Below are 72,089 nucleotides of genomic sequence, written 5' to 3'. Positions count from 1 at the left end.
GAACCAGACAGGCTCTCAGTGGGACCAGTTTTCAGCAGCTCAGTCTTTTCAATGTGGACCAACCAGAAGAAATGAAGCAACACTTCAGATGTTCCTGTCTTCTAGTTTGATTCCTGACATGTTGGAGGAAGAAGATCCAGTTGAAATGAGGCTTGTTAGTTCACTGCAGTGGAAACAGGGTTCTGGTTCTGTCTCAGTGTCAGAAGACATGAGGACGTCCAAATGAACATGAAGCTCTCTGAGTTCTCCTGAGTCCACCAGCTTCTTCCTGGTCCTCACAACCTTCAGTGAAGAGAAGGTTCTCTCTGACAACCTGACCGGGTTCTGGAAGTGTTGATGAAACTACTTTATGGTGATGGTTCTGAAGCTGTGCAGAGATCCAGAACCTCCCAGCACACCTGACAGGAAAACTGGCTGAAAGGTGAGAGGAGCTGAAGCTTCTGGACCTCTGAGGCCTGGTTCTGCTGGATTCTTGAGGGAACCATGTTTCTGATGGTGGTCAGGGAGAAATGTTTCTAAAACAGAATCAGAACCACCTCTCTGTTGGAGCTCCAACTAGTTAATTAGAGCCAGACAGAAATGTTCCTGTGCTGATCCAAACGGTTCCCTTGGAAGAACCTATCAGAACCTGGGCCTCAGTTCTTTCTCTAGTTCTTTCCTCTAGTTCTCAGCAAGTCTTCATTCATCTTGGTTCTGGTTCTGTAGAACTGGTGCTGTTCTTCAGGCTGATCAGAACCATTCTCATTAACATGGACCTTATATCCACCACTATTCCTCCACACCACTCTAGCATCTTTAGGCAGGTGAACTATGGTTCTGCAGGGCAGCAGGACAGACTCCACCCATGAATCCACCTCCACCTTGTAATCTGAGAGGACAACAAAGGACAAGATGAGTTGGACAGACAGCAGCAGGAGGTCTGATGGTCACATGACTGTCTCCTCCTTGTCTCTGAGTCTCATGTTGGTGGAGGACTCTCAGGATGAAGAAGTTCCAGCAGGTTGTTTGAGGACGTGGACCAACCAGGTGACCTGAGCTCACCTGACGTCGGTCTCCTGTCCGACAGAAACTAGTTTAAACCAGTTTCTGATGAAGACGTGTTTCTTCTTCAGGACATTTAGAGGAGCTACTAAAGAAGGAGTCAGAAACTACTGAGGAACCAATCAAGCAGTGGAAGCCATGGCGGACCATAGCAGCAAAAGCTGTGAGTAAATTGTGGAAAATTACACTTTCTGTGACACAAATTAACTTTTACAATGTTTTTAGTGCAGGAATATAACTATGTAGACGTGAAATATCTGCTTGATTTATCTAGACATCGCTTAATTTCAAACGTGCTCCGACGTGTTCGGAGTTTTCCGCTCCCAGCGTAATAACTGGTTTGCTTCGCCAGCCCTACCGGCGGTGAGGTGAGCTAGCCCGATAGAGATCTGACCGGACTATCGGCACTAAGCTCCCGCTGGCAGTCATCACAGTGAACGTTTAACACAAGTGATTTCTAACAGTTTATGTTGTTATTTTAATTGTTACTGAAAATCGATTTAACATTTCAGGTGATATTAAGGTTGACCAGAATAAATGGACAGTTTTATGTAATCCAACTGTATCGCTGGAGAGTGTGATTGAGAATAAATAAGCTTTTCAATATGAATTTTTTATGAAGAAATGTGCTATATGTTTTAAAAGTTTATTTATAATTCAGTTAGCATTATAATTTCTGATTCCAGGTACAATCCAGAGACAATCATGTTCAGGTAAAAAAGATGTTTGATTTAACTAGCCAATAAACAAAGAGATAGCAACTTTATGGCTAATATATGTCGACATATTTTATATATATATATATATATATATAAAACAACTTTAAATTTTAAGATAGATGGAAATTATAAAGTATTTGATCCCCTCTGGCTGTTCTTAGATAATTATATAATAAGGCAGTCTTTTTGGTGTATTAGTATCTACTTTCTTTGATCACTTAAAATATCCAGAAGCATGCCTTAAAAATAATGTGTTTTTCCATCTCCATTCTTCCCTTTTCTTGACCAGACCCCTTTACTGCAGGATCAAACTGAGTGTCCCAGTCCTGAAACGTATCTTCAACCAGGAGGACACCAGGCCTGATTTTCAGCTGAGCAGGGAGTCTCTGGCAGTGCTACTTAATCTTTTGCACCAGGATAGGCAACATGGATGGGGTGCTACTATTGAGACCTTGGTTTTTCTTTTCTGGCTGGCAAGTGGCACATCCTACAGAGTGGTCTGCAGAGTGTTTGGGATGCCTCGCTCTACTGTCCATTGCATCGTCCACAGAGTTACAGAGGAGATCATGGCTATTCGTCACCAGGTCATCTACCTTCTAAAGACCCCTGAGGACTTAAGGCAGTGTCCCGTGAGTTTGCAGGGCTGGACGCCACAGAGCTTTTCTTAAAGCTGTGGGTGCAATTGACGGCTGCCATATCCGCTTCAGGTGTCCAAGCAGCCCTGATGGTCAGTGCTACAGGAACAGGAAACTCTTCCCTTCCATAATCCTGCTGGCAGTTTCTGAGAGCCATTTTATTGACATGTATGTGGGCTGGCCTGGGTCAGTGCATGACTCTAGGGTGCTCCACCACAGCCCACTGTACAGTTTATCCTCCTCCAGGGCATTTTATCCTTGCTGATGGAGGGTACCCATGCCTCCAATATCCACTCCCCCTCATCACTCCCTACAAGAGGACAAGACAAGGTGTGAGAGCCCAGTGCTTTAACAGCCATCATTCCAAAAACACGCTCTATTATAGAGCACCAGAACATGACTACTGTGTGCAGCCAAGTATAATATTAAAGATGTGATTAATTTTTGAGGGGTATAACTAATTGTAATATTTTGTGAACACCATCTTCTAATTCTGCATTTTTCCGATTACCTCTTAGTGATGTGGCAGCCGTCAATTCAGCCAGCCCTTTAAACCCACTTGATGGACGATACCGTGGACAGCGGAGAGAGGCATCACAAACATCTGCAGACCACCTGTGTGATGCTTCGCTCACCATCCAGAAAGACTAACCACAGGTCTCAGTTGCAGCATCCCATCCAAGTCTCTGACCTTGTGAAAGATTTAGCCACACCGCCAGAGACTTGCTGTTCAGAAAGACATCTGCCTCTTTGTTCTGTTGAAGAGGTTTTTCCAGGAACCGGTCACTCAGGTTGATCCTGCTGTCGCCATTGTAAATATTTGTACATAGTTTTATTTTATGCCTTTTGTCTTGTAATCTTGATCTGTTTGAATGTTTTCTTCCCCCATTCTGTTTAAAATGCTGTTTGTATTTTTCATAATAAATTCTGTTTATAACTTTAAATGAAGTTGATGTATTGTTAGATCAAATGGAAATAACATAGTGACAAAAACAATTTTGAAATTTATTAGAACACCTTAAAACTTTAAGAAACAATCTGAACAAAACTTAATATTTCTTATGTAGCATCTTATTTTGGTGCCATTCTTTGGAAAACAGTCTGTCCATTCTCTGTGCCCTCTTCTCCTCTGCTTCTCTCTGTGCCCTCATATCCTCCCTGATCAACTCCATCATCTCTGTCCCTCTTTCTTTTCTGACCCCTTCCTGCTGGCTCACTGTCTTCCTTCTCCATCTGGTTGTCCACCGCTCCGCTTGGCCCTGGAGTATCCTCAGGGATGGAGGCAATTAGGACAGGTGGTGTTGTGGAAGGTCTCTGTCCCAACACCTCATCCATAAAGACAAACCAGGGCCAATAGCAGCAGTGGGCTTTTCACTGACTCCCTCTCCTGACCCTGGATACTTACAATCCTAAAGTTAGATGGAATAAAAAAAAAAATTTGACTAAACAGAGAAACCAACAAGACTTTTAGAAATATTTTTTATTTGTGTGTGACATGAGAACTTCTGAACATAATCTAAATTCTTTTTTTTTTTTTTTCAAATTGTCCCACATTGCGTTGGCCTGCAAAGGGGGTGACCTTCCCCTGTTGGCCCATCTTCTCCAGAATTGTCCTAAACCAAAAGAAGTATGTTAATCACTGGATGGATATTTATAAAAGTTAGAAAGATAGGAGTTACTGAAACTGGACAGAAACTGACTGCAAAGAATGTTGTTATTGTACCTCCAAGCCACGGTGGCTGAGTTTTTAGCTCCAGTAAAAAAGTGGTGGTTCTCACCCCTGAGCTTAATAAACTGGCCCATGTAGAATATAAACTATCTATGTGTGTAATATAAACCATATATGTGTGTAACTGGAATGTGTGGAAATAGGGGGGTTATGCTTAGGGAGTGAAGCATAGAAGGGGCCTAGGTGAGTGAAAACATGAGGAGTAAGAAGCATAGACAGTGCAAGGTCATAAATTAGAAGAGGACAGGGAAGGCCAGAGACAGGGGAGGATGAGTTGCATGTTACAATCAGAAGTATTCCTTATTTGGACTGTTATGTTATGTTATACATGTGGGACATGATATATGTATATGTTGAGCACATCCTTGAAACTGAATAAAACGAGCTGGAAGCAAGAGTTGATCAGAGATGGGTTTGCAGCTGCTTGGCACTCCATCTCTCCCTCTGCAGAGGCGAACATAAGTAGATTGTACTTGTGTTTATTTCACTCTTTGAAACCTGTACCCAAATCAACGGACCCGGGGAAGCAGAGATGGCTTCAACAATTGGGGGCTCGTCCGGGATTTGGAACAACAGGCGAAAGAAATTCGGACCACTGACGAGGACCAACAAGACATCAGACACGGGCTAGCCCAAACTACAAGAAAGGTGTGCAGAGATGGCTTCAACACCCGTCTGCTCCTTTGTCCCTAAAAAAAATATGAAAATACCACAAAAGAAAACATCTTGCTTAATATCAGAGCAAAAATAAAGCCTTTTTGAATTTTACATTTGTCTTAATTTGAAGAAAATATTAAAATATTTCTATGCAAATGTCTAAAACAAGCTCTTTCAAACTTTTTACTTCTTTACTGAGATTCACTTACATTTGGAGGTGTATTCCTCGTCGGGTTTACCTGGAATCAGAAATTATAATGCTAACTGAATTATAAATAAACTTTTAAAACATATAGCACATTTCTTCATTAAAAATTAATATTGAAAAGCTTATTTATTCTCAATCACACTCTCCAGCGATACAGTTGGATTACATAAAACTGTCCATTTATTCTGGTTAACCTTAATATCACCTGAAATGTTAAATCGATTTTCAGTAACAATTAAAATAATAACATAAACTGTTAGAAATCACTTGTGTTAAACGTTCACTGTGATGACTGCCAGCGGGAGCTTAGTGCCGATAGTCCGGTCAGATCTCTACCGGGCTAGCTCACCTCACCGCCGGTAGGGCTGGCGAGGCGAGCCAGTTACTACGCCGGGAACGGAAAACTCCGAACACATGAAATTAAGCGATGTCTAGATAAATCAAGTGGATATTTCACGTCTACATAGTTATATTCCCGCACTAAAAACATTGTAGAAGTTAATTTGTGTCACAGAAAGTGTAATTTTCCACAATTTACTCTTTTGCTTTTGCTGCTATGGTCCGCCATGGCTTCCCCTGCTTGACCAATCCGCTTCGACCCGCAATGAATGATGGGAAATGATGGGCTGCGAAGGATACTCACGACCCATCCTTCAAATCGGGCAAAATAAGGACACATTTGTCGGCCGCATTTGAGGGTGTCTCGGAATGATTCATGAATTAGGACAGCCTTCGTCGCCGCGCTGTAACGTAATTGGCCAACGAATACGGCCTTCGAAGGATGCAGCCCTGAGGCTGACTTCCGGGTCAGCCTTGGCGTTGGTACATTCCCTTTCCGGTTGATTTTCTGAAATGTAAATTTCTTTTTTGAAATGTAAAAGTGTTTTCTGAAATGTAAATTTCTTTTCTGAAATGTAAAAGTGTTTTCTGAAATGTAAATTTGTTTTCTGAAATGTAAATTTGTTTTCTGAAATGTAAATTTGTTTCGGTACTTGTAAAAGTGTTTTGCACCCCTCGGCCACCGTATTCAAGGACCCGGATGTGTGACACAAAAAAACTGAATTTTGGAACTGAAATTTAATTTCAGACGTGAAAGTGAAAGTAATCAAACTGAATTTTTAATACAAAGCAAAGCAATTTTCAAAGCAAATACATTCAGTTTTAAACTATTATATTCAGTTTCAGTTTAGTGAAATTCATTTTCAAACCAATGCATTTAATTTCAAATTAAAATCAGGGTTGTAGTTTAACACTCCTCTCTGCAGCTTCTGTACTGCTACCCACCCATTACCCTATTAAGACAGTGTCTCGCCCACGGCCAAAATTGAATAGCTTAAAAAATAATTTTTTCAATTCAATTCAGTTTTATTTATATAGCGCCAATTCACAACACATGTCGTTTCAAGGCACTTCACAACAGTCAGGTTCATACATTCCAATTAATCCTAATCATTGAACAGTTCAGTCAGATTCAGTTATTTATTCAAATTGGATAAAAAGCTTTTCTATTTAAGGAAACCCAGCAGATTGCATCCAGTCAGTGACTTGCAGCATTCCCTCCTCCTGGATGAGCATGTAGAGACAGTGGACAGTCACTGGTGTTGACTTTGCAGCAATCCCTCATACTGAGCATGCATGTAGCGACAGTGGAGAGGAAAAACTCCCTTTTAACAGGAAGAAACCTCCAGCAGAACCAGAACCAGGCTCAGTGTGAGCGGCCATCTGCGACTGGGGGTTAGAGAGAACAGAGCAGAGACACAAAAAGAACAAAGAAGCACTGATCCAGGAGTACTTTCTATGGGAAGGAAAAGTAAATGTTAATGGATGTAGCTCCTTTAGTCGTTTCACTTAGAAAGAAAGAACAGATCAACTCTGAGCCAGTTTTCAAGGTTAGATTCTGAAAGAGAGCACATAGAGTTAGTCACAGTAGAAGCTAAGTCAGTAGCCATGTCTAGGAGAGAGAAAGGGTTAAACACTAATCTAAAAAATAATCTAAAAGGAGGAAATCAGGAAAATCTCATAAAAATAAACAACTCAGACTAAAAAGAAAAATTAAACAATTAAATGTGGTTTACTGAACATAAGATCTCTCTCTTCAAAGACTTTGCTAGTTAGTGACCTGATTTGTGACAATCAGATTGATTTATTTTGCGTCACAGAAACCTGGCTGCATTTACTATAAATGAGTCAACTCCTACTAATTATTTAAATTTTCACATTCCTCGAATTACTGGGCGAGGAGGATGAGTAGCAACCATCTTTCAGTCCGATTTATTGATTAGTCCCAGACCAATCAATAGCTACAACTCTTTTGAATATTTAATCCTTAGTTTTCCTCATCCAAATTGCAAAGCACTAAAACCTCTTCTGTTTGTTGTTTTGTACCGTCCACCAGGCCCTTACTCTCAATTTTTAGATCAGTTTTCAGACCTTTTATCTGATTTAGTGTTAAATACAGATAAAGTTATTATAGTGGGCAATTTTAACATTCATGTAGACGCTGAAAGCGATAGCCTAAATATAGCGTTTAATGCTATATTAGACTCAATTGGTTTTGCTCAAAACATTAACAAACCTACCCACCTTTGTCTACATTCTCTGGACCTTGTGCTGACATATGGCATTGAGTGTAAAGACATAAGAATATTCTCTCATAACCCTGTCCTGTCTGACCATTTCTTGATAACCTTTGAGTTTAATTTAACCGAGTACTCCACACCTGAAAGAAAATTTCATTATAGTAGATCATTATCAGACGATGCTGTAACAACCTTTAAAGAATCTGGTCCACTTTTCATTTCCTCATTATCACTGAAAACCACAGTGGAGGACAATAATTCTGTTTCTGCCCCTTCACAAATTGATTCATTTGTTCATAGTGTTTCTTCATCATTGCGTGATGCATTAGAAAATGCAGCCCCCTTGAAAAAGAAGGTAATTATTCATAGGAGTTGTGGAGATATATTATGTGTGTGCATTAATTATTATTATGTTCATAACCAGTGTGGGAAATAAAATGTATAACCTGTGTTAGTATAAGACATTGTGGCCTGCAGAAGTGTTGTTGCACAAACTTGGCCTTGAGTGTGGTGAAACAGAAAAATAATGAAGAACTGTAGAGGTAGGAAAGGATGTGAGAAAAATTAACTGGCCAAGCACTCCCTTCTCATATCAGCAGAAAAGCAGAGTGCAGGTGCTGGGAGACAGGAACATGTCCTAATATGGTATGCAGGAAAATGTGTGTATGTAACTATATGTGTGAAAAAACAGGGACGCTGCCCATTTTCATGTGTTTTAATAAAAGCATGTGCCCAGTGAGAAGCTCCGAAGTCGTCTCGGTGTGTGTTCTGATCACATGAGAGAGCTTCCCCTGGTCCAGGTACTTGAATAACATACAGCTCTCTCCGTGTGATTTATTCTAATGTCTTGTGAATTCTTTCAGCTTACGGTGAATAAACGAACACGCAGAACATCCCTTGGGGGGGTGCTTCAACAATTGGTGATCCTCCGACGTGATTCACGGCTGAATCAGGGAATTTGGACAAAGAGAGAGTGTGACAGACGGAAACCTCTGAGACCAGGGCACCCATAATTAATCATCAAAGGTGAGGCAGAGCCTATTTCATTAAACTCTCCGATTGAATTTATGTATAGGCCAAATTAAACCAGGTCTCAGTTGATTCTGAATGATATTACTCTGCAAAACTGTAAAAGAGTGTGCATTAAGTGAACATGTTAAAATGGAGTCAGATGAGATTTGCTGAAACGGTCTGCAAAATAAGCCAGCTTTAAAGTTTATCTAAAGCTGATAAAAGGTTAAAGGCCTTCAAGGTTTAAGTCCTTATTTGCTGAGAGAGGCGTCTCCACTTATTAATTGACGGATTAATAAGAAAAAGCCAGGTTCAAGTCCTATAGTTCGGCAAGCTATAAAGTTTATAAAAAAACTGAGAGGTTAAACGTCCTCACAGAAAAGAGTTAGAGGCTCTTCTATAGGGTTAGGCTAGTGGCCACACGGAAGATTTACACAACTGGCTGGGAGTGCAGTCAGTGTTAAGCTTTGAACACACATTCTGACTTAAAAATGCGGTTGTATTTTTAATTATTTGAGCGAAAATGAAATGCATTTATTGAATATAGGGTGAAGTGGCTTGTAGTGGATTGTTTTTGCATATATGTGCATATTTCCTATGTGCGAGTGTCTGTCACAGACTGTTGTGTTGAATTGAGGAAATACGAACTGAAATGTGTGTGTCCACTGAGCGAGAGGATCATTTGGGTTAAAATAACTGTCGTGTCCTAGGGATAAGTGTCTGTGTGGCAGATTATAGAAGAAATGTGAATGTTAAGTGTTTTTGCTGATATTAAACGAGACTGACTGTGACAAGCGCTGACTGACTGATTGTATGTGTGTGTATGTGTGTGTGGGTACAGCCAGCGGTGAGCAGCTTTACCATTGCGGATGAATAAATGCACTGTGTTGTTGACAAAGACAATACAGTGATAAGCGGATTTTGTGCGCATATTGTGAAGAGGTCATTGAACATTTATGGAAAATTATGTGAAGGGGGCCGAAGAAATATGTAAACGATGGAAAAATAAAATAAAATACGGATTTGAAAAACTTTTAAAACTTTTGAGAGTAATTGGTTTTGTTAAACACATTTACCTTGGCAAAACAAACCTTTACTGGACATATTGGGTTATTTTTGAAGGTAAGAAAGATTCTGATTGGACAGTGGTACCACACAAAAATTAAACTAATCTCATGTTTCCTAAAAGACTCTGCATAGAAAAGGCCTTCAGAACCGTGGAGTTATTTTCCACTACAGTAACAGGTTTTTAAAGCATGCTTTTTCTTTATTTTAAAACAGATCTGTATTTTTGTTCTTGGTTTTTTAGCATAATGTTTGTCTGAAGCTTCTTATGAACTGGGTTAGAAGCAAATATGATCTGAGGTAAATTAGGAGCTGTGAACTAATAATTTTAAATCTGATTATGGTCCAAGCAGAAATAATACACTAACAGGTCTGGGAATATTAGCCAATCCTCTCTTCAATCTGCAGAAAGTTAACAACATTGTTCATTTTAGGAAAAGAAAAACAAATAAAGGCTCTCTCAACAATAAAGAGGATGGTCGGCTCAAACTCCAGTCTCCTTGTTTGATTTCTTAAGGTTTAAAAGTTAAAGCAATACATAGGAGTAGAAAGGTACACAAAGTAAATTCAGATTACTAAATCATAAAATATTGGAACATTTATCAGCATTTGGATTATTAAAGAGGGGTTCTAGTAATAATTTTCTCCCCAACTCTCAAAATTCAAATAGCCAAAATTAAGGAAAATTATGTGTCTTCCTTTTAAAACATTATGTGGAAAAAAGTCCAGTTTGGAGTCAAGCTTATTATTTTAATTTCTGATTAAGTCAAACATTGCAGTTTTTGTTTTGTTTGGGTATACCATAAAAATGTCAACGCCGACTTAAAATACTTCTTTACATTTAATCTGAGCAGAGAAATTCTTGAATGCAGCTGCGATTAAAATTGAGAAACAAAAAGAGAATTATAACAATAACTCTCAGGATTGTAGTTATTATTACAGAGTTACAGTACAAAGAATTAGCAAAAGGTTTCAGCATCAGTAAATTTGGATTCATTTAAGAGAAAACTGTTGCTGTGCTTCTAAATAGTTTGAGATATCTTTGGACTATGTGCACTCATCTTAAAAAGGATCCTGAAGATTGTCATAACAAAATTGATCAATTATAGCATTAAAAGATATGGCTGAGAAAACATATTCTGAAAAGAGATTATTAAAAATTTATTTGAATTCTTGAAGCTTCAAATTTGGTCATTTGTTTGTCTTTGATGTTTTGTCTTTGTTTTGTTGGAATGAATGTTTGTTTATATGTTGCATGAAACAATAATCCATGTTTAGAATAATGTTTCTAAATCTCAAATTGATTAAAACTTTGAGTTTTCAGGAGAGTGAAGAAGCAGCTTGTTTCTGAGGTAGGTGCATGTTAACAGTTTTGTAGTTTAAGGTTCACTAATGTGGGATGGGATGAAGAAACTGTGGTCCCGCCCATAGGCTGTCAATCAGAGGTTAGTTCTGCCTGACTCCGCCCACCTACCAGGTTGGTTTACACCTTTGTTGTCATGGTAACGCTCAGTACCTCCCTTCCTGAGTTTTAACATTGTTTACAAGACAATAGAATCAAAATGCTTGTAGTGATTGTTGCCTTAATAACATGTTTTTTTATATAATGATTAAGGATGTAGGATGACTTTTAGATTTATGTGTTTTACTATTAAAAGGTTAATGAAATAGTTTAAACTAAGAAGAATTAGTTTTGCATGCACTGGGAACAGGTCCGACTTAGTGCCGGCAATGCGGACCAAACTCCTGCTCCGCTCGTACAGGGACCGGATGGCCCCTAGTAAAGGGCCCCCGATTCCATACTCCTGGAGCACCCCCCACAGGGCATCACGAGGGACACAGTCGAATGCCTTCTCCAGGTCCACAAAACACTTGTGAACCGGTTGGGCAAACTCCCATGAACCCTCGAGCACCCTGTAGAGGGTATAGAGCTGGTCCAGTGTTCCCACGGCCGGGACAAAAACCACACTGCTCCTCCTGAAGCCGAGGTTCGACTATCGGTCGGACTCTCCTCTCCAATACCCTGGCGTAGGCCTTACCAGGGAGGCTGAGGAGTGTGATCCCCCTGTAGTTGGAACACATCCTCCGGTCTTATGAAGGGGGACCACCAACCCAGTCTGCCAGTCCAGAGGCACTGTCCCCGACCGCCACGCAATGTTGAAGAGACTTGTCAACCATGACAGCCCTACAACATCCAGAGACTTGAGGTACTCAGGGCGGATCTCATCCACCCCCGAAGCCTTGCCACCGCGGAGCTTTTTAACCACCTCGGTGACTTCAGCCTGGGTGATGAAAGAGTCCGACCCTGAGTCCCCAGCCTCTGTTTCCACCACGGAATGCGTGATGGCAGGATTGAGGAGATCCTCGAAGTACTCCTTCCACCGCCCGATAATGTCCTCAGTCGAGGTCAGCAGTCTCCCGCCCCCACTATAAACAGTGTTGGCGAAGCACTGCTTTCCCCTCCTGAGGCGACGGACGGTTTGCCAGAATCGCTTCGAGGCCAACCGGTAGTCCTTCTCCATGGCCTCACCGAACTCCTCCCAGGCCCGTGTTTTTGCCTCTGCCACAGCCCGGGCTGCAGCACGCTTGGCCTCACGGTACCCGTCAGACGCCTCAGGAGTCCCACAAGCCAACCAGAGCCGATAGGACTCCTTCTTCAGCTTAACAGCATCCCTTACTGCCGGTGTCCACCACCGGGTTCTGGGATTGCCGCCGCGACAGGCACCGCAGACCTTACGGCCACAGCTACGGGCAGCAGCATCGACAATAGATGCAGAGAACATGGTCCACTCGGACTCTATGTCTCCAACATCCCCCGGGATCTGGTCGAAGCTCTCCCGGAGGTGGGAGTTAAATACTTCCCTGGCCGAGGGCTCCGCCAGACGTTCCAAGCAGACCCTCACTATGCGCTTGGGCCTGCCAAGTCTGACTGGCTTTCTCCTCCTCCAGCGGATCCAACTCACCACCAGGTGATGATCAGTGGACAGCTCAGCCCCTCTCTTCACCCGAGTGTCCAAAACATGCGGCCGAAGATCTGATGATACGACAACAAAGTCGATCATCGACCTCCTGCCTAGGGTGTCCTGGTGCCAAGTCCACTGATGGACACCCTTATGTTTGAACATGGTGTTCGTTATGGACAATCCGTGACTAGCACAGAAGTCCAATAACAAAACACCACTCGGATTGATGGACAGGATTTCTAGACGCAGCCAAGGGCCGGAGGGGGTCGGGTTTGGGGACCAGTGGATTTCGTCTCTTCTTTTTGCAGATGACGTGGTCCTGCTGGCCCCCTCTAGCCAAGACCTACAGCATGCGCTGTGGCGGTTCGCAGCCGAGTGTGAAGCGGCTGGGATGAGGATCAGCTCCTCCAAGTCCGAGGCCATGGTACTCGACCGGAAAAGGGTGGCTTGTCCTCTTCAGGTTGGAGGGGAGTTCCTGCCTCAAGTGGAGGAGTTTAAGTATCTCGGCGTCTTGTTCACGAGTGAGGGAAGAATGGAGCGGGAGATCGACAGACGGATCGGTGCGGCTGCCACAGTAATGGGGGCGCTGTGCCGGTCCGTTGTGGTGAAGAGAGAGCTGAGCCGAAAAGCAAAGCTCTCAATTTACTGGTCGGTGTACGTTCCTACCCTCACCTATGGCCATGAACTTTGGGTCATGACCGAAAGAACGAGATCCCGGATACAAGCGGCTGAAATGAGCTTCCTCCGTAGGGTGGCCGGGCACTCCCTTAGAGATAGGGTGAGGAGCTCGGCCATCCGGGAGGGGCTCGGAGTAGAGCCGCTGCTCCTCCACATCGAGAGGAGCCAGTTGAGGTGGCTCGGGCATCTATACCGGATGCCTCCTGGACGCCTTCTTTGGGAGGTGTTCCAGGCACGTCCCACCGGGAGGAGGCCCAGGGGACGGCCCAGGACACGCTGGAGGGACTATGTCTCTCGGCTGGCCTGGGAACGCCTTGGGCCTTCCCCCTGGAGGCACTGGAGGAGGTGTCTGGAGAGAGGGACGTCTGGGCGTCTCTGTTGAGTCTGCTGCCCCCGCGACCCGGTCCCGGATAAAGCGGAAGACGACGAGTACGAGTACGAGTACGAGTTTTGCATGCAGACTCATTGGTGATTTATTAGATTGAAAGTTTCCCTGGTACCATTAACTTAGCTGACCGTTCAAGATATGCAAACGTAAGGAATATATTTTTGATAAAGAATCTGAGTCATGACTTTATACGTGGTGGGAATTATTTATTAGATTCAAATTTGTAAGGTTTAAGCATCTGAATTACATTAGATGTCCATGAATCTAATACTCATCTTTATACAAGACAAATCAGGATGATATGTGACTAATTTCTAAGTGAGACATTGATGTACTGAATAATTAAAGTTTGTGTTTTGTTGTTAATGGAACTGAATTGCAGTTAAAAACATCTGGATTTTCTTTATGTTGCTTTCATTAAATTCATATAGACATATAGGTTCTAGGTTATGTGATCTTGGTTGCTAGAACATTTTTGTTCAAACTTTTGCTGGATTGTCGCATGGGTTGGACCCTGCGCCAGAAGAGGGGAATGTCAGAATAAAGCAACATGGGGTTCCAAAAGTTTTAGCACTCATGGGAAAAAGGGTAGCTCAGACCTCCAGTGAGGACTTAGTGACAATGCAAGAGAGACGTTGTACTTTGTTTTTATAAATGGTGCATAGCTCCCTAAGACCACATTCTGAAAACCTCTCTGAAATTATGGTGTTGATTCTTTTGTGAAATTTTACATCTCCACAGATTACACCATTTTTGAAATTCTTTTTGGGTATTCTGAAACTATGAAATATTGACCTGTAATTAGACCTTCCTCAAACATCATGTCATATTTTTGATATTCAGAATATTTAGCTGATGGTCACTGCTAGTATATCAGGTGAAGTCAGAACATTAATTCTCTTTGGTTTTGTTAGATGTTTTGATGAAGTTCATGTAGTTAAGCACTTAGGTTTGAGAATGGGACTTTGAATTGAAAATTAGCCAAGCGTTGTGAAGGCCCTGTTCTCACTTATATGAGATTGAGACAAAGGACACGGGCAAATCTCAGTCCTTCTGAAGTGCTGTGTGGCAAGTCTCCTAATTTGGACATGGGGATATTGCCAAGATCTTTTTCTTCCACATCTTTGTGTGAAAGTAGGATGTTGTTTTACTGTCAAAACCTGTCCACTGTGTTTTCTCAAGTTTCACAGACGGTGAAGGCTGCGTCACCAGAAACAGACACTTCCACCCTCCAGTCCTTTATTCCTGGCGACTGGATTCTGCTCAGAGAATCTAGGAGAAAACACTGGAAGTCCAGGCGCTGGAATGGCCCATATCAGATCCTACTAGACACCCAGGAAAGCTGCAGGAAAGCTCCAGCTCCTCCAGCTTCATCTGGCTTCCAGGACACAAGTCATCTTCCAACTGGATCATCCACGGCCTGAAAGGTGTGAGGACAGCGGACCACCACAAGACAAAGAACTGTAAGCTGATCACTGGCGAGTGATTGAAGAGGTGGTTGAAGAACACTGTTCTTACAAGGGCACAATAATCCCTTGGGCAGTGCAACGTTATTTCAGAATCTACTTAAGGCCTCGCATTGCCTGAAAGTTAGAAATCATAAGGTCATTTGCCTCACTGCACACACACCACAGTGAGAGACACATAGAAAACATACAGGGAAGACCTCTACACATTTGCACATAACCTTTCTCTGGATGATGGACTGGTGACGTCTGCAACAGAGAGACAGTCAAACATGCGCCATGATGCTTATTCTCCTTAATTTCTTAACATTTGGTGACTACTAGGCTCCTTTGCCTGGACAGCAAGGGTCAGCCAAATTCTTTCTACCACTTTGACAGCGAGACTGACTCTGAGGAGGAAATCTCGGATGCTTTTATCTAACTTTCATGTTTATTGCTTGATATCTATCAATACGTTATTATTACAAATTTGAATGTGTTCATTTCCACCGTTGTTTAGTTGGACTATGGAATCCTAACTTCCAGCAGTTCCTGTTTCTAAACATATTTCTAGAAGAGCTTCCTACGACCGCCCACCTGTACCAGACTGGTAACAGGGCAGCTTGAAGCCACTCAGGAGAGGCAGCAGGATTTTTGAGTTTTGTTTATAATATGTTTTCTTTGAGAAGAAAAAACTGTTTGCTTTCAGTACCCGAAGAAAGGACATTCCACTTCAAGGTCACGATGCAGCTATATGGAAGATGGTCTGTTTTGATGCTAATGATTGGTATTGCAAGTCTTTTTATAACTCTTGTGTTCTTTTGGGAAAAGGTGCAGCAAAGACAATGTATGGCTAATCTGAGTAATTACACCAATAATACTCATCAGCGGATTCGACGAGAAATTCATCACTTTCCTGACTACTATGATCATATTGATAATGTCTGGTGGCAACTGATGCATCAAACTGTGAGGACGATAAGAAATGACAGTTGCTATGTTTGTTGTTTGATTTCACGTGCTATTAATGATCAACCATTTTTAGTACCTGTTCCTATTGATACTACTTTCTTTCCAGATAGGCAACATAACCAGCTGGTGGAGGTTGTTTTTCCTTGGGTGAGGAATTATATTGTAAGGCAAAGCAGAAATGTTAGTAGATTTTCTAATGAGACTAATTTAACATGTGCATCTACGGGAACTTTTTATAGAATTTGGGGTAATAGAAATCCGATTAAAGATCCAGATATTTGTATTGCTCAGGAGGAAAGCACACCTTATTTCCTTGGAAAGGGATTTTGGGTACAATTATTCCTAGTTATGGTGCTGCTAATGCCGCCCATAGGATTAATGAGTTGTCAGTTAGAAAATCTTACTGCGTTATCTGAGGAAGGTTTCACTGTTCTTAGAACGATGAGTTTGCAAACTAGAATGGCTTTGGATTATCTGTTAGCTGTGAAGGGTGATGGTTTTGAAGAATTTTCCTTTAGTTGTGATTATCTTGTAATCAGAAGAACGGAGTTGTGATGGAAATTCTTTTATTAAGTGTCCCAAAGTGTATGACCTTTAGGTTACCTCACTCCTCAGAACATCTGTGTTAGAGGAGGAAGCTGTAAAGCCATTATCAGAAGTTTAATGGTTAAAACTCATGCTTTAGGGGGATGTCTCAGGAAGGGGAGATGGGTTTGTTCCTAGATAACTTTGTCACCTCTGAACCCGAGAAGGGTCTAGGGTCATAAAACACAGACTCTTTGAAGTTGAGATAACACTGTCATGTTTGGTATAAATACTGTGTGTAAATGTTGATCGGGGCTCTGCTTCACTGACTTGCTCGGTGACAGAGTCATTCAAACACTTAATGCCTTTGAATAAAACTTATAAAGACAAAGTCCAGATTTTCTCTTGTTGTGAACTAACTTCTATCCACTTTGATAAGAAAATTCCACAACTTGCTCATGAGTAAAAGTCTTATTTCTTTATAAAAGAACATATTCTGATTCCAGATCAGTTCTTCTCCACTCTGCATCTACAACAGTTTTGTTCTGATCTGCTCTACATGTCAGAATGAAGTCTTCTCCAGGTTTAACTGTGATGATTCTCTGATCTGCAGGAGAGGAAACATCACAGAGCAGAGATGTTAAAGCTGCACATTCAGAATAAGAAGACTAATAATTTACTGTCTAATGCTGCTTTACAAACAGACACTAGTTGATGAAAAACATTATAATTATTGTCTATTTATAGCTGGAATCAGGTCTTAACCTTTTATGGCCCCCAGGCCACACCTGACCTTTGACCTCTCCCAGACCAGAGGAGAGTAAAACCTCTCAGCTCCATCTTTGGCTGATTGATTGATTGGTGCTTCTCTGATATAGGGTGTATTCACACTAGGAGAGTCCTTTGGTCCGCTTGTTTGTTCCAGACCACAAGAGGACCTTATTTTTTAGATTGGTGCGGTTCGCTTCACATTGTTCTTTTTGCAAGTGATCAATTACTTCTAAACAAAGCCATGTGGGTGACGATCATTGCTCCCATTGGACAGAAAGGATGGGGGCGGGACAGAACACAGACCCAGAAATTGAGGAGAACAACTGCTGGTGTGCAGAACCTCTGTTCTGCTACTGGTGACGCTGTTACAGCTGCAGTATCACTGATGGTCAAAAGCAGCTCATTCAACACAGATTTTGGGACGTTCTATTTATAATTTTGCAGCGGCGTCGGGAGAATGCATCCTTCCAGCCAAAGGAGACGATGTGCTCTGCGGGCCCTATCTTTCAGCATGCTGGTAGCAGCGTTGCTTAGCAACATACAGCTGATCACGTATGATTTAAGTAGAACGTACAACTTTGCTACCGGTTACGGTTGTCGGAGTTTTTTGTTGTCTGTTGTTTTTTGCCTGCTGCTTACAGTTACTCACCACTAGATGCCGCCAGGATTCCCTGGTGTGGAGGGTAGCAAGTGTTCCTCATCAGCATTCATCTGGAGGAGTATAAGAAGGTGGAGCTGTCAGCACTCCAGTGCCTGAGTGTTTGCCTTTGTGGTAACTTAATCTGGCCAAGCCTCAATGTTTGTATTCTTGCTGAAGCTCGCAGTAATGTACCTTTTGTGTTGTAATGGAAATTCTTGCAGTAAGCATTCCAAAGTGTATGACCTTTGGGTTACCTCACTCCTCGGAGCATCTGTGTTAGGGGAGGAAGCTGTAAAAGCCATTATCAGAAGTTTAATGGTTCAAACCCACAGGTAGGGAATGTGTTGGGAAGGACAGATGGGTTCCTAGATAACTTTGTCACCTCTGAACCCGAGAAGGGTCTGGGGTCATAAAACACAGACTCTTTGAAGTTGAGATAACACTGTCATGTTATGGTATAAATACTGTGTGTAAATGTTGATCGGGGCTCTGCTTCACTGACTAACCTCAGTGTCAGGGTCTTCAAACGCTGAATGCCTTTGAATAAAACTTATAAAGACAAAGTCTGGATTTTCTCTTGTTATGAGTCAACTTCTACCCACTTTGATAAGAAAATTCCACAACAATTTTGGCGTCACGAACAGGATCGAACGTGCCAGAGGACACCGCAGGAGGGGGACACGGACGCCTGGCCAGCCTGAGAGTTGTTCTCAGTCCACTTCTATATTACGGAGGGGAGTCCGGGTGCCCGCCTGCGGCTTCTGGCCGATTGGATCCGAACTATTTGTCTTCAAATATATCTGGGTGAGAAGTTGCTCTGTATGATATAATGTATGTTATTATTTTTATTACACATTAACCATCATCTCCTAAATAATTAATTAGGTTCCAGAGTTGCGAGAGGGAGGACATCAGCTGAGGGCCCGGTCACCCTGTAAAGGAATTGCAGGGAGGTTCTCATTGGTAACAATGGGATAAAGCAGAACACAGGGTTTTGCGGGTGGTTTTTAGCAGTTTTCTACACCTCTTAAAGGAGAAAAGCCAGACGGCAGACGTGCCGCTGAACGGGTAAAAAGGAAAAAAAATGGTTCCGGAACCTTGAGGCATCAGGGGTGTCTCCTTCTTAAGACTCTGATGTATAAAATAATGAAAGGAAAAAGTGGGGACGATTGTGTTAAATGTGCTTTAATTTGGAAGATAACATTGGTTTTTCACAGCGTGGAAGTTTAAGTGTAAATAAGTAAAAAAAAAAAAAGAAAAAAGTTAAAACTTTCCTGAAGGAAGTTTTGTTTGTCTTAGATATTGCGATCAGTCGGAAAAGAAGGTAAAAGTGAAAAGGGACATTAGAGAGTCGAAAAGAAAGTTGTTTTAGAAAGGAGTATAGTTCATGTTGTGGAAGGAAGTGACAGGCAGGTGGACAACTGACTGACTGATAATATTTCTTTGTGCAAAGTCTGAACCTATACTAAACTTTTTCTTCTGCCTCTCTCACACACATATACACACATATATGGGATTTGAGTTCAACATCTGTGTTTTTGAGTCTGGATTTTAGAAACCTGCCCTTCTCCATGGCTACTACACCAGAGACGCTTCTTCAGCACGGCCTGAAAGAGAGAGATCTGCCTTCCTGTCTGCGTGCTTGTTGCAAATCACAGTGTGAGTTTTCCACCAAAACGAAACTCAGAAGAAGTCTGGCCCCAAACCCACTGAGATGGAAAACAATCCATGCTGTTTGCAAGAGCCAGAAGAGTGAATGCACTTTATTTATATTGAAAGAATCTTATGCAGAAGAGAAACAGGCCGGAGCAAAGTTTCTTCTTTATCCCTCTGGAGAAGTTAAAGTGGACAAAGAATGATTGAATGTCTCACCAACAGACTTGGGAAGGGCTGGGTTGTTTTTTTTTTGGACTGATAGAGGACTGTGTGCCATTACAGTCTGACTCTGGAGCGATTTAGAAACTGATGGGGGTAACATACAAACACACACACATTTGCATAAATCTTTTCCTATTTTCTGCAACGAAGAACGCTTATTAACCGCTGCTCATGTGCAGATATAGCGGGTTAAAATATTATTTTAGGGTTAGAGAAGTATCTTTAAAAGGGTGATAACTTAGCTCATTTGATACTTTTCGGTTAATTCTTTTAGAGAAACAAGTTCTCTTTTGTCGTGGAATATTCAGGGTCAATTATTCTAGTTATTAAAAGTTATTAAAAGCTGAGGAAGTTACAACATCTTCAAAACTCAGCAGTAACCAAGTGTTTCTATGTTATTCTTAGGACAGATCTCATGAAGGAGCATTTTTAAAACCCAGCGCATGCGTAAAACCTAATGGGGTCTCTTTCAGGTATTATTTTCTGTTGTCAGAGTTTGTATTCCATAAATCTAATGGGTAGAGACCTCATTAAAACAGGCTTAGTTCTACTGCAGATGGTCTTCATACAGTTTCTGACACAGTACTTACAGTTTGGTGCAGTTTTTGTCAGCAAGTGCTAACTGACGCTTATGGAAGGTGCAAATTCATTGTTTTTCACAGCAGCTGCTGGGATGAGGTTATATCAGGTTTTTTTTCCCTCTTCTGATTCATGCAGCGTGTTGATTTACACTGTACCTTATATCAGGTCCTGACAAAAACTATGAAAGGCTTGGTTCTGCAGGTTCTTTTTTCTCCCTTTGGAGAAGGAAAGGAAACCTAATCAGTTCTGTGTTGCATAGGAGTCTTAAAACACTTGTTGTTTTCTGAGATATCACCAGCTAAAACTTTTAAAACTTTGAGAGTAATTGGTTTTGTTAAACATATTTCCTTGGTAAAACAAACCTTTAAAATGAGAATGAAAAATTGGGTTATTTAGAAAGAATCTGATTGGACAGTGGTACCACACAAAAATTAAACTAATCTCATGTTCCCTAAAAGACTCTGCATAGAAAAGGCCTTCAGAACTGTGGAGTTATTTTCCACCACAGTACCAAATTATTTTAAGCATGCTTTTTCTTTTTAAAACAGATCTGTGTTTTTGTTTTGTTTTTGGCTTTTTAGCATAAGGTTTGTCTGAAGCTTCTTATGATCTGAGGTAAATTAGGAGCTGTGAACTAATAATTTTAAATCTGATTATTGTCCAAGCAGAAATAATATATTTAGCCAATCCTTCAATCTCTGCAGAAAGTTAACACCATTGTTCAATGCAGTAGTACTCAACTTGTGGTTCCTGGACTCCTGAAGCCCGTGAGCGATAGATTTTGGGTCCATAAAATTATAACATTTAATTAAAGGTAAACCGATTACCTATTAAAACAGATCTAAGCCAATGATGAGTTCCAGTCATTTGGTGGCTTTGAAATGCAATAATACTCAAAATTTCTACTCTGGGGAACACAGATTGGGGTTGAAGAGTTTTGTTTTGGAACCAAGGTTAGGATTTTTATAACGGAATCAAGACAAGTAAAATCCTTCATTTTAGGAATAGAAAAGAAATAAAGGCTCTCTTAACAGTAAGAGGATGGTCGGCTCAAACTCAAGTCTCCTTGTTTGATTTCTTAGGGTTTAAAGATTAAAGGAATACATATGAGTACAAAGGTACACAGGGTGATTTTAGATTACTAAAAGATAAAATATTGGAACATTTATCAGCATTTGGGTTATTAAAGAGGGGTTCTAGTAATTTTTCTAATGTTTCTCCCCAACTCTCAAAATTTAAATAGGCCAAATTAAAGAAAATTATGTTTGTTCTTTTTGAAACACTATGTGGGAAAAATCCAGTTTGGAGTCAAGCTTCTTATCTTAATTTCTGATTAAGTCAAACACTGCAGTTTTGTTTAGTTTGGGTATCCCATAAAAATGTCAACGCCGACTTTTCTAATTTCCCCTCGGGGATCAATAAAGTATCTTTGAATTTGAATTGAATTGAATTAAAATACTTCTTTGTATTTAACCTGAGCAGAGAAATTCTTGAATGCAGCTGCGATCAAATTGAGCCAAACAAAAAGAGAATTATAACAATAACTCTCAGGATTGTAGTTATTATTATTACAGAGTTACAGTACAAAGAATTAGCAAAATGTTTCAGCATCAGTAAACTTGGGTTCATTTAAGAGGAAACTGTTGCTGTGCTTCTATATACTTTGAGATCTCTTTGGACTATGTGCAATCATTTTTAAAAAAGGATCCTGAAGATTGTCATAACAAGATTGATCAATTACAGCATTAAAAGATATGGCTGAGAAAACATATTCTGAAAAGAGATTATTAAAAATTCCTTTGAATTCTTGAAGCTTCAAATTTGGTCACTTGTCTGTCTTTGATGTTTTGTCTTTGTTTGTTGGAATGAATGTTTGTTTATATGTTGCATGAAACAATAATCCATGTTTAGAATAATGTTTCTAAATCCCAGATTGATTAAACTTTGAGTTTTCAGGAGAGTTAAGAAGCAGCTTGTTTCTGAGGTAGGTGCATGTTAACAGTTTTGTAGTTTAAGGTTCACTAAAATGGGTTGGAATAAAGAAACTATGGGTTCCGCCCATAGGCTGCCAATCAGAGGTTAGTTCTGCCTGACTCCGCCCACCTACCAGGTTGGTTCACGCCTTTGCTTCCATGGTAATGCTCAGCACCTCCCTTCTTGAGTTTTAACATTGTTTAAAAGACAATAGAATCAAAATGCTTGTAGTGATTGTTGCCTTAATAACATGTTTTTTTAATAATGATTAAGGATGTAGCATGACTTTTAGATTTATGTGTTTTACTATTAAAAGGTTAATGAAATAGTTTAAACTAGTTTGAAGAATTAGTTTTGCATACAGAATCATTGGTAATTTATTAGATTGCAAGTTTCCCTGGTACCATTAAGCTAACTGACAGTTCAAGATATGCAAAAGTAAGGAATATATTTTTGATAAAGAATCTGAGTCATAACTTCATACTTGGTGGGAATTATTTATTAGATTCAAATTTGTAGGGTTTAAGCATCTGAATTACATTAGATGTCCATTAATCTAATACTCATCTTCATACAAGACAAATCAGGATAATATGTGACAAATTTCTAAGTGGGACAAGCTAATGTGCAGGTGGCACAGCGCATGCTCGCCGACCAGATACTGAGTGTGGAGCGGGCCAACCCGGACTCCTTAGTAATCGTCGTTGGCGACTTTAACAAAGGTAATCTCACCCACGAACTCCCCAAATATAGACAGTTTATTAAATGTCCGACCAGAGAGGACAACATTCTGGATCACCGTTACACCACCATCAGAGACGCTTATCACGCCGTCCCACGTGCTGCACTGGGCCAATCCGACCACATCATGGTCCACCTGATTCCTGCATACAGGCAGAAACTAAAGCTCTGCAAACCTGTTGTGAGGACGACAAGGAAGTGGAGCAGTGAGGCTGTGGAGAATCTCCAGGCGTGTTTAGGCTGTACAGACTGGGATGTGTTCAGGACTACTACCAACAGTCTGGACGAGTACACAGAGGCTGTGACTTCCTACATCAGCTTCTGCGAGGACAGCTGTGTACCATCATGCACCAGAGTGAGTTACAACAACGACAAACCCTGGTTCACAGCTAAACTCATAAGGTTAAGACTGGATAAGGAAGAGGCCTTCAGGAGTGGGGACAAAGACATTTACAGAGAGGCAAAGTACAAGTTTGGCAAGGCAGTGAAAGAGGCCAAACGACTGTACTCTGAGAAGCTCCAAAACCAGTTCTCAGCCAACGACTCTGCGTCTGTCTGGAAATGGCTCAAGCAAATCACCAACTACAAGCCGAAAGCCCCCCACTCCATCAACGACTGACGCCTCACCAACGACCTGAACGAGTTCTACTGCCGCTTCGAAAGACAAAGGGACAGTCCTGCAACCATCCCCCACGACGCCCCCAACCGCTGCAGCCACAATCCACCACCCCCACCTCCCCAACCTCAAGAGGGGCCTTGGCACCTCCAACCCCCACCCTGAAGTTCCCCCCCACCAGCCCCCTACCCACGCCGAGGTCGGCTCTTTCCATCCAGGAGAGGGACGTCAACAAACTCTTCAGGAGACAGAACCCCCGGAAAGCTGCTGGTCCGGATTCTGTCTCACCAGCCAGCCTGAAGCACTGCGCTGATCAGCTGTCTCCAGTCTTCACAGACATTTTTAACACCTCACTGGAGACATGTCGTGTGCCAGCCTGCTTCAAGTCCTCCACCATCGTCCCTGTTCCCAAGAAGCCAAGGACCACAGGGCTTAATGACTTCAGACCCGTCGCCCCGACCTCTGTGGTGATGAAGTCCTTTGAGCGCCTTGTGCTCTCACACCTAAAAGACATCACCGACCCCCTCCTGGACCCCCTGCAGTTTGCCTACAGAGCCAACAGGTCTGTAGATGATGCAGTCAACCTAGCCCTTCACTTCATCCTCCGGCACCTGGACTCCACAGGAACCTATGCCAGGATCCTGTTTGTGGATTTCAGCTCTGCCTTCAACACCATCGTCCCAGTTCTGCTACAGGAGAAGCTCTCCCAGCTGAGTGTGCCCGACTCCACCTGCAGGTGGATCACTGACTTCCTGTCTGACAGGAAGCAGCGCGTGAGGCTGGGGAAGCACGTCTCTGACTCCCTGACCATCAGCACCGGTTCCCCCCAAGGCTGTGTTCTCTCTCCTCTGCTCTTCTCCCTGTACACCAACAGCTGCACCTCCAGTCACCAGTCTGTCAAGCTTCTGAAGTTTGCGGACGACACCACCCTGATCGGACTCATCTCTGATGGTGACGAGTCCGCGTACAGATGGGAGGTGGACCATCTGTTGGACTGGTGCAGCCAGAACAACCTTGAGCTCAACGCTCTAAAGACAGTGGAGATGGTTGTGGACTTCAGGCAGAACCCAGCCCCACCTGCCCCCATCACCCTCTGTGACTCCACAATTGACACTGTGGAATCTTTCCGCTTCCTGGGAACCATCATCTCCCAGGATCTCAAGTGAGAGCCAAACATCAGCTCCCTCATCAAGAAAGCCCAGCAGAGGATGTTATTCCTGCGGCAGCTGAAGAAATTCAACCTGCCAAAGACTATGATGGTGCACTTCTACACAGCCATCATTGAGTCCATCCTCACCTCCTCCATCACCATCTGGTACGCCGCTGCTACAGCCAAGGATAAGGGCGGGCTGCAGCGTGTCATTCGGTCTGCTGAGAAGGTGATTGGCTGCAGTCTACTGTCGCTCCAGGAACTGTACACCTCCATGGATTCTACCAGAAGCAACAGTAGATATGTCAATAATGGAAAAGAAGCAAGATAAATCTTCCATAGTAGATAGTTATTCAGTACAGGTACATTTAAATAATTATTATAGATATATTCAAATATATACAGATGCATCAAAAATAAATGGAAAAGTAGGAATAGCTTTTGTAGTACCAGAATTCAATCTAAAAATAGGAAAACGAATTACAGACGGCTTATCAGTAAACACAGGAGAAATATTGGCTATATTATTAGCTTTACAATGGTAGAAGACATAAAACCATTAAAAACAGTCATTTGCTCAGATTCAAGCTCTGCATTATTAAGTTTAAAATATAATCAATCAGATAGTAGGATGGACATTTTATTAGAAATATTTCATACGTTATACAGAATACAAAAAATGGGCTTGATAGTTATATTTGTGTGGGTTCCAGCACATATTGGAGTAGAAGGGAACGAGAGGGCAGATAAAATAGCAAAGAGGGTAATTCAAAATCCTATTAGTTTTATAGTTAAAACAAGTAAATCTGAGGGAAAGAGTATTGTTAAAGGAAAGCTGATGGAAAAATGGCAAAAAAGGTGGGATGAAGGAAAAACAGGAAGATGGTTTTATAAAATTCAGAAGATAGTAGGAGAAAGAAGAAATGGAAGACGAAATAGAAAGGAGGAAAGAGTGATAACAAGGTTGAGATTTGGGCATACAGGACTTAATTATACACTTTTTAAAATTCAAAAGCATGATACTGGTAAATGTGATTACTGTGGAAAATATGAAACAATAGAACATGTTATATTAGAATGTCATAAATATGAAAGAGAAAGAAGATATATGAGAAGAGAGGTTGAAGGTATTAAGGAAAAGGTTAATTTATTAGATATTTTGAGGAAGAATTTAGGGAGTAAACATGTACAAACAGTGATTCGTTTTTTAAAGAAAACTAAATTATTTCATAGAATTTGATTATAGTAGATAAAATTGTGAAAGTATGGAGGATATAGATGGGTAGAATACAATGTAATGTGTAAGTATGTCTATTTGTATATATACATATAGGTAAGATATATTTATTTATTTAATATGTAGAATTAAATATATATATATAAATAGATAGACCGACACGAACCACACTCCATACCAGTTGGTGGCGATAATGCTACTAAAAGTTTGTTGCCAACCGCCAATAAAACCAACAAGAAGAAGAGGCATCGTTTGTCATCGGTCACGTGGTTTACCGCATTTACAAGCATTGAACCTTTTTACTCTGTAAACTCCTCGAAGCTTTGCTTCAAATGTTCCATCTCTAGAGTTTGGATCGAAGCCGAGTTATAACTACTCAGTAACTGTTAAAGGATCTTTTGAAGAGAAGCTAACAACAAAGATGTGGAGACAGCAGCTCAAACGGTGGCAGAGTGCAGCAGTGGGAGAGATTTCCCAAACAGCTAAAGAGGACAAAGAAGATCAGCAGCGTCTCAACATCCTGGAGGCTGATTTCAACCCTAAAGTTCTGCTGCACAGATTAGGTTTGTATGTTTTCATGTCAGTTACAGTTTAGGAACATTTTAGGTGACTAATGGATTAGCTTCTTAAAGACCAAATGTTCACCATAGACTTAAAACGGTAAACGCTTCGTCACTCGGTGGGAACGACCCACGTCCGCCATTTTGAGTGGTTTGTTGTCCTTCGACACCGATACAAGTTTGTTTAGAAACTAATTAATAGGGCTGCATGATATACCGCGGTGAAGTTAGTTTAAAGTTGGACATTGGATATTCAAGCTCCGCGGAGTTAGCGGCATCTAGCTGACGGTTGATCCGATTCAGGCACTCAGATTTCGGCTAGCTGCTCTCTGTTGCTCCCTCTTCTGACCCGCGGTGGTTCACTTAGGGACCGTAAATAAGTTTCCGAACCAAACAATCGTGGAAAATAAAAATAAATAAATTCCTTGTCTTGGGACCAATTGAAACAAAAACAATAGTAAATCATGCTACTAGATTAGATCAATGAGTCACACTTATTTTTATTCCATTTTAAGCATTTTTATATTTTTTAGGATTATTTTTAGTTCAAAATTAGCATTTTTCTTCAATGGTTTCCAGGTCATGTGACCCACTGACACAAAATCTGTCTGAAATTGTTCTACTAGTCTGGATAGATGAGGCACACCCTTTTTTATTCAATTTTAAGCATTTTTATAATTTATTAGGAATTTTTTGTATCAAAAATGAGCATTTGTCTTCAATAGCTTCCAGGTCATGTGACCCACTGACACAAAACCTGTCTGAAATTGTTCTACTAGTCTGGATAAATGAGACACACCTGTTTTTATTCCATTTCAAGCATTTTTATAATTTTTTGGATTATTTGTTGTTCAGAATTAGCATTTTTCTTCAATAGTTTCCAGGTCATGTGACCCACTGACAAAAAAATGTCTGAAATTGTTCTATTAGTCTGGATAGATGAGACACACCTGTTTTTATTCAATTTCAAGCATTTTTATAATTTTTTGGATTATTTGTAGTTCAAAATTAGAATGTTTCTTCAATAGCTTCCAGGTCATGTGACCTACTGACACAAAACCTGTCTGAAATTGTTCTACTAGTCTGGATAGATGAGACACACCCTTTTTTTATTCAATTTTAAGCATTTTTACATTTTTTGGGTTTATTTTTAGTTCAAAATTAGCATTTTTCTTCAATAGCTTCCAGGTCATGTGACCCACTGACATAAAACCTGTCTGAAATTGTTCTACTAGTCTGGATAGATGAGACACACCCTTTTTTTATTCAATTTTAAGCATTTTTACATTTTTTGGGTTTATTTTTAGTTCAAAATTAGCATTTTTCTTCAATAGCTTCCAGGTCATGTGACCCACTGACACAAAACCTGTCTGAAATTGTTCTACTAGTCTGGATAGATGAGACACACCCTTTTTTTATTCAATTTTAAGCATTTTTACATTTTTTGGGTTTATTTTTAGTTCAAAATTAGCATTTTTCTTCAATAGCTTCCAGGTCATGTGACCCACTGACACAAAACCTGTCTGAAATTGTTCTACTAGTCTGGATAGATGAGACACACCCTTTTTTATTCCATTTCAAGGATTTTTATAATTTATTAGGAATTTTTTGTATCAAAAATTAGCATTTTTCTTCAATAGCTTCCAGGTCATGTGACCTACTGACACAAAATCTGTCTGAAATTGTTCTACTAGTCTGGATAGATGAGACACACCCTTTTTTATTCCATTTCAAGGATTTTTATAATTTATTAGGAATTTTTTGTATCACAAATTAGCATTTTTCTTCAATGGTTTCCAGGTCATGTGACCCACTGACACACAATCTGTCTGAAATTGTTTTACTAGTCTGGATAAATGAGACACACCTGTTTTTATTCCATTTCAAGCATTTTTATAATTTTTTGGATTATTTGTTGTTCAAAATTAGCATTTTTCTTCAATAGTTTCCAGGTCATGTGACCCACTGACAAAAAATGTCTGAAATTGTTCTACTAGACTGGATAGATGAGACACATCCTTTTTTATTCCATTTCAAGCATTTTTATAATTTTTTGGATTATTTATTGTTCGAAATTAGCATTTTTCTTCAATAGTTTCCAGGTCATGTGACCCACTGACAAAAAAATGTCTGAAATTGTTCTACTAGTCTGGATAGATGAGACACATCCTTTTTTATTCCATTTCAAGGATTTTTATAATTTTGTAGGAATTTTCTGTATCAAAAATAAGCATTTTTTTTCAATGGCTTCCAGGTCATGTGACCCACTGACACAAAATCTGTCTGAAATTGTTCTACTAGGCTGGATAGATGAGTCACACCCTTTTTTATTCCATTTCAAGGATTTTTATAATTGTTTAGGAATTTGTTGGGTCAAAAATTAGCATTTTTCTTCAATAGCTTCCAGGTCATGTGACCCACTGACACAAAATCCATCTGAAATTGTTCTACTAGTCTGGATAGATGAGGTACACCCTTTTTAATTCAATTTCAAGCATTTTTATAATTTGTTGGATTATTTTTAGTTCAAAATTAGCATTTTTATTCAATAGCTTCCAGGTCATGTGACCCACTGACACACAATCTGTCTGAAATTGTTTTACTAGTCTGGATAGATGAGGTACACCCTTTTTAATTCAATTTCAAGCATTTTTATAATTTGTTGGATTATTTTTAGTTCAAAATTAGCATTTTTCTTCAATGGTTTCGAGGTCATGTGACCCACTGACACAAAATCTTTCTGAAATTGTTCTACTAGTCTGGATAGATGAGACACACCCTTTTTTATTCCATTTCGAGGATTTTATAATTTTTTTGAAATTTTTTGTGTCACAAATTAGCATTTTTCTTGTATAGTTTCCAGGTCATGTGACCCACTGACACAAAATCTGTCTGAAATTGTTCTACTAGTCTGGATAGATGAGACACACCCTTTTTTATTCCATTTCAAGTATTTTTATAATTGTTTAGGAATTGTTTGTATCAAAAATTTGCATTTTTCTTCAATGGCTTCCAGGTCATGTGACCCACTGACACAAAATCTTTCTGAAATTGTTCTACTAGTCTGGATAGATGAGACACACCCTTTTTTATTCCATTTCGAGAATTTTATAATTTTTTTGAAATGTTTTGTGTCACAAATTAGCATTTTTCTTCAATGGTTTCCAGGTCATGTGACCCACTGACAGAAAATCTTTCTGAAATTGTTCTACTAGTCTCAATAGATGAGACACACCCTTTTTTATTCCATTTCGAGGATTTTGTAATTTTTTTGAAATTTTTTGTGTCACAAATTAGCATTTTTCTTGTATAGTTTCCAGGTCATGTGACCCACTGACACAAAATCTGTCTGAAATTTTTCTACTAGTCTGGATAGATGAGACACACCATTTTTTATTCCATTTCAATCGTTTTTATAATTTGTTTGAAATTTTTTGTCACAAATTAGCATTTTTCTTGTATAGTTTCCAGGTCATGTGACCCACTGACACAAAATCTGTCTGAAATTGTTCTACTAGTCTGGATAGATGAGACACACCCTTTTTTATTCCATTTCGAGGATTTTGTAATTTTTTTGAAATTTTTTGTGTCACAAATTAGCATTTTTCTTGTATAGTTTCCAGGTCATGTGACCCACTGACATAAAACCTGTCTGAAATTGTTCTACTAGTCTGGATAGATGAGACACACCCTTTTTTTATTCAATTTTAAGCATTTTTACATTTTTTGGGTTTATTTTTAGTTCAAAATTAGCATTTTTCTTCAATAGCTTCCAGGTCATGTGACCCACTGACACAAAACCTGTCTGAAATTGTTCTACTAGTCTGGATAGATGAGACACACCCTTTTTTTATTCAATTTTAAGCATTTTTACATTTTGTGGGTTTATTTTTAGTTCAAAATTAGCATTTTTCTTCAATAGCTTCCAGGTCATGTGACCCACTGACACAAAACCTGTCTGAAATTGTTCTACTAGTCTGGATAGATGAGACACACCCTTTTTTATTCCATTTCAAGGATTTTTATAATTTATTAGGAATTTTTTGTATCAAAAATTAGCATTTTTCTTCAATAGCTTCCAGGTCATGTGACCTACTGACACAAAATCTGTCTGAAATTGTTCTACTAGTCTGGATAGATGAGACACACCCTTTTTTATTCCATTTCAAGGATTTTTATAATTTATTAGGAATTTTTTGTATCACAAATTAGCATTTTTCTTCAATGGTTTCCAGGTCATGTGACCCACTGACACACAATCTGTCTGAAATTGTTTTACTAGTCTGGATAAATGAGACACACCTGTTTTTATTCCATTTCAAGCATTTTTATAATTTTTTGGATTATTTGTTGTTCAAAATTAGCATTTTTCTTCAATAGTTTCCAGGTCATGTGACCCACTGACAAAAAATGTCTGAAATTGTTCTACTAGACTGGATAGATGAGACACATCCTTTTTTATTCCATTTCAAGCATTTTTATAATTTTTTGGATTATTTATTGTTCGAAATTAGCATTTTTCTTCAATAGTTTCCAGGTCATGTGACCCACTGACACAAAATCTGTCTGAAATTGTTCTACTAGTCTGGATAGATGAGACACACAATTTTCTATTCCATTTCAATCGTTTTTATAATTTTTTTGAAATTTTTTGTGTCACAAATTAGCATTTTTCTTGTATAGTTTCCAGGTCATGTGACCCACTGACACAAAATCTGTCTGAAATTGTTCTACTAGTCTGGATAGATGAGACACACCCTTTTTTATTCCATTTCGAGGATTTTGTAATTTTTTTGAAATTTTTTGTGTCACAAATTAGCATTTTTCTTGTATAGTTTCCAGGTCATGTGACCCACTGACACAAAATCTGTCTGAAATTGTTCTACTAGTCTGGATAGATGAGACACACCCTTTTTTATTCCATTTCAAGTATTTTTATAATTGTTTAGGAATTGTTTGTATCAAAAATTTGCATTTTTCTTCAATGGCTTCCAGGTCATGTGACCCACTGACACAAAATCTTTCTGAAATTGTTCTACTAGTCTCAATAGATGAGACACACCCTTTTTTATTCCATTTCGAGAATTTTATAATTTTTTTGAAATGTTTTGTGTCACAAATTAGCATTTTTCTTCAATGGTTTCCAGGTCATGTGACCCACTGACAGAAAATCTTTCTGAAATTGTTCTACTAGTCTCAATAGATGAGACACACCTTTTTTATTCCATTTCGAGGATTTTGTAATTTTTTTGAAATTTTTTGTGTCACAAATTAGCATTTTTCTTGTATAGTTTCCAGGTCATGTGACCCACTGACACAAAATCTGTCTGAAATTTTTCTACTAGTCTGGATAGATGAGACACACCATTTTTTATTCCATTTCAATCGTTTTTATAATTTTTTAGGAATTTTTTGTTTCAAAAATTAGCATTTTTCTTAAATAGTTTCCAGGTCATGTGACCCACTGACACAAAATCTGTCTGAAATTGTTCTACTAGACTGGATAGATGAGACACACCATTTTTTATTCCATTTTAAGTATTTTAAAAATTTTTGGGATTTTCTTTAGTTAAAAATTAGCGTTTTTCTTCAATAGCTTCCAGGTCATGTGAGCCACTGACACAAAATCTGTCTGAAATTGTTCCACTAGTCTGGATAGATGAGACACACAATTTTCTATTCCATTTCAATCGTTTTTATAATTTTTTTGAAATTTTTTGTGTCACAAATTAGCATTTTTCTTGTATAGTTTCCAGGTCATGTGACCCACTGACACAAAATCTGTCTGAAATTGTTCTACTAGTCTGGATAGATGAGACACACCCTTTTTTATTCCATTTCGAGGATTTTGTAATTTTTTTGAAATTTTTTGTGTCACAAATTAGCATTTTTCTTGTATAGTTTCCAGGTCATGTGACCCACTGACACAAAATCTGTCTGAAATTGTTCTACTAGTCTGGATAGATGAGACACACCCTTTTTTATTCCATTTCAAGTATTTTTATAATTGTTTAGGAATTGTTTGTATCAAAAATTTGCATTTTTCTTCAATGGCTTCCAGGTCATGTGACCCACTGACACAAAATCTTTCTGAAATTGTTCTACTAGTCTCAATAGATGAGACACACCCTTTTTTATTCCATTTCGAGAATTTTATAATTTTTTTGAAATGTTTTGTGTCACAAATTAGCATTTTTCTTCAATGGTTTCCAGGTCATGTGACCCACTGACAGAAAATCTTTCTGAAATTGTTCTACTAGTCTCAATAGATGAGACACACCCTTTTTTATTCCATTTCGAGGATTTTGTAATTTTTTTGAAATTTTTTGTGTCACAAATTAGCATTTTTCTTGTATAGTTTCCAGGTCATGTGACCCACTGACACAAAATCTGTCTGAAATTTTTCTACTAGTCTGGATAGATGAGACACACCATTTTTTATTCCATTTCAATCGTTTTTATAATTTTTTAGGAATTTTTTGTTTCAAAAATTAGCATTTTTCTTAAATAGTTTCCAGGTCATGTGACCCACTGACACAAAATCTGTCTGAAATTGTTCTACTAGACTGGATAGATGAGACACACCATTTTTTATTCCATTTTAAGTATTTTAAAAATTTTTGGGATTTTCTTTAGTTAAAAATTAGCGTTTTTCTTCAATAGCTTCCAGGTCATGTGAGCCACTGACACAAAATCTGTCTGAAATTGTTCCACTAGTCTGGATAGATGAGACACACAATTTTCTATTCCATTTCAATCGTTTTTATAATTTTTTTGAAATTTTTTGTGTCACAAATTAGCATTTTTCTTGTATAGTTTCCAGGTCATGTGACCCACTGACACAAAATCTGTCTGAAATTGTTCTACTAGTCTGGATAGATGAGACACACCCTTTTTTATTCCATTTCGAGAATTTTATAATTTTTTTGAAATGTTTTGTTTCATAAATTAGCATTTTTCTTCAATGGTTTCCAGGTCCTGTGACCCACTGACACAAAATCTTTCTGAAATTGTTCTACTAGTCTGGATAGATGAAACACACCCTTTTTTATTCCATTTCGAGGATTTTATAATTTTTTTGAAATTTTTTGTGTCACAAATTAGCATTTTTCTTCAATGGCTTCCAGGTCATGTGACCCACTGACACAAAATCTTTCTGAAATTGTTCTACTACTCTGGATAGATGAGACACACCCTTTTTTATTCCATTTCGAGAATTTTATAATTTTTTTGAAATGTTTTGTTTCATAAATTAGCATTTTTCTTCAATGGTTTCCAGGTCCTGTGACCCACTGACACAAAATCTTTCTGAAATTGTTCTACTAGTCTGGATAGATGAAACACACCCTTTTTCATTCAATTTCAAGGATTTTTATAATTTTTTTGAAATTTTTTGTGTCACAAATTAGCATTTTTCTTGTATAGTTTCCAGGTCATGTGACCCACTGACACAAAATCTGTCTGAAATTGTTCTACTAGTCTGGATAGATGAGACACACAATTTTCTATTCCATTTCAATCGTTTGTATAATTTCTTAGGAATTTTTTGTTTCAAAAATTAGCATTTTTCTTCAATTGTTTCCAGGTCATGTGACCCACTGACACAAAATCTTTCTGAAATTGTTCTACTAGACTGGATAGATGAGACACACCCTTTTTTATTCCATTTCAAGTATTTTTATAATTGTTTAGGAATTGTTTGTATCAAAAACTTGCATTTTTCTTCAATGGCTTCCAGGTCATGTGACCCACTGACACAAAATCTTTCTGAAATTGTTCTACTAGTCTGGATAGATGAGACACACCTTTTTTATTCCATTTCGAGGATTTTATAATTTTTTTGAAATGTTTTGTGTCACAAATTAGCATTTTTCTTCAATGGCTTCCGGGTCATGTGACCCACTGACACAAAATTTGTCTGAAATTGTTTTACTAATCTGGATGGATGAGGCATGTCATGATGAAAATTTAACATTGATATATTTTAGATTCATTGCACACTAACTGAAATATTTCAGGTCTTTTATTGTCTTAATACAGATGATTTTGGCATACAGCTCATGAAAACCCAAAATTCCTATCTCACAAAATTAGCATATCATTAAAAGGGTCTCTAAACGAGCTATGAACCTAATCTTCTGAATCAACGAGTTAACTCTAAACACCTGTAAAAGATTCCTGAGGTCTTTAAAACTCCCAGCCTGGTTCATCACTCAAAACCCCAATCATGGGTAAGACTGCCGACCTGACTGCTGTCCAGAAGGCCACTATTGACACCCTCAAGCAAGAAGGTAAGACACAGAAAGAAATTTCTGAACGAATAGGCTGTTCCCAGAGTGCTGTATCAAGGCACCTCAGTGGGAAGTCTGTGGGAAGGAAAAAGTGTGGCAGAAAACGCTGCACAACGAGAAGAGGTGACCGGACCCTGAGGAAGATTGTGGAGAAGGGCCGATTCCAGACCTTGGGGGACCTGCGGAAGCAGTGGACTGAGTCTGGAGTAGAAACATCCAGAGCCACCGTGCACAGGCGTGTGCAGGAAATGGGCTACAGGTGCCGCATTTCCCAGGTCAAGCCACTTTTGAACCAGAAACAGCGGCAGAAGCGCCTGACCTGGGCTACAGAGAAGCAGCACTGGACTGTTGCTCAGTGGTCCGAAGTACTTTTTTCGGATGAAAGCAAATTCTGCATGTCATTCGGAAATCAAGGTGCCAGAGTCTGGAGGAAGACTGGGGAGAAGGAAATGCCAAAATGCCAGAAGTCCAGTGTCAAGTACCCACAGTCAGTGATGGTCTGGGGTGCCGTGTCAGCTGCTGGTGTTGGTCCACTGTGTTTTATCAAGGGCAGGGTCAATGCAGCTAGCTATCAGGAGATTTTGAAGCACTTCATGCTTCCATCTGCTGAAAAGCTTTATGGAGATGAAGATTTCATTTTTCAGCACGACCTGGCACCTGCTCACAGTGCCAAAACCACTGGTAAATGGTTTACTGACCATGGTATCACTGTGCTCAATTGGCCCGCCAACTCTCCTGACTTGAACCCCATAGAGAATCTGTGGGATATTGTGAAGAGAACATTGAGAGACTCAAGACCCAACACTCTGGATGAGCTAAAGGCCGCTATCGAAGCATCCTGGGCCTCCATAAGACCTCAGCAGTGCCACAGGCTGATTGCCTCCATGCCACGCCGCATTGAAGCAGTCATTTCTGCAAAAGGATTCCCGACCAAGTATTGAGTGCATAACTGTACATGATTATTTGAAGGTTGACGTTTTTTGTATTAAAAACACTTTTCTTTTATTGGTCGGATGAAATATGCTAATTTTGTGAGATAGGAATTTTGGGTTTTCATGAGCTGTATGCCAAAATCATCCGTATTAAGACAATAAAAGTCCTGAAATATTTCAGTTAGTGCGCAATGAATCTAAAATATATTAATGTTAAATTTTCATCATGACATTATGGAAAATAATTAACTTTATCACAATATGCTAATATTTTGAGAAGGACCTGTATTTGTGTCAAAAATTTGCATTTTTCTTCAATAGCTTCCAGTGCCTTGTTGCTGAAAAGTCAAAAGTAAAAACTTGACTATTTGTGGTAGGCAGGTTACTCCTGGAAAGGTTCCCTGTTGTTCCACATTGTCTTTTTATGGAGGATGGCTCTCACGGTGGTTATCTGGATTCCCAAACCTTTTGAAACGTCTGTAACCCTTTCCAGACGCATAGATTTCAATGACTTTGTTATGAACCAGGATCAACGTGTTATTCATATTCTAGGAGTATGCTCTTTTCACAGCGTTCCATTGGAAACAGGTTTTTCTACCAGCATTATGAAGCAGTGAGTAACATTCAAGGGAAGGAACAGCAAGGCTGGGAGACAGGAACATAGCACAGATTTCTGCCATGGCAACCACGGGAGCCAGCAGCCAGACCATAAAGGCAATATTGGCTTTTATTTTTTTCCTAAACATAACGTTTCTCAGGTAATGAAGTGCATCGTTTCACAGAGGTTGTTGCTATTTATGTTTGGTTAAAATCAAACATCTGATATCCAAAGGTTTCATTATCAAATTAAAACAATCAACGATATGTTTTCAGAAAACCGTAGAATCAGAATCAGAAAAGCTTTATTGCCAAGTACGTTTTTGGACATACAAGGAATTTTTTTTGGCGTAGTCGGTGCAATACAATACAAATTAAACAGTATAAACATATCTACAATATAATATAAATATATGTGCACAGTTTTAAGTGAGTGAGAGTAAATATAGAGCAGTATAAGATGCAAGAGCAATACAACAGTGCAGATGATCATTGTGCAAGTAAAGCAGGAGTCCAAGCTGAGCGTTAATGTAACGCATAGAGTTGCGGGTTACAGGTGTCCTTTCAGCAAAAAAGGGGGGGTATGGGGGAAAGGGAGAGTGTCAAGGTGGTTTCCGGGCTTTGTTAACCAGGCTGGTGGCAGATGGGAAAAAACTGTTCTTGTGGCGTGAGGTTTTGGTCCGGATGGACCGCAGCCTCCTGCCAGAGGAGAGAGTTTCAAAGAGTCTGTGACCGGGGTGGGAGGGATCAGCCAGAATCTTCCCTGCCCGCTTCAGGGTCCTGGTGGTGTACAGTTCCTGGAGCGACAGTAGACTGCAGCCAATCACCTTCTCAGCAGACCGAATGACACGCTGCAGCCTGCCCTTATCCTTGGCTGTAGCAGCGGCGTACCAGATGGTGATGGAGGAGGTGAGGATGGACTCAATGATGGCTGTGTAGAAGTGCACCATCATAGTCTTTGGCAGGTTGAATTTCTTTAGCTGCTGCAGGAAGAACATCCTCTGCTGGACTTTCTTGATGAGGGAGCTGATGTTTGGCTCCCACTTGAGATCCTGGGAGATGATGGTTCCCAGGAAGCGGGAAGATTCCACAGTGTCAATTGTGGAGTCACAGAGGGTGATGGGGGCAGGTGGGGCTGGGTTCTGCCTGAAGTCCACAACCATCTCCACTGTCTTTAGAGCGTTGAGCTCAAGGTTGTTCTGGCTGCACCAGTCCAACAGATGGTCCACCTCCCATCTGTACGCGGACTCGTCACCATCAGAGATGAGTCCGATCAGGGTGGTGTCGTCCGCAAACTTCAGAAGCTTGACAGACTGGTGACTGGAGGTGCAGCTGTTGGTGTACAGGGAGAAGAGCAGAGGAGAGAGAACATAGCCTTGGGGGGAACCGGTGCTGATGGTCAGGGAGTCAGAGACGTGCTTCCCCAGCCTCACGCGCTGCTTCCTGTCAGACAGGAAGTCAGTTATCCACCTACAGGTGGAGTCGGGCACACTCAGCTGGGAGAGTTTCTCCTGTAGCAGAACTGGGACGATGGTGTTGAAGGCAGAGCTGAAATCCACAAACAGGATCCTGGCATAGGTTCCTGTGGAGTCCAGGTGCCGGAGGATGAAGTGAAGGGCTAGGTTGACTGCATCATCTACAGACCTGTTGGCTCTGTAGGCAAACTGCAGGGGGTCCAGGAGGGGGTCGGTGATGTCTTTTAGGTGTGAGAGCACAAGGCGCTCAAAGGACTTCATCACCACAGAGGTCAGGGCGACGGGTCTGAAGTCATTAAGCCCTGTGGTCCTTGGCTTCTTGGGAACAGGGACGATGGTGGAGGACTTGAAGCAGGCTGGCACATGACATGTCTCCAGTGAGGTGTTAAAAATGTCTGTGAAGACTGGAGACAGCTGATCAGCGCAGTGCTTCAGGCTGGCTGGTGAGACAGAATCCGGACCAGCAGCTTTCCGGGGGTTCTGTCTCCTGAAGAGTTTGTTTACGTCCCTCTCCTGGATGGAAAGAGCCGTCCTCGGCGTGGGTAGGGGGCTGGTGGAGGGGAACTTCAGGGTGGGGGTTGGAGGTGCCAAGGCCCCTCTTGAGGTTGGAGAGATGGGGGTGCTGGATTGTAGCTGCAGCTGTTGGGGGTGTCGTGGGGGATGGTTGCAGGACTGTCCCTTTGTCTTTCAAAGCGGCAGTAGAACTCGTTCAGGTTGTTGGCGAGGCGTCGGTCGTTGATGAAGTGGGGGGCTTTCGGCTTGTAGTTGGTGATTTGCTTGAGCCCTTTCCAGACAGACGCAGAGTCGTTGGCTGAGAACTGGTTTTGGAGCTTCTCAGAGTACAGTCGTTTGGCCTCTTTCACTGCCTTGCCAAACTTGTACTTAGCCTCTCTGTATATGTCTTTGTCCCCACTCCTGAAGGCCTCTTCCTTATCCAGTCTTAACCTTCTGAGTTTAGCTGTGAACCAGGGTTTGTCGTTGTTGTAACTCACCCTGGTGTATGATGGTACACAGCTGTCCTCACAGAAGCTGATGTAGGAAGTCACAGCCTCTGTGTACTCATCCAGACTGTTGGTAGTAGTCCTGAACACATCCTAGTCTGTACAGCCTAAACACGCCTGGAGATTCTCCACAGCCTCACTGCTCCACTTCCTTGTCGTCCTCACAACTGGTTTGCAGAGCTTTAGTTTCTGCCTGTATGCAGGAATCAGGTGGACCATGATGTGGTCGGATTGGCCCAGTGCAGCACGTGGGATGGCGTGATAAGCGTCTCTGATGGTGGTGTAACAGTGATCCAGAATGTTGTCCTCTCTGGTCGGACATTTTATAAACTGTCTATATTTGGGGAGTTCGTGGGTGAGATTACTTTTGTTAAAGTCGCCAACGACGATAACTAAGGAGTCCGGGTTGGTCCGCTCCACACTCAGTATCTGGTCGGCGAGCATGCGCTGTGCGACCTGCACGTTAGCTTGCGGCGGGATGTAAACACCGACCAGGATGAACGAAGCAAACTCACGGGGGGAATAGAAAGGCTTACAGTTTATGATGAAGGCTTCCAGGTCTGGAGAACAGTGCTGCTGAATCACTGTCACGTCGTTGCACCAACCACTGTTGAGGTAAAAACAGATTCCTCCACCTTTCGCTTTGCCGGAGAGTTCCGTGTCTCTGTCCGCTCTGTAGAGCTGGAATCCTGCCAGCTGCAGCGCAGAGTCCGGTATTAATCCACACAGCCACGTCTCCGTGAAGCACAAAACTGCCGATGAATAAAAGTCCCTGTTTTTCCCCAACAGCAGTTGTAGTTCCTCAATTTTGTTGGGAAGTGAGCGCACGTTAGAGAGAAATATTCCAGGTAACGGTGTTCGTAGTCCACGTTGGCGAAGTCGTACCAGCACCCCAGCCCGTTTTCCTCTCTTCCGGCGTTTACCGCGTGAACAAAGGTGAGCGCACCTTTGACCAGAATGTCCAACAATTCCAGAGCAGTAGGCAGAAAAGTTGGAAATAACTCCTCTGGTGTAGTAGCCCTGATGTTCATGAGTTCTTCTCTGGTGAGAGAGCTCTGGGTACCATCACAGAAGACCGTTTTAAAGCAAAAAACAAAACAAAACAATGCGCACCAACATGCCGAGGCGATCATCTGCGGCGCCATCTTGGATTTGTCCAAGATGGCTAAGTAGGACTTAGTGTCATGATTTGTGATCGGCCATGTTGCTCAGCTCAGCACAACTGTCTGATCATTTCACTCACCTGTTTCGCCAGTATTTCTACCCGTTTCTCCTCTGATGCCAGAACATTTCTTTGCCTTGCCGCAGTGTTCATGATCAACTTATTGTGTATGACCCGGTTTCCGATGCTACGTCTATGATTCTTGCTAAACACTTGTTGGACCAAGCCTTCCATGTATGCTCTTTTGCCTGCCTGTTCGTACCTCTTCGTCTTGCCTCATGTCTTCTAAGTAGACTTATTCTCTGCCTCCTCTGTTTATGAACTTATTCTGAAGACCATTGCAGTTGAAAACATTACAAATTGGGGAAAAACTGTACCTACTTTTTCCAGGTCTTTCTTAGGCTTTCTGTGAGTTCTCCTTGACTCTTGGACAACTTGTTTGATTATTCTTTTGATTCCTTTGTCAGAATTCAGTTGTATTTATATAGCGCCAATTCACAACACATGTCATCTCAAGGCACTTTACAAAGTCAATTCAATTAAATCATACAGATTTCAAGTCAGGTACATATATTTCAATTAATCCTGACTTTCAAACAGTGCAGTCAATTCAGTTATTTAAATTGGTAAAAAAAAAATTCTATCTAAGGAAACCCAGCAGATTGCATCCAGTCAGTGACTTGCAGCATTCACTCCTCCTGGATGAGCATGTAGAGACAGTGGACAGTCACTGGTGTTGACTTTGCAGCAATCCCTCATACTGAGCATGTATGTAGCGACAGTGGAGAGGAAAAACTCCCTTTTAACAGGAAGAAACCTCCAGCAGAACCAGAACCAGGCTCAGTGTGAGCGGCCATCTGCCACGACCAACATCTGGCGTGAATTTTATGTCATTGTTTTTCAAATTTATATTAAACTGAGAAAAAGTTGACACGTTCATTGCTTATTATACCTGCTTTAAAACCTGATTATTCCACATAGAAACTAGTTAAAAAGATTAATTATGCGGCACACTGTAAACAATCGTAGACAAGCGAGATGGAGACAAAAAAGACAAAAATGGTTTCAGTATATGGTTGTTGAGAATAAGTGAACAGATCATGACATAAATCAATAGACATAAGAAGCAACAATGCAAAATAAAAGGATAAGAATAAATGGTAATTAAATCAAAGAATTTAATGTAACCAAAGTACCTAAATATATCTTTATTAAAAAGTAACTCAGTCCAGCCTGAAGTCAAAAAACTTTCTAATATGCATGTTGTGTTTCAGTGTTTCCTGCAGATGTTAAGCAGATGCTGATGGTTAAAGAAGCAGCTCCTGTAAAGCACAGACCTTGTGCTGGCCTACATGACCCAAAGCCCCACCACATAAAGAAGGAACAGGAGGAGGTCTACACCAGTCTGGGGGGAGAGCAGCTCAATGGGAAGGAGGAGATTGATGCCATCAGGTTTCCAGTCACTGCTACCCCCATAAAGAGTGAGGATGATGAACAGTCCCCTCTGCTCTCACAGCTTTATCAAGACCAAATTAAAGGCAGATCGCTTCCAGAAGACATCGATGGAGGAGAAGAAACCATCAGGATACAAGATCATGGAGATGGTTCCATTTCCTCAGAAACTGAAGACACTGAGAAGGATGAAAAGGCCGATAATGGAAACATTAACAAACCCTTTAGCTTCCCTGAGTTTGCTGAACAATTTGATCACCGTGGCTTTCTTCAGAAAGACATGATAAATTCAGAAATAGGATCTTTAAGCTCGCTGGATGGGAAGAACTGTTTCACAGAGAAGAAAAATGTGGAATCGCCAAAGAAAGTCCAGACAGGAGTGAAGTTTAGGTGTGAAGATTGTGGTAAAACCTTTGTTGGAAAAGGACCTTTAAACAAACACCTGAGAATCCACACTGGACAGAAACCCTTCTGTTGTGATCTATGTGGACAAAGATTTAGCCGAAAAGGAAATTTAAACAGACACTTGAGCATCCACACTGGACAGAAACCTTTCTGTTGTGATCTATGTGGACAAAGATTTAGCCGAAAAGGAAGTTTAAACACACACATGAGAATCCACACTGGTCAGAAACCTTTCTGTTGTGATCTATGTGGACAAAGATTTAGCCGAAAAGGATATTTAAACAGACACGTGAGAATCCACACTGGACAGAAACCATTCTGTTGTGATCTATGTGGACAAAGATTTAGCCGAAAAGGAAATTTAAACACACACATGAGAATCCACACTGGACAGAAACCTTTCTGTTGTGATCTATGTGGACAAAGATTTAACCAAAAAGGAAGTTTAAACAGTCACGTGAGAATCCACACTGGTCAGAAACCTTTCTGTTGTGATCTATGTGGACAAAGATTTGGCCATAAATCAAGTTTAAACAGTCACATGAGCATCCACACTGGTCTGAAACCTGTCTGTTGTGATCTATGTGGACACAGATTTACTGAAAAAGGAAGTTTAAACACACACATGAGAATTCACACTGGACAGAAACCTTTCTGTTGTGATCTATGTGGACAAAGATTTAGCCTAAAAGGACATTTAAACACACACATGAGAATCCACACTGGTCAGAAACCTTTCTGTTGTGATCTATGTGGACAAAGATTTCGCCAAAAAGGACATTTAAACAAACACATGAGAATCCACACTGGTCAGAAACCTTTCTGTTGTGATCTATGTGGACAAAGATTTACTGAAAAAGGAGGTTTAAACAAACACATGAGAATCCACACTGGTCAGAAACCTTTCTGTTGTGATCTATGTGGACAAAGATTTACTGAAAAAGGAGGTTTAAACAAACACATGAGAATCCACACTGGACAGAAACCTTTCTGTTGTGATGTATGTGGACAAAGATTTAACCAAAAAGGAAGTTTAAACAAACACATGAGAATCCACACTGGTCAGAAACCTTTCTGTTGTGATCTATGTGGACACAGATTTACTGAAAAAGGAGGTTTAAACAGACACATGAGAATCCACACTAGAGAGGAAAATGGCTAAGGTTTGAAGGCTCAAACAGATTACGGTCGCTGTAAAATTTGTGATGTGAAGTGCAAGGGACAATTTGCACAGTTTTCGTCAGCCTCAGATATTTGGCTACAACTCCTGCATTCAGCACCGTTAACACGCCTGCTAATGGATGCAATTTGTGCGTTAAATATGTGCCTCATTAAGAAAACTAAAACTGCGTAGTTAAGGGTTTTTATGTTAAAGAAATGTTTGAAACATCTGAGATGTTACAATACAAACGGCTGGATGTTGTTTTGATATATTCAATAAAGTTTATATATTGAGAAATACATACACTATCGGTCAAAAGTTTTAGATACACTTTCTCACTTAATTGGTCTCTTTATTTTCATGACTATTTACATTGTAGATTCTCACTAAAGGCAAAAAAAACTTTGAAGGAACACAGTTATGTTGTAAACAAAAAATGTGAAAGAACTCATTTTAAATTAAAGCTATAATTTTTATTTTCATCAATGTTTTTTCCTGTGATATTCTTATGACCTCAGATAATGGACTTGTGTCTGTTCTGGTTCTGTTAGATCTCAGTGCTGCATTTGATCCAGTCGACCATAATATTCTCTTAAAAAGGCTGGAATATGCTGTAGGGATCAGGGGAACAGCACTAGGCTGGTTTAAATCTTATCTGTCTGACAGATTCCAGTTTGTTCATGTAAATGATAAATCATCTTTAAACTCCAGGGTTAATTGTGGAGTACCACAGGGTTCAGTACTTGGGCCAATTCTCTTTACTATATATATGCTTTCAATAGGTCAAATTATTAGGCAGCATAGGATAAATTTTCACTGTTACGCTGATGATACTCAGCTTTACTTATCCATAAATCCTGATGAACCCAACCAGTTAGATAGACTACAAGCATGTCTTGAAGATATAAAAACTTGGATGACTTTAAATTTTTTGCTTCTAAGTTCAGACAAGACAGAAGTTGTCATCTTTGGACCGGAGTCTTTAAAAAAGAAACTGCTTAGTCAATCACTTAACCTGGATGGCATTAAATTGACCTCTGATAATAAAGTAAAAAATCTTGGTGTTATTTTTGACCAGGACATGTAATTTAAATCCCATATTAAACAGGTTTCTAGGATTTCCTTCTTTCATCTCCAGAACATTGCCAAAATTAGAAATATCCTGTCCAGGAGTGACGCTGAAAAACTAGTCCATGCATTTGTTACTTCAAGGCTGGACTATTGTAATTCTTTACTATCAGGATGTCCACAAAATGCAGTTAAAAGCCTTCAACTGATTCAAAATGCTGCAGCAAGAGTTCTGATGAAAATTAAAAAGAGAGATCATATTTCTCCTATTTTAGCTTCCCTTCATTGGCTCCCTGTTAAATCCAGAATAGAATTTAAAATTCTCCTCCTCAAATATAAAGCCCTTAATGATCTAGCTCCATCATACATCAGAGATCTGATTGGTCCATATGTTCCTAACAGAGCACTTCGTTCTCAGACTGCAGGTTTACTGGTGGTTCCTAGAGTCTCTAGAAGTAGAATGGGAGGCAGATCCTTTAGTTATCAGGCTCCTCTCCTGTGGAACCAGCTCCCAGTTTTAGTCCGTGGGGCAGACACCCTGTCTACTTTTAAGGCTAGGCTTAAAACTTTCCTTTTTGATAAAGCTTATAGTTAGAGTGGCTTAGGTTATCCTGAGTTATCTTCCTTATTTTTTACCTCCGTCTTCTTCCCTCCCTGTTGGTTGGAGTAAGGGGGAGTCAGGTTTAGCCTAAACCGGCTCAGTTATGATTGAGGTGCAAACACACCCTCCATTTCTGCTACCTGTATGACCCCTTCTCTTTTCCAATGGTTATAATCAGTTTGACAGAGAGAGGTATCCCAATCCTTGTGGTTTTTAGTATAACAATGACCATCAGTGGGACCCTTTGTGGGGTTCCTTGAGATGACATTGTTGTAAATAAGCGCTGTTTTACTAAATAATCTGAACTGAAACTATCTGTGTAGTTTTGCTGCTATAGGCTTAGGCTGCTGGAGGACATAATGACCACTTTCACCCTCTTCGCTACATTCTCGCACTACTCTCCAATTTTGCAATATTTGCTGTTATTTCAACTTTTAACTTTGATCTCTCTTTTCTCTTCCTGGAAGCTACACCTGGCCTGACTGTGTCTACCTGTGACACCTTTCTGGAGAGGGGCATCTGCTGGCAACAACTTAATGCTCACCTTCTACAGATGATCCACATAGTCCTATCTTTCAGTGTTTAACCCTTTCTCACTCCTAGACATGGCTACTGACTGAGCTTCTACTGTAACTAACTCTATGTGCTCTCTTTCAGACTCTAACCTTGAAAACTGGCTCAGAGTTTATCTGTTCTTTCTTTCTAGATGAAACGACTAAAGGAGCTACATCCATTAACATTTACTTTTCGTTCCCATAGAAAGTACTCCTGGATCAGTGCTTCTTTGTTCTCTTTGTGTCTCTGCTCTGTTCTCTCAAACCTCCAGTCGGTTGTGGCAGATGGCTGCTCACACTGAGCCTGGTTCTGGTTCTGCTGGAGGTTTCTTCCTGTTAAAAGGGAGTTTTTCCTCTCCACTGTCGCTACATGCATGCTCATTATGAGGGATTGCTGCAAAGTCAACGCCAGTTACTGTCCACTGTCTCTACATGCTCATCCAGGAGGAGTGAATGCTGCAAGACACTGACTGGATGCAATCTGCTGGGTTTCCTTAGATAGAAAAACTTTTTATCCAATTTGAATAAATAACTGAATCTGACTGAACTGTTCAATGGTTACGATTAACTGGAATGTAGGAACCTGACTGTTGTGAAGAGCCTTGAGACGACATGTGTTGTGAAAATTGAATTGAATTTGACAAAATTTCCCTATTTCACCAAATAAATTACAAAATCTTAGAAGAAATCGTACAGCAACTAAGCTCTTCTTCCTGCTGTCTCGATGTTTTACCCACAGCTTTCCTTCAGAAAGCTATGCCTGTAATAACATCTGATTTAACACAAATAATAAACATGTCCCTTTTGTCAGGTGTTTTCCTCCAGGCCCTGAAAACAGCAATTATCAAACCTCTATTGAAAAAGTGCAACTTGGACAAGCTGCTACTACAGAACTACAGGCCTATATCAAACCTCCTCTTCATCAGTAAGATAATTGAAAAAGCTGTGTTTCAACAGTTAAACAACTTCCTAACAACGACCAACCGCTTCGATGTCTTCCAGTCAGGCTTCCTGCTCACCACAGTACAGAGACTGCTCTTATCAAGGTGTTCAATGACATCTGTATAAATGCAGACTGTGGAAGAACCACAGTGCTGGTATTATTGGACCTTAGTGCATCATTCAACACTGTTGATCACTCCATTTTATTAGAGCGCCTGGAAAACTGGGTCGGCCTTTCTGGAACAGCACTCAACTGGTTTAAATCCTACTTGAAGGACAGGGACTTTTTTGTGTCAGTAGGTAACTTTACATCAGAGAGCACAAAAATAGCATGTGGCGTTCCCCAAGGGTTCATCTTAGGGCCCCTTCTATTCAATATCTACATGCTCCCCCTAACTCAGATTTTAATAAACAACAACGTAAGTTATCATAACTATGCAGACGACACACAGCTATACGTTACGATGTCACCAGGTGACCATGAACCCATTCAAGCGCTGGGTAAATGCTTAGAAGAAATCGATGCATGGATGGGCCTAAATCTTCTTCAGCTGAATCAAAACAAAACTGAAGTAATAATCTTTGGACCAAAGGAAGAGCGTTTAAAAGTTAGCACACAGTTTCAGTTAAAACAGCTAGAAACCACCAGTCAGGCTGGAAACCTGGGTGTAGTGATGGACTCAGACCTGAACCTTCAGAGGAACATAAAGACAGTAACAAGGTCGGCCTTCTATCACCTAAAGAACATCTCCAGGATTAAAGGACTAATGTCTCAGCAGGACCTTGAAAAACTAATTCATGCGTTCATCTTTAGTAGAATTGAATACTGCAATGGTGTCTTCACAGGTCTGCCTAAAAAGTGGATCAGACAGCTGCAGTTGATCCAAAACGCTGCTGCCCGCATCCTCACTAGAACTAAGAAAGTGGAGCACATCACCCCGGTTCTAAAGTCCCTAAACTGGCTCCCTGTAGCTCAGAGAATAGAGTTTAAAATACTTCTGTTAGTCTATAAATCACTGAATGGCTTAGCACCAAAATACATTAAAGACTTGTTGTCAGTGGATCAACCACCCAGACCTCCCAGGTCTTCTGGCTCAAATCTACTCTGCAGAACCAGAACCAAACATGGAGAAGGAGCTTTTAGTTCTTATGCTCCACTAATCTGGAATAAACTCCCAGAAAACTGTGAAAGCGCCAAAACCCTAAGTTGCTTCAAATCAAGATTAAAAACTTATTTGTTTAGAGCGGCCTTTGACTGGGCCATCTAAACGTTATTAGTAAAGTTTTCAGTCCAATTTTCCTTTCATTTTCTTATCCATCATTCTATTCTCTTCATTTTATTTTTATTTTAATTTATTTTTTAATTACCTCTGTTGTTTGATTTTCTGTATCATTGTAATGTTTTTCCTTATGTACAGCGACTTGATGCCTTGTTGCTGAAAAGCAAAGACTTGACTCCTACACGCGGTGGTTCGTTTATATGAGGGACCAAAAATGACAAAATGAAAAATAAATAAATACACATATAAATGTATAAATAAATAAATACATACACATATAAATGTATAAATAAATAAATAAAAATAAATAAATACACATATAAATGCATAAATAAATAAATACATACACATATAAATGTATAAATAAATAAATAAAAATAAATAAATACACATATAAATGCATAAATGAATAAATATAAAAATAAATAAATACACATGTAATTGTATTTTTTTATCTATTCATTTATTTTTCTCCTTTTTGTGTATTTATACATTTATGTATTTATTTATACATTTTTTCATTTATACATTTATTTATTCCTACATATATTTCTGTATTTCTACATTTCCACATTTATTTATTTCTGCTTTTCTGTGTCCATATGTTAATGAGGTGGATGGTTCTAACATTTGTCTTCAGCACCATTGGTTAACTGAGAGAATCAGACAGAAGCAAACGATTTCTGCATGGATTCATTCTCCTGTTCACCCTGTCGTCCACGGGGTGGCAGTGAAGCTCATTTTTTGTTGGTTGCTGCCAAAGTTTACGGCGAAACTAAAGCAACAGCAGAAGAATGGCTTTGAGCGGGACTCCACTGGCAGAGCTCTTGAATGTGGCTGAGCAGCTAGAAAACGGTAAGTTCACTGTCAAGTGTCTGTTGTAAAATGGGAGTTTTACTCTCTTTCCTCCCTGTTCACCACCGGGTCCATTTCTCTCCAGTTCCGAGACCCAACCAGTAAAACCAGCAAGGTATTTACCTTGTGAAATAATGAGAAATGGCCACAGAATCAGACATCCAGAACATGTCCACAAATGTTATATATATATCTGTTGTTTGATTTTCTGTATCATTGTAATGTTTTTCCTTATGTACAGCGCCTTGATGCCTTGTTGCTGAAAAGCAAAGACTTGACTCCTACACACGGTAGTTTGTTTAGGGACCAAAAATGACAAAATGAAAAATAAATAAATACACATGTAATTGTATTTATTTATCTATTTATTCATTTATTTTCTCCTTTTTGTGTATTTATACATTTATGTATTTATTTATTCATTTATTTATTTATACATTTATTTATTCATACATTTATTAATTTATACATTTATTTATTTATTCCTACATATATTTCTGTATTTCTACATTTCCACATTTTCATTTATACATTTATTTACCCAACCAGCAAAACCAGCAAGGTATTTACCTTGTGAAATAATGAGAGATGGTTAATTATAAAATCAAGATTTAATGCCAAAATGTTCAGTGTACAGAGTATACAACTGAACAGATACAGAGTGACATTCACCTTCGGTACCGGGCTCCTCTCGGTTCATCCCTAAGATGGGCCGAGAGGAGCCCAGAATGGAGCGTGAGTCCTGCTTTTATCTGTACCTGTTCTTAACCCTCCTAAAGGTCATCCTCTTGTATCAGTTTATTTTGACTATGTGTTGCATCTTATGTGAAATCAACAGTTATGTTGTGTAAGATGTAGCAGTGAGCGGTGCTGCAGATCAGCAACAAGGGCAGAGATATTTAATTAAGGCAGCAAAGAGATGATTAGAAATGGCCACAGAATCAGACATCTAGAACATGTCCACAAATGTTATATCGACCATAAAAACAGGGCAAGAATAAAATGATGTATTAGACAAATCTCCCTCCTCTTGCTGTCTTCAGCACTGCGGCCGCATCACCAACGTTCACACTTTACAGCAAAACAGTGTTTAAAACAATGTTTAAAAATTAAGCAAGAAATAGATCATGCAGAAATAGAATCTTCAACAGTAGTTGCATAGTTTCATAGATCCACATTTTGTTTCAAGCAAGTAGGCTCCCAGAAAGCAAAAGGACCATGGGGAAAACAGAGTGTTGAGATAGATTTGGCTCCGATCTGCAACACTGACTCACACATAACGTATGTGAACATCATCATACTTTCACTGTGAAAACATCCCGTCTTCCCAATGTGTAATGTCTACAACAGGAGTCAAGATGTGCAGTAGCCTAATGATACCAGAGGTATTAAGAAAATCAAGAGATATTAAGCATCAAATGGTAAACACAGCAAACACGTCCTTGGTGACTACCAAAGGGTACAGATTTGATGTGCTAGATAATAATAGTAGCCTAATTGCTATTGTTATTAAAAAGGAGCATTCCATATTGCTAAATTATCAGGCTATCACTACTCTTATGTTCATCCTCTTGAGTGAACATTTTTTTTAATCACTAACATAATATTGTCTTGCTAATAAACTGTTACTAATATATGAGAGTTCACTATAATGTGCATCAGTAATTATAGGAATATAGTATTAGAACAGCATTTCTGACAAACCAACTTGTTTGAAAAATGATAAGTTATAGGCATGGCCACAGACAATGTTCTGAGGGAGCAAACTGACAAATGCAAGATGGTGGCTGTGAGGCAACGCTGTGTAATAAAGTTGCAGCCTACTGGATCAACTTCATTTGAATTTACCAATCATGTGGCATTTGCTACTTTTTTTTTTTTTTTTGCAGCACCAAGTGTGGTGAACTCTGTAATTTCACCCCCACCACAGATACCAACACACCCAGTGGATGGTCCAGTATGTTTGTGCAATGAACATGTAGCAAATTCCACAGATGAACACTTCCTCAAACTGATTTGTTTCTGATTTTGTCTCTTGATTCTAGCTGAGGTTGTAAGACTGTTTGGCCCCGATGCTCGTGGGAGAGGACCAGCAAGGAGGAGATCTATCATTGTGTCTCCACAGCTGCACTCAAACACGCACAGGTTTAGCTGTCTGGAGGACAAACATATGGAGTTAGTCTCTAATCGGTCTGTGAAGCAGCAGGGTTGGGGAAAAGCGTCTCACCTTTCAAGGTTTGTAAGGCATCATGATAACAAGACGTGGTTTTAGTGGATGTGTTATGCTGTATGTAATTTCATGATTCAAAAACAATAGTGATCTTAAAAACAAACAACACACAAAGAAGATCTTTCGCTGGAGCACTTTTTACTGTATTGTTTCAAGTATTTTTCACATTCAAGATATAAAAAAGCAGCATAATCCCCAGCCCTATCTTTGGTTCTTATTTATGCGTTCTGGAGACAGGGACTCAAATTTTTAAATTATGCTTTTTCAAAATATAGCCTGCTTTAACTGTTTTTCCAGGATCTCTTACTGTACATTAAAATATATTGTTTTTGTTAATTGTTGTTAATATTTTTCTGTCTTCACTTCTCAGGAAGTCATACAAGTCCAGAAGAGTTTAAAGCCTTCATATTATCCTCATTCCCAAAACTCAGAGACGGTGGTGGATTTGAGCTCCTTCAGATAGCTGCAGTACTCGGAGTCGGCAGCAGCTGATGGTGATCCATGTCCAAACCATGGCTACACTGTTCAATATTTAAACAATCCCCAAAGTCAGATCGGGGATGCTACCATTTTCATCAGGCCACTCCAGAGGAACCTTAATCCCAATCCTGTAAATTCGTCACTGTATGTTCAATCACGAGATGAAGTTCTTCATCTTTAAACTGTTTTTCTCTTCTAAAAAATGCAGACTACACCTATATATTTGTGTATAATATGAAAATGATGTCTTCTACAGTTATCTCAAACAGAGAGCAACACTGAACTACTTGGGCCATTGGAGAAATGTGTGCTCTGTGGGGAGGAGGTCCCTTTTTCCACCATAAAAAATCACAGCGATGAATGCACAAGGTATTGCACAATAAAGGAGCGTTAGAAAGGAACTGTTGTGAATTGAAATGTTTTATTTCAATATTGCCTTTTGTTTACACTTTTGATATATTATGTAGTCATCAGGTTTTAATTTGTATTGTGTGAAATGCACTAACAAAATCCCCTTTATTTACAAAGACTGTTGCAGAGCAGTGATGAGGTACGAATGGCGGTAACCGAAGAAGATTCCCACCCACAGGACGTCAGACAGCAAGGCCCATCAACACTAGAGATACCTCAGGGACCTGCTGCTGCTCCAGAGATTGTTGATCTAGTTTCCATTGAAGAGAGCGGCTCTGCTGGTCTGGTCCATTGAAATTACACATTTCATACTTTATTTCAGTAGTTTGTTGCTCCCTACAGTTCATGGAAGTAATTAGTGATTTTCTATATTCTAAACTGCTTATACAGGTCCTTCTCAAAATATTAGCATATTGTGATAAAGTTCATTATTTTCCATAATGTCATGATGAAAATTTAACATTCATATATTTTAGATTCATTGCACACTAACTGAAATATTTCCGTTCTTTTATTGTCTTAATATGGATGATTTTGGCATACAGCTCATGAAAACCCAAAATTCCTATCTCACAAAATTAGCATATCATTAAAAGGGTCTCTAAACGAGCTATGAACCTAATCATCTGAATCAACGAGTTAACTCTAAACACCTGCAAAAGATTCCTGAGGCCTTTAAAACTCCCAGCCTGGTTCATCACTCAAAACCCCAATCATGGGTAAGACTGCTGTCCAGAAGGCCACTATTGACACCCTCAAGCAAGAGGGTAAGACACAGAAAGAAATTTCTGAATGAATAGGCTGTTCCCAGAGTGCTGTATCAAGGCACCTCAGTGGGAAGTCTGTGGGAAGGAAAAAGTGTGGCAGAAAACGCTGCACAACGAGAAGAGGTGACCGGACCCTGAGGAAGATTGTGGAGAAGGGCCGATTCCAGACCTTGGGGGACCTGCGGAAGCAGTGGACTGAGTCTGGAGTTGAAACATCCAGAGCCACCGTGCACAGGCGTGTGCAGGAAATGGGCTACAGGTGCCGCATTCCCCAGGTCAAGCCACTTTTGAACCAGAAACAGTGGCAGAAGCGCCTGACCTGGGCTACAGAAAAGCAGCACTGGACTGTTGCTTAGTGGTCCAAAGTACTTTTTTCGGATGAAAGCAAATTCTGCATGTCATTCGGAAATCAAGGTGCCAGAGTCTGGAGGAAGACTGGGGAGAAGGAAATGCCAAAATGCCAGAAGTCCAGTGTCAAGTACCCACAGTCAGTGATGGTCTGGGGTGCCGTGTCAGCTGCTGGTGTTGGTCCACTGTGTTTTATCAAGGGCAGGGTCAATGCAGCTAGCTATCAGGAGATTTTGGAGCACTTCATGCTTCCATCTGCTGAAAAGCTTTATGGAGATGAAGATTTCATTTTTCAGCACGACCTGGCACCTGCTCACAGTGCCAAAACCACTGGTAAATGGTTTACTGACCATGGTATCACTGTGCTCAATTGGCCTGCCAACTCTCCTGACCTGAACCCCATAGAGAATCTGTGGGATATTGTGAAGAGAACGTTAAGAGACTCAAGACCCAACACTCTGGATGAGCTAAAGGCCGCTATCGAAGCATCCTGGGCCTCCATAAGACCTCAGCAGTGCCACAGGCTGATTACCTCCATGCCACGCCGCATTGAAGCAGTCATTTCTGCAAAAGGATTCCCGACCAAGTATTGAGTGCATAACTGTACATGATTATTTGAAGGTTGACGTGTTTTGTATTAAAAACACTTTTCTTTTATTGGTTGGATGAAATATGCTAATTTTGTGAGATAGGAATTTTGGGTTTTCATGAGCTGTATGCCAAAATCATCCGTATTAAGACAATAAAAGACCTGAAATATTTCAGTTAGTGTGCAATGAATCTAAAATATATGAATGTTAAATTTTCATCATGACATTATGGAAAATAATGAACTCGATCACAATATGCTAATATTTTGAGAAGGACCTGTAGGTTGGAAAATCGAGCCAGATCCTTCAGAGGCAGCAGAGAGATTCAAAGAAGGGCTGTTGGGTCAGCATGAAACTGAAAAAACGTTAAGTATCGTCTTGGATCTTGGAGACAGTGCAGAGGAAAGGACAATCCTTTCTTTTTATAAGATGGCTCATGTTAATTGGACTTCTCCTTTGACGTGCACGCTTAAGAGTAAATATGATCCATGCAAAAAAGAGGCAATAGTTCAACATTTATTCATAATCCTATGATCATATGAGCAGATACATTACTTTTAATTATTAGTGTCTTTGTCAGTGAATACTTTTCACTTGTAGTATTATTGGGATTATGGCAAAATGTTGAGCTCTACCAAACAAATAACTTTTCAGCGATTCTAAAATATATTTTTTAAATAAATATTGTTTTTTAATGTAAACTTTTTCTCAAATGTTTAGTTTACTGAAACAATGACAAGCAGGTCTTGTTGAGAACAACCATCTATTGTGAACGGTTCTAAATTATTTAAAGGTAGAGGTGTTTTTAATTTTAGTTTCACTTTTATTGATATATTTATATTTTACTTTAGGATAATGTTGCAGAGTTCTTAAAGTGGGGGTTGGTGGACGGGGCTGTTTGTTATTTTATTTTTATTTTATTTTATAAAGTACTTTGTGCTGTTTTCAAGTATGAAAAGTGCTATATCAATAAAGTTTGATTTAATTTGATTTTAGATCATCATGTAAGGCAGGACATGTCATGACCAAAGTTGCTGTTTACTGATGTATGCAGTGTGTGTTTTATGCTTAGAAGATCCAGCCACTTCTTCTCAACAGTCATGTCCAAACTCCAGTATGGTTTTGATATTCAATTTGGTAAGTAAAATTGTATTTAACGCAATTTATTTTTGGTCATTTTTGTCTCTAGACTGAAAGCAAATCTTTTCTCAGACCTGTATAATAATCCAGCTTCATTCCTGAGATGTAAATGTAAATAAAGTTGTTTTTAAAGTCTGTTGCCTCCTTAGTAGACATCTATATAGAATCAAGGGGCTGAATGATATTTACTCTTAACAAGTTTGTTTAGCATGAAAATATCTGTCCTTTGCATAACCTTCTGTGTAATATGACTTTTCTTTCATTTTAAGCACCAGGAGGAACACTTCTATTTGAGGGTGAAAAAGATCATTTGATTCCGTCTACTTCCCATTTCCTTCTGGAAAGTGACTTTTTTCTTGTTGCTGGCCGAATGATTGGTCATTGGTTCCTACATGATGGGCCATGCCTAGGTGGACTTAGCACAGCAATCATGCATGTGCTCTTTGGTGGTTCCCCAGAAGAAGCCACAACTGATCTGAAGGACTGTGCAGACCATGATATCCGTGAGACACTTAAGTTGGTATTTTTTTCAAAAACATTTCATTCATTCCTCAGACTAGAATAGTTAAATAATTATTTTATGTGTGAAATTATATTTATCTAGCAGATCAACATTAAGATATTCCACATCACATCAAGTACTTGTGCGTTTCAGTAGCTGGAGTACCAATGTATCAATAAACAAATTATACTTACTTTATTAAACACTTATTTACTTCAATAAACTAAAAATGTGTTAGATTGTGGAAATAACTGTCATCTTCTAGAATAATGAAAAATTCACATTTTAATTATTAGGTGGATGGTGCAGCAGAATTATCATCTGAAGAAAAAGACACCATCAATGTCGTGGGATTTTCCTCGGGTCACCTCTGAGAACAGGCGATGGCTGTTTGACAAACTGATCTTCCATGCTGTGAGTATTCTCTACTTGACAGCTCATATACTTCCCATTGACTAATCAAAATAGACATTTAAAAAAAATAAAAAGTTTAATAAAAAAACTGTCATGTTTTTCCCTTTTTTTGCTGCAAATATATTTCAGGTTCTTGGAAGAACCTCCAGACAAGTCCAGCAGTTACGACGGGTTTAAAGGACACACAGATCTGGCCTTTGCTGAAAGAGAGAACAGACACAGCTCCTCTTCTATTTCCAAGAACATCTGATATACAGTTCACAGCACATATACTGCTGTCATACAGTCCCCTGTGGAGCTGTCCTAATAAACCCATGCAGCGTCATTCTGTGTTTATTTTGATAATCATAAATAGAACAGCCCAGCTGCCTGAAATCATCCATCAGGGAAATTAGTTTTTAATTTTATGGACGATTTGGAAAAGATCAGAAGAAATTTAGTCATTTTACACAAGTAGAACTACTGGTATGTTTCTTTAAACTCTTTAAAACATGACCATACCCAAATCTGACTACAACTTTTATGTTTACTGTTTCTTATAGTATGAATTTCACCTCAAGGAATTAATAGTCTTACTTTATAAAGATGTACACATCAATGTGTTACATTATTTATTATTATTCCAACCACTGCTGTTAGTGCTGTTGTGTCTGTTTACTTATTTTTGTCTGGGTTGTTTAGAAAAGCAGGTGTTAACTGATCAAATATTTTCTCAGATCATCTCGGACCAGATAAACTGGCCCACACACGATGATGAGGAAGACATCGAGGTCTCCTTGGAGGATACTTGTAGTGCCTCAGGAGAACATTTATTGAGAATGGTAATTAAAGCTAAGTACACACTACAGGATTTCTCAAACCAAACAAACAAAATCACCTCACACCACAGGAAGATCGGACAATATGTCGCTTGCAAACATCTGCTGGCTTTGATCATAAGGGGGAGATCGGGACAATAAAAGTCCTAATTTTCATGTAGTGTGTACCTGCCCAAATGTGTAATAGTATCTCTCAGGTTAATTGGAGCTCTGTGATGGGGACTGAGCAATTTACTGTATGAAACACAAGTGTGTTTTTCCTCTATTTAAAAAAAAAAGTAAAACTTTGAAAGTTCTCAGATTCACTAACAGCCCAAAGCACATATTATTGTGGTGAAATTTAAAAAAATAAAATAAAACAGAGTTTTTTTTTTCTCTCCTATTGTAGGCTCTTCTAAGCAGCTGGAGAAACTTGTGCAGTTCTGGGTGGGCTGGAACGTAGTCCCCAGATCTTTGGATGTTGAAGTGGTGGAGAACAGCTTCCCCAAGTCTTCCCCCTGCTTAAACTCCCAAGACATTACACTGAATACAGCATCTTCCAAACAGCTGCCAATTCAACCGTTGATACTGGTTTTGAAATGATCTGAGCCTCAGTTTAAAAAAAAAAAAACAACCACTAAGGATGAGGCTCACTTGCAGTTTATGTAAAGCATGTTTCTCTTTTAGGCTCAGTCCCACTGTTCAGTTGGTGTTCATTTAGTCAAACATTTTTATTTTCCTGCGTTGACTGTGTGGTCAAAATGTCTAAAAAGACAAGAGTTCAATGTTAAAAGGGAGACCATTTATGGTGTGTAAAGTTTTCTTTTTCTTTTTACTTATAAAGGGTTCTGTATCAAATTGTGTTTTGATACAGTTGTCAATCTGTATCAAATAATCTAAATTGTTTTATGATTCACAAAATGTCTGTTTCTATTGATATGAGCATAATGTGTCAAAACAACTCTTAAAACAATAGGACAGATTTTGTACAAAGCTCTATTGCAAAACCATGTGAGTTATAAATGTTAAAAGAAGAGTTCTGCCTTTTTCATTCTCAAATACTTTGCTAGGTTAACAAGTAAACAGACAGTTTCATATATTGTGTATGATTTATTAATTCTTTCTGCACTTGAAACTGTGATTCACTGGAGCATCTCAGATAAAAGATTTACTGTCTCCATGTAAGAATCCAAGATGTCAGACAGAGGGCCATCAGGTTTTGGGAGGCTTTCCACTTCCTGTTCGGTCAGTGGGCGCTGCAGCTGAACCTCAGGGACCACAACATCCTGCTGGCGATAACCAGATGGTCCAGTCCAATCAACACCATACTCCACGTCAACCTATAATTAATGGTAATGAGGTTAGAGGGTCTGCTCAGACAAAATTCATGTAAGACTTGAAAGCCATCTTATTTAATTTTTCTGGGAATTAAATGGAGGTTACTCTTTAAAATAACTCCATTGATCAACTGTAAAAACTGCTCCAGTCTAAAACCAAACAGAAAAAATACAAACCTCTAAAGGCTCCTGCTGTGCATCACGCTGCTGGTAAGTCCACAGTTAAAGTGGTGACTGATTTCCCTCAGAGCTCAGTCGATGGCAGTTCCAGCCATGCTGGAAAACCTCAAGGTGCTTCTGGATGTGAGGGACACAGCACTGGTATAGAGCATAGAGATGAACTTCATTGTCTGGGTTTAGAAGGCCTTATGTCTCAAGGTTGTTAAAAATGGTGTAAAAGAGATCAAGTGCTCCCACATACACATCTCTCCAGAGCCTCTCTATTCTGATTGGGAAAAAGAGGAAAAATGCATATTGTTGAGTAGTTTGGTGAACATTTTTCTGTCTAAGTATGTGGCATATAAATACATTGGGGCTGCTACAAATGATTATTTTCATAATCAAACAATCGCCGATTATTTTGGCAATTAGTCGGATCGTACCAAAAACTAGCATATTTACAGAACCAGTCAAAAGTTTGGATACTTTTCACTGAATCTAATGGAAAAACGTATCAAAAATCTTTTGATACACACACACTCCTCAGTGTGATTATTATTTAGATAAATGTTAGACGAAAAGACTATTACCTTTGATTATGGACACTTCTGCCAACAATATGTGAATTCCTGTTAAGTCCTCTGTTAGCCACCATGAAGCGAGCAACATTTCCCCTCCTTTGTCCGATCTCACACGGGATGGTACACCATAGACGTTAACAGCTTTGAGAAAGCTGCTCAGGACTGTTGCTGCGCGGTTGTTGGTGGAGGCACTCAGGTATGCGATGAGGCGACTAAAGCCATCAGTACCACCATGCACAACAATATGCCATCTGAAATATGAATGAATGAATAGTTTATTTCAAACAACAATGTAGATTTATAGAAATGGTTTAAGAGCAATGGCACAACCTGCTCTGTCTGTGTGTCCAAGCTTTGTGTTGTGTGACACAAAGCTCTGATAAAATAAAGCTTTAGGTACTGTATCTCTATTATCTTTAAGGGCATTGACAGAACATGTTGCCTCAGTAATCCCATTTTAATTTCACACATAAAATCTTGATGAATCACGTTTCAGGTCAACACAATCCCAGTTCACATATTTAATATATGTTGGAGTGTTAATTAAAGCCCTCACAACTGAAAAAATTGATTAATTCAATTTATGGCCTGTATTCTGATTTAAAATTGTGTTTTAATCCATCCACCTACAAATCTCAAATGAAAACTGAGTAAAAACCTTGCAATTTTTAAGGTGAGGATTATTCCCTCATACAAAGGTTTCTATGATTTTGTAAAAGTAGTTGAAATCATTAATGCTCTTCAGATACCTTATCAATTTGTGATTGCCATCTATGTGCCACAAACTGTTTGGTTCTGGCACAGAGTACCTCCTCCGTCTTAGTGGGTTCAGCTGAAGGGTCCGCATCAAAACTCCACGAGGATCCACACGCCGCATGGAATCCTGTACCCGTTGTCCTACAACAGGCAAAAATGGCAAAAAATGACGTACTGAAAGAAACAAGTTGAACCTTCGCCACTAACAAGGAATTCTCAATTCCCATTGAATGGGTAATGGTCACTTACTCTGTATGTGGATGCCCTGTGCGTTCAGGTGACCAAGCATCATTTTGTATCCACAGTTTGGCTGGTGTTGCAGAATTTGTGTCATTTTCTCATCAAGATCTTCGTCATTCAATGGTGTTAACAGATCGTGGAGTCTGGTCAACAAAAACACACACAAAACAAATATGATCACAGCAGAAACAAAACAATGACCTTTGTAATTAGCTCTGTCCTTTGTTTTACCTCATCAACAAAAAAATTTACTTTACTTGAAAAGAAAAATCTTTGCTTGAGAAAAAAAAATACTCCACTGGCCTTAATGATCTGTGCAGCAATAAAATGTTACACAGTCCAAGACAAAACAAAACGATTATAGTTCCGGTTCACAATGGATTTCACAACTGTAACCGTCAACTGGCTACTTCTCATGGGTTAGAGGGCGGTTACCGTGACAACAGTGTTTGACCGCGGAAAACTGTTTAGTTTCCGCTATATAAACACAGCTCATTATTTATAATCAATATAGTTTAAGCCGAACCACTAACATTAATAAAGTAGAACATAAGTAAAAATGACATAACATTTTATCAGGCAGATTCACGTTAGCCTCTGCTAGCGTAAGGTGCCGACATGCTAACCGTCTTTACTTTACTTTACTTTAGCTTTATGATATCCGACATAGGTGTAAACATCTAGAAAGAAAGAACAGATAAACTCAGAGCCAGTTTTCAAGGTTAGAGTCTGAAAGAGAACACATATAATTAGTTACAGTTAAGCTCAGTCAGTAGCCATGTCTAGGAGAGAGAAAGGGTTAAACACTGAATGACAGGGCCATGTGGATCATTGGTAGAGGGTGAGCATTAAGTTGTTGCCAGCAGAAGCTCGGACGATTCCCCTCTCCCGAAAGGTGTCACAGGTAGACACAGAGCCAGGCCAGGTGTAGCTTCTAGGAAGAGAAAAGAGAGAACATAAAGTTAAAAGCTGAAATAACAGCAAATAATGCAAAATTGGAGAGTAGTGTGAGAATGTAGCAAAGAGGGTGAACGTGGTCATTATGTCCTCCAGCAGCCTAAGCCTATAGCAGCATAACTACACAGATAGTTTCAGTTCAGATTATTTAGTTAAACAGCGCTTTTACAACAATGTCGTCTCAAGGAACCCCACAAAGGGTCCCACTGATGGTCATTGTTATACTAAAAACCACAAGGATTGGGATACCTCCCTCTGTCAGACTGATTATAACCATTGGAAAAGAGAAGGGGTCATACAGGTAGCAGAAATGGAGGGTGTTCCATCCTATTCCATCATATTAGCCAACTATATGAAATAATACCAGGTATTTAACCCTAATGCTCGGCTGCTGGTACTGGCATTTTCTGGTTTTAGCGCGTGGGACCTTCAGGCTAACAGGATTAAATGTTTATCAAAAAATTACCTTATTCCGTACTATGCCATCCTCCGTCGAATTGTCCGCTCAAACACCCCAAACAAATTTGCAATGTCTGCAGCAGTGTGGCCGAAATGTAGGTGCGTCTCAATGACCTCTGGAGGTAAAATAATGGATGGTCGTCCAGTCCTTTCCTCTGATTCTAGGGGTATAGCAAGATGGCGACCAACTTCCTCCAGACTGTCCAATATAGTGGAGTCAACCTCCACATCCATCTCAGCTTGGAGCTGATTGAAATCCTCCATGACCCGTGCAAAACGAAAATGGAGGTAGTAATTTTGGTCAATATCATTTGCCAATATCCTTAAATAATTGCCAATGGCTGTAAGAGAACCCTCCATCGTGCCTACCAAAAGAACTTCGGTACCGGAGTCTAGGCAGTAGCAGCAGGATCGGGATCAATTCTAACCAATGGTGCTGAAGACAAATGTTAGAACCACCCGCCTCATTAACATACGGTGACAGAAAAGCAGAAATAAATAAATGTGGAAATGTAGAAATACAGAAATAAATGTAGGAATAAATAAATAAAAGTATAAATAAATGAATGTATGAATAAATAAATGTATAAATGAAACAATTTATAAATAAATGAATGGATAAATACATAAATGAATAAATAGATAAATAAATACATGTTTATGTGTATTTATTTCTTTTTATATTTATTTATTTATACATTTATAGGTGTATTTATTTATTTATTTTTCATTTTGTCATTTTTGGTCCCTCATACCTTTAGGGACCGTCAATAAATGTCCGAACCAAACACTCGGGAGAAACAAAAATTAATAACTTTCATGTCTTCTAACCCAGTGAAACAAAATTCATGTCAAATCATCATATTAGACGAAAAAGATGTGGTACACAAATTTATTTTAAATTTAAGTGCATTTTCTATTTTTAATGAATTTTTAATATTACAATTCACCATTTTTCCTCAATAGCTTTGAGATTATGTGACCAATTCTCACAAAATCACTCTTAAATCATCCTACTAGACTGGGAGAAGGAGACACAGCCATTATTTTCTCATTTAGATGCATTTCCTATTGTTTAGGAATTTTTTACCTTAAAATTCAGTTTTTCTTCACTAGCTTCCAGGTCATGTGACCCACTGACACAAAATCTGTCTGAAATTGTTCTACTATAACTAAATAACTAACTCTGACTGCACTGTTCAATGGTTAGGATTAATTGGAATGTATGAACCTGACTTTGTGAAGTGACTTGAGACAACATGTGTTGTGAATTGGTGCTATATAAATAAAATTGAATTGAATTGAATTACTAGACTGGATAGATGAGGCACACTCTTCTTTTTTTTTTATACTGATTTTAATGCATTTTCTATTTTTTATACATTTTCATCACAAATCATAATTTTTTCAATAGCTTTTAGGTCACATGACCCAATGATACAAAACTAATGTGAAATCATTCTACTAGACCAGGGGTCTCAAACTCAATTTACCTGGGGGCCGCTCTTGTTCCACGTTTCTTAGAAGTCTTTAGCCAGCTAGCGACGCATGGAGTACGTCTAGGCGTGTGATGTAATTTCCGCTTCTACTTGTCACAACAGCGGCGGATGACGAACAGCCCGGTTGCAGTCGCCTTTCTCCGCGTTTGATTGTGGCATTTGTCGATGGTAGAAAGTACCCGAATGGCGACCGCAAAAAAAGGTGACAGCTACCGGACTGTTCATCATCCGCCACACTGTTGTTACAAGCGGAATGTGCATGAAGTCGGTGTAGCTTAGTCTAGCACCGAATGTCAGGACTTCCTTCAGAGGTCCACTCCGCCTGCGGGCTGCACTAATATTATACTTTCATATCACGGTGGGGGCCACAAGATATCGTCCTGCGGGCCACAAGATATCGTCCTGCGGGCCACAAGATATCGTCCTGCGGGCCACAAGATATCGTCCTGTGGGCCGCGAGAATGAGACCTCTGTACTAGACAGAATAGATGAGAAACACTTCTTTTAAAAAACATTTTGTAATCACAATTGATCATTTTGATCAAACATAGGATTATAATACATACTGTGATCAGTTGCAAGGTCATTCTCAAAGCTTACAAGCTCCAGTCAAATGTAAAACATTCATTTTAGCAGATCACATCTGCTTTTTTGTCCAGCTTTACTGCATAAGTCTTCAATGCATGAACCAGTTTCTTGGTAAATTTGATTGTGACTTAACCTTACTTTGGAAAAAGAGGGGCCCAGACGTTGTCCCTTCACAAATCAAGGGTCGAAGCGTCCGTCCATCATTCAGAGCTGTGCTCCTTTTGTCCACATCAGCAGTTGACAGGAGAGGAATGTGTGTGATTGTATTTTTTAAGTTCATGTTTCACTTATTTGTCAACATTTACTTCATCTTTTTAATACTGATATCAACAAATGTTCAGATTTGGTGGCAAAGACAGTTTTAGCCACTTTAAATCTTTATAAATGATTATGTTGCTTATGCAGAATATTGCAAGCCTGTTTAATGTGGCTGTCCATGCACTGGGAGTGGTGTATAAGTATGTATAGATGTCATGTGGTTCACACTCCTTACCAGTTGGTGGCGGTAATGCCTCCTTCAGTTGTTTGCCAACCGCCATTATAAGAAGAAGAAGAAGAAGAGGCATCGTTTGTCATCGGTCACGTGGTTTACTGCATTTACAAGCATTGAACCTTTTTACTCTGTAAACTCCTCGAAGCTTTGCTTCAAATGTTCCATCTCTAGAGTTTGGATCGAAGCCGAGTTATAACTACTCAGTAACTGTTAAAGGATCTTTTGAAGAGAAGCTAACAACAAAGATGTGGAGACAGCAGCTCAAACGGTGGCAGAGTGCAGCAGTGGGAGAGATTTCCCAAACAGCTAAAGAGGACAAAGAAGATCAGCAGCGTCTCAACATCCTGGAGGCTGATTTCAACCCTAAAGTTCTGCTGCACAGATTAGGTTTGTATGTTTTCATGTCAGTTACAGTTTAGGAACATTTTAGGTGACTAATGGATTAGCTTCTTAAAGTCCAAATGTTCACCATAGACTTAAAACGGTAAACGCTTCGTCACTCGGTGGGAACGACCCACGTCCGCCATTTTGAGTGGTTTGTTGTCCTTCGACACCGATACAAGTTTGTTTAGAAACTAATTAATAGGGCTGCATGATATACCGCGGTGAAGTTAGTTTAAAGTTGGACATTGGATATTCAAGCTCCGCGGAGTTAGCGGCATCTAGCTGACGGTTGATCCGATTCAGGCACTCAGATTTCGGCTAGCTGCTCTCTGTTGCTCCCTCTTCTGACCCGCGGTGGTTCACTTAGGGACCGTAAATAAGTTTCCGAACCAAACAATCGTGGAAAATAAAAATAAATAAATTCCTTGTCTTGTGACCAATTGAAACAAAAACAATAGTAAATCATGCTACTAGATTACATCAATGAGTCACACTCATTTTTATTACATTTTAAGCCTTTTTATATTTTTTAGGATTATGTTTAGTTCAAAATTAGCATTTTTCTTAAATAGCTTCTAGGTCATGTGACCCACTGACACAAAATCTGTCTGAAATTGTTCTACTAGTCTGGATAGATGAGACACACCATTTTTTATTCCATTTCAATCGTTTTTATAATTTTTTAGGAATTTTGTGTTTCAAAAATTAGCATTTTTCTTCAATGGTTTCCAGGTCATGTGACCCACTGACACAAAATCTTTCTGAAATTGTTCTACTAGTCTGGATAGATGAGACACACCCTTTTTTATTCCATTTCGAGGATTTTATAATTTTTTTGAAATTTTTTGTCACAAATTAGCATTTTTCTTGTATAGTTTCCAGGTCATGTGACCCACTGACACAAAATCTGTCTGAAATTTTTCTACTAGTCTGGATAGATGAGACACACCATTTTTTATTCCATTTCGAGGATTTTTATAATTTTTGAGAAATTTTGTGTGTCAAAAATTAGCATTTTTCTTCAATAGTTTCCAGGTCATGTGACCCACTGACACAAAATCTGTCTGAAATTGTTCTACTAGTCTGGATAGATGAGACACACCATTTTGTATTCAATTTCAATCGTTTTTATAATTTTTTAGGAATTTTTTGTTTCAAAAATTAGCATTTTTCTTAAATAGTTTCCAGGTCCTGTGACCCACTGACACAAAATCTTTCTGAAATTGCTCTACTAGTCTGGATAGATGAGACACACCCTTTTTTATTCAGTTTTCAGCATTTTCTGTATTTTTAGGAATTTTTTGTGTCAAAAATTAGCATTTTTCTCCAATAGCTTCCAGGTCATGTGACCCACTGACACAAAATCTGTCTGAAATTGTTCTACTAGACTGGATAGATGAGACACACCCTTTTTTATTCCATTTCAAGTATTTTTATAATTGTTTAGGAAGTGTTTGTTTCAAAAATTTGCATTTTTCTTCAATGGCTTCCAGGTCATGTGACCCACTGACACAAACTCTGTTTGAAATTGTTCTACTAGACTGGATAGACGAGACACACCCTTTTTTATTCCATTTTAAGTATTTTTAAATTTTTTTGGATTTTCTTTAGTTCAAAATTAGCATTTTTCTTCAATAGCTTCCAGGTCATGTGAGCTACTGACACAAAATCTGTCTGAAATTGTTCTACTAGACTGGATAGATGAGACACACCCTTTTTCATTCCATTTCAAGGATTGTTATAATTTTTTTGAAATTTTTTGTGTCACAAATTAGCATTTTTCTTGTATAGTTTCCAGGTCATGTGACCCACTGACACAAAATCTGTCTGAAATTGTTCTACTAGTCTGGATAGATGAGACACACCCTTTTTTATTCCATTTCGAGAATTTTATAATTTTTTTGAAATGTTTTGTGTCACAAATTAGCATTTTTCTTCAATGGTTTCCAGGTCATGTGACCCACTGACACAAAATCTGTCTGAAATTGTTCTACTAGTCTGGATAGATGAGACACACCCTTTTTTATTCCATTTCGAGGATTTTATAATTTTTTTGAAATTTTTTGTGTCACAAATTAGCATTTTTCTTGTATAGTTTCCAGGTCATGTGACCCACTGACACAAAATCTGTCTGAAATTTTTCTACTAGTCTGGATAGATGAGACACACCATTTTTTATTCCATTTCAATCGTTTTTATAATTTTTTAGGAATTTTGTGTTTCAAAAATTAGCATTTTTCTTCAATAGCTTCCAGGTCATGTGAGCTACTGACACAAAATCTGTCTGAAATTGTTCTACTAGACTGGATAGATGAGACACACCCTTTTTCATTCCATGTCAAGGATTTTTATAATTTTTTTGAAATTGTTTGTGTCACAAATTAGCATTTTTCTTGTATAGTTTCCAGGTCATGTGACCCACTGACACAAAATATGTCTGAAATTGTTCTACTAGTCTGGATAGATGAGACACACCCTTTTTTATTCCATTTCGAGAATTTTATAATTTTTTTTAAATGTTTTGTGTCAAAAATTAGCATTTTTCTTCAATGGTTTCCAGGTCATGTGACCCACTGACACAAAATCTTTCTGAAATTGTTCTACTAGTCTGGATAGATGAGACACACCCTTTTTTATTCAATTTCGAGGATTTTATAATTTTTTTGAAATTTTTGTGTCACAAATTAGCATTTTTCTTGTATAGTTTCCAGGTCATGTGACCCACTGACACAAAATCTGTCTGAAATTTTTCTACTAGTCTGGATAGATGAGACACACCATTTTTTATTCCATTTCAAGTATTTTTATAATTGTTTAGGAATTGTTTGTATCAAAAATTTGCATTTTTCTTCAATGGCTTCCAGGTCATGTGACCCACTGACACAAAATCTGTCTGAAATTGTTCTACTAGTCTGGATAGATGAGACACACCCTTTTTTATTCCATTTTGAGGATTTTATAATTTTTTTGAAATGTTTTGTGTCACAAATTAGCATTTTTCTTCAATGGCTTCCAGGTCATGTGACCCACTGACACAAAATCTGTCTGAAATTGTTCTACTAGACTGGATAGATGAGACACACCCTTTTTTATTCCATTTCGAGAATTTTATAATTTTTTTGAAATGTTTTGTGTCACAAATTAGCATTTTTCTTCAATGGTTTCCAGGTCATGTGACCCACTGACACAAAATCTTTCTGAAATTGTTCTACTAGTCTGGATAGATGAGACACACCCTTTTGTATTCTATTTCAAGGATTTTTATAATTTCTTAGGAATTTTTTGTTTCAAAAATTAGCATTTTTCTTCAAAGGTTTCCAGGTCATGTGACCTACTGACACAAAATCTGTCTGAAATTGTTCTACTAGTCTGGATAGATGAGACACATCATTTTGTATTCCATTTCAATCGTTTTTATAATTGTTTAGGAATTGTTTGTATCAAAAATTTGCATTTTTCTTCAATGGCTTCCAGGTCATGTGACCCACTGACACAAAATCTGTCTGAAATTGTTCTACTAGACGGCATAGATGAGACACACCCTTTTTCATTCCATTTCAAGGATTTTTATAATTTTTTTGAAATTTTTTGTGTCACAAATTAGCATTTTTCTTGTATAGTTTCCAGGTCATGTGACCCACTGACACAAAATCTGTCTGAAATTGTTCTACTAGTCTGGATAGATGAGACACACCCTTTTTATTCTATTTCAAGGTTTTTTATAATTTCTTAGGAATTTTTTGTTTCAAAAATTAGCATTTTTCTTCAAAGGTTGCCAGGTCATGTGACCTACTGACACAAAATCTGTCTGAAATTGTTCTACTAGTCTGGATAGATGAGACACACCCTTTTTTATTCCATTTCGAGAATTTTATAATTTTTTTGAAATGTTTTGTGTCACAAATTAGCATTTTTCTTCAATGGTTTCCAGGTCATGTGACCCACTGACACAAAATCTTTCTGAAATTGTTCTACTAGTCTGGATAGATTAGACACACCCTTTTTTATTCCATTTCGAGGATTTTATAATTTTTTTGAAATTTTTTGTGTCACAAATTAGCATTTTTCTTGTATAGTTTCCAGGTCATGTGACCCACTGACACAAAATCTGTCTGAAATTGTTCTACTAGACTGGATAGATGAGACACACCCTTTTTCATTCCATGTCAAGGATTTTTATAATTTTTTTGAAATTGTTTGTGTCACAAATTAGCATTTTTCTTGTATAGTTTCCAGGTCATGTGACCCACTGACACAAAATATGTCTGAAATTGTTCTACTAGTCTGGATAGATGAGACACACCCTTTTTTATTCCATTTCGAGAAATTTATAATTTTTTTTAAATGTTTTGTGTCAAAAATTAGCATTTTTCTTCAATGGTTTCCAGGTCATGTGACCCACTGACACAAAATCTTTCTGAAATTGTTCTACTAGTCTGGATAGATGAGACACACCCTTTTTTATTCAATTTCGAGGATTTTATAATTTTTTTGAAATTTTTGTGTCACAAATTAGCATTTTTCTTGTATAGTTTCCAGGTCATGTGACCCACTGACACAAAATCTGTCTGAAATTTTTCTACTAGTCTGGATAGATGAGACACACCATTTTTTATTCCATTTCAAGTATTTTTATAATTGTTTAGGAATTGTTTGTATCAAAAATTTGCATTTTTCTTCAATGGCTTCCAGGTCATGTGACCCACTGACACAAAATCTGTCTGAAATTGTTCTACTAGTCTGGATAGATGAGACACACCCTTTTTTATTCCATTTTGAGGATTTTATAATTTTTTTGAAATGTTTTGTGTCACAAATTAGCATTTTTCTTCAATGGCTTCCAGGTCATGTGACCCACTGACACAAAATCTGTCTGAAATTGTTCTACTAGACTGGATAGATGAGACACACCCTTTTTTATTCCATTTCGAGAATTTTATAATTTTTTTGAAATGTTTTGTGTCACAAATTAGCATTTTTCTTCAATGGTTTCCAGGTCATGTGACCCACTGACACAAAATCTTTCTGAAATTGTTCTACTAGTCTGGATAGATGAGACACACCCTTTTGTATTCTATTTCAAGGATTTTTATAATTTCTTAGGAATTTTTTGTTTCAAAAATTAGCATTTTTCTTCAAAGGTTTCCAGGTCATGTGACCTACTGACACAAAATCTGTCTGAAATTGTTCTACTAGTCTGGATAGATGAGACACATCATTTTGTATTCCATTTCAATCGTTTTTATAATTGTTTAGGAATTGTTTGTATCAAAAATTTGCATTTTTCTTCAATGGCTTCCAGGTCATGTGACCCACTGACACAAAATCTGTCTGAAATTGTTCTACTAGACGGCATAGATGAGACACACCCTTTTTTATTCTATTTCAAGGTTTTTTATAATTTCTTAGGAATTTTTTGTTTCAAAAATTAGCATTTTTCTTCAAAGGTTGCCAGGTCATGTGACCTACTGACACAAAATCTGTCTGAAATTGTTCTACTAGTCTGGATAGATGAGACACACCCTTTTTATTCCATTTCGAGAATTTTATAATTTTTTTGAAATGTTTTGTGTCACAAATTAGCATTTTTCTTCAATGGTTTCCAGGTCATGTGACCCACTGACACAAAATCTTTCTGAAATTGTTCTACTAGTCTGGATAGATTAGACACACCCTTTTTTATTCCATTTCGAGGATTTTATAATTTTTTTGAAATTTTTTGTGTCACAAATTAGCATTTTTCTTGTATAGTTTCCAGGTCATGTGACCCACTGACACAAAATCTGTCTGAAATTGTTCTACTAGTCTGGATAGATGAGACACACCCTTTTTATTCTATTTCAAGGTTTTTTATAATTTCTTAGGAATTTTTTGTTTCAAAAATTAGCATTTTTCTTCAAAGGTTGCCAGGTCATGTGACCTACTGACACAAAATCTGTCTGAAATTGTTCTACTAGTCTGGATAGATGAGACACACCCTTTTTTATTCCATTTCGAGAATTTTATAATTTTTTTGAAATGTTTTGTGTCACAAATTAGCATTTTTCTTCAATGGTTTCCAGGTCATGTGACCCACTGACACAAAATCTTTCTGAAATTGTTCTACTAGTCTGGATAGATTAGACACACCCTTTTTTATTCCATTTCGAGGATTTTATAATTTTTTTGAAATTTTTTGTGTCACAAATTAGCATTTTTCTTGTATAGTTTCCAGGTCATGTGACCCACTGACACAAAATCTGTCTGAAATTGTTCTACTAGTCTGGATAGATGAGACACACCATTTTGTATTCCATTTCAATCGTTTTTATAATTTTTTAGGAATTTTGTGTTTCAAAAATTAGCATTTTTCTTCAATGGTTTCCAGGTCATGTGACCCACTGACACAAAATCTTTCTGAAATTGTTCTACTAGTCTGGATAGATGACACACCCTTTTTTATTCCATTTCGAGGATTTTATAATTTTTTGAAATTTATTGTGTCACAAATTAGCATTTTTCTTGTATAGTTTCCAGGTCATGTGACCCACTGACACAAAATCTGTCTGAAATTTTTCTACTAGTCTGGATAGATGAGACACACCCTTTTTTATTCCATTTCAAGGATTTTTATAATTTTTTAGGAATATTTTGTGTCAAAAATCAGCATTTTTCTTCAATTGTTTCCAGGTCATGTGACCCACTGACACAAAATCTGTCTGAAATTTTTCTACTAGTCTGGATAGATGAGACACACCCTTTTTTATTCCATTTTAAGCATTTTTATATTTTTTAGGATTATGTTTAGTTCAAAATTAGCATTTTTCTTCAATAGCTTCCAGTGCCTTGTTGCTGAAAAGTGAAAAGTAAAAAAAACTTGACTATTTTTGGTAGGCAGGTTACTCCTGGAAAGGTTCCCTGTTGTTCCACATTGTCTCTTTTTATGGAGGATGGCTCTCACGGTGGTTATCTGGATTCCCAAACCTTTTGAAACGTCTGTAACCCTTTCCAGACGCATAGATTTAAATGACTTTGTTATGAACCAGGATCAACGTGTTATTCATATTCTAGGAGTATGCTCTTTTCACAGCGTTCCATTGGAAACAGGTTTTTCTACCAGCATTATGAAGCAGTGAGTAACATTCAAGGGAAGGAACAACAAGGCTGGGAGACAGGAACATAGCACAGATTTCTGCCATGGCAACCACGGGAGCCAGCAGACAGACCATAAAAGCAATATTGGCTTTTATTTTTCTCCTAAACATAACGTTTCTCAGGTAATGAAGTGCATCGTTTCACAGAGGATGTTGGTATTTATGTTTGGTTAAAATCAAACATCTGACATCCAAAGGTTTCATTATCAAATTAAAACCATCAACGATATGTTTTCAGAAAACCGTAGTAGGACTTAGTGTCATGATTTGTGATCGGCCATGTTGCTCAGCTCAGCACAACTGTCTGATCATTTCACTCACCTGTTTCACCAGTATTTCTACCCGTTTCTCCTCCGATGCCAGAACATTTATTTGCCTTGCCGCAGTGTTCATGATCAACTTATTGTGTATGACCCAGTTTCCGATGCTACGTCTATGATTCTTGCTAAACACTTGTTGGACCAAGCCTTCCATGTATGCTCTTTTGCCTGCCTGTTCGTTCCTCCTCGTCTTGCCTCATATCTTCTAAGTAGACTTATTCTCTGCCTCCTCTGTTTATGAACCTATTCTGAAGACCATTGCAGTTGAAAACATTACAAATTGGGGAAAAACTGTACCTGCTTTTTCCAGGTCTTTCTTAGGCTTTCTGTGAATGCTCCTTGACTCTTGGACAACTTGTTTGATTATTCTTTTGACTCCTTTGTCAGAATTCGGTTTTATTTATATAGCGCCAATTCACAACACATGTTATCTTAAGGCACTTTACAAAGTCAAAGGAAAAACTCCCTTTTTACAGGAAGAAACCTCCAGCAGAACCAGGCTCAGTGTGAGCAGCCATCTGCCACGACCAACATCTGGTGTGAATTCTATGTCATTGTTTTTAAAATTTATATTTAAACTGAGAAAAAATTGACATGTTCATTGCTTATTATACCTGCTTTAAAACCTGATTATTCCACATAGAAACTAGTTAAAAAGATGAATTTTGCGGCACACTGTAAACAATCGTAGACAAGCGAGATGGAGACAAAAAAGACTAAAATGGTTTCAGTATATGGTTGTTGAGAATAAGTGAACAGATCATGACATAAATCAATAGACATAAGAAGCAACAATGCAAAATAAAAGGATAAGAATAAATGGTAATTAAATCAAATAATTGAATGTAACCAAAGTACCTAAATATATCTTTATTAAAAAGTAACTCAGTCCAGCCTGAAGTCAAAAAACTTTCTAATATGCATGATGTGTTTCAGTGTTTCCTGCAGATGTTAAGCAGATGC

General features: G+C 39.0%; 1 long non-coding RNA gene across 1 annotated transcript; it reads left to right on the top strand.

Annotated features, from left to right (window-relative positions):
• The first annotated feature begins 48,268 nt into the window (after positions 1-48,268).
• Positions 48,269-57,317, top strand: LOC124880637. Its single transcript, XR_007041394.1, has 11 exons — positions 48,269-48,541; positions 50,431-50,498; positions 50,587-50,776; positions 51,142-51,395; positions 51,508-51,620; positions 51,780-51,943; positions 54,440-54,504; positions 54,777-55,023; positions 55,306-55,423; positions 55,553-56,244; positions 56,630-57,317. It is a non-coding gene; the product is annotated as an uncharacterized LOC124880637 (long non-coding RNA).
• The last annotated feature ends 14,772 nt before the right edge of the window (positions 57,318-72,089 follow it).

The sequence above is a fragment of the Girardinichthys multiradiatus genome, chromosome 14 (genome assembly GCF_021462225.1).
Source record: "Girardinichthys multiradiatus isolate DD_20200921_A chromosome 14, DD_fGirMul_XY1, whole genome shotgun sequence".
Taxonomy (NCBI): Eukaryota; Metazoa; Chordata; class Actinopteri; order Cyprinodontiformes; family Goodeidae; genus Girardinichthys; species Girardinichthys multiradiatus.
This window is presented reverse-complemented; position numbering and strand designations above follow the sequence as displayed.